Source organism: Trachemys scripta, chromosome 8 (assembly GCF_013100865.1).
Source record: "Trachemys scripta elegans isolate TJP31775 chromosome 8, CAS_Tse_1.0, whole genome shotgun sequence".
NCBI lineage: Eukaryota > Metazoa > Chordata > Testudines > Emydidae > Trachemys > Trachemys scripta.
This window is the reverse complement of record NC_048305.1, coordinates 15523531-15595619: the sequence shown is the minus strand read 5'-3', so window position 1 is coordinate 15595619 and position 72089 is coordinate 15523531. Positions and strand designations below refer to the sequence as shown.

Sequence of the window (72089 nt, the reverse complement as noted above, 5' to 3'; positions counted from 1 at the left end):
AGAGCTGCGAAGTCCATTGGAATCCTGTATCCCAAAGGCAAAGGAGACATTACCACCTTTGGTGTGTTACATCGGGTTTAATAAAAGGATCTGAAACTAATAAAGACATCTGACGTTCACCCAAAACCCAGCAGTGTTCTTTTAATTAAAATATATATTATATATTTATCCAAGGGACTAAGACCCTGCTCCGGCTCCCATTAAAGTCAATGGCAAAAACTCCCATTGACATCAATGACAGGATCGGGGCTTGAATACCTTCTGTCTCTAGGTCACCAGCACAAATCAGGTCCCAGCTGGGAACTGACCAGACACTATTACATCTGACAGCAGTAAAGAGACCTGTGCCAAATGTGTTCAGTTGATTTGGGGGGGTGGGGAAATTGTCAGTCCAGTTCATAGTAAGTACATATCCCATTCACAAAAGATATTCTGAATGGGACCCTTCCTGACATTCTCAGCAGTGAAGCCAATGCTTGGGATATGAGGAATGAATATCCACCTCAGCCCAGATCAATTTTTCAGGGATGCTGATAAGGCAGCATGGGGGAAACTTATAGCCTGGGCAGCCCCAGAGTATCTTCTCATTGGAGAGGGTGCTGTCTGCAAGGCCGTCAATGCATTTCACACTGGTTTTTTAAAGATATTTTTCCTGAAGATTTTGAGGGTGGTTTACTGTATTGATACCAGTCTGACTTGAGTAGATTTAGAGAGCTCCGTACTGCAAAGAAACCTGTTCTCCAAAGAAGTTCAAAACAAGGTCTACTTTCACTGCCCTCTTGTTAATTTCTGCAGTAAACAAAGTTCCTTAAAGCTGGTGTAAAATGCATCTTGTACTCTCTCTTCCAAAGGGTGATGTTGCCTATATTGTGACTGGGTTATATATTCGCTTATTATATATCATTCTTCATAAGACTTAGGGAGAAGGGGGGAGATGTACTGTTGCCACACAGCATTAGAAACCATCAGTTAAAGATGAGAGAGCAAGCGAGCTGCAGAAGTGACCTTTTCTGCAATAATAAATGTTACTAAAAGGTTAGAAAATGTTTGGGTGAAAGGATTTATTTCAATGTCAAGTCCATAACTGGGTGGGGGTAGAATTAGGATAGCAGATTTAACTCAGCCTCTACTTTCCCTCCGCCTTCCCCAGAAATCATTCCAGGAAGAGCAATGCCAATGCCTTCTCATTGATCATTCAGATCCCTGATCACAAACTTCCTTTACATTAATGGGCGATAGTAGCAATGCTTTGCAGCCAAACACGTAACCCTCAGACACTGGAAGGACAAGATCACGGTCTCCAGCGTAGAGTCGATTTAATCAATGGCCTGTCTCTTCATTTGAAAAGCCCATATTGTGATATCTAACCAGAGGCTCCAAACAGCAGCAGAGCTCCATTGCGCTAGGCACTGTCCAACATACTGATGTTAGACAAATGGGATGCATTCTTAAACAATATAACTGAAAAGAATACAACACAACACAAGTCTAGAGAAGCCTCTCTCACAGAAATACAATGCCAGGAAGCTACACATCTATACAGATATATTGAGATGCAAGGTTTGCCTGGCAAAAATTCGACCCGATGTCACACAAGTACCACTGTAAAAGCGTTGTCACAGAATGATGTTCTTTAACAAACAAGAAAGCCCCTGCCCAATTCACAGGAGAGGAGAATGTGTTTCTGGGCTGAATGTCTACCATAGCCAGGTTAGAGAATACTGTACCCAATTGCAAATGTGGGGAAAGCTCTAAGCAAACAGCATTTCATTATACACAATGGAATTTAACCAGGATACAGAAGTTAGCAACAGCACTCCTACTTGTATGAAAAGAGCCATGAGATCTTTAATGAGCATGGACCACAGTTTTAAAATTTCACCTGAAAAAATTGTTCCTCTAGCAACACTGTAAGCCCTTGTCTCTTTCCCATGTTTGTGCTGCACCCCAGCATAACAGAGCTCCAATCCCAGCTGGGGCCATTGGATGCTATCATAATAGAAATATTTACTACTCTTACTATACACAACCAACAAATTGGTGGCTGAGAAACCAAAGTCAATGAAAAGATATACTCCAGACAAACTGGCACAGAAGCCCTTCTTATAAGCCCAAATACCAATCAACTTCCTTTCTGAGGAATGCTACTCTTAGTCCAGCAAGCTGAATATACTGCCTCCAGAACACACACACACACACACACACACACACACACCTCATAACAAACTGAGTCGAATTTGCAAAGCTACATGGTGGGGCAATGGGGAATGCATTACTGACCTACATAGCCAAGCATGAAGCTTGATTGTCCTTATCTAATCTATAACTACAAAATGTTACTACGCTGTTATAAAGATATTCAGCCCTCACATTTGATTGCATAATCTCCTGCAGCCATGAATTCCGCAGATTAACTATACATTGGGCTCCGTGTTTGTCATGGTGTCGCGGAAGTCATGGATTCAATGGCTTTTTGTGACCTCATGACTTCTGCAGCGGCCAGTGTGGCTGACCCCAGAGCTGCCCACGCAGCTGGTTCCGGGCAGCCAGCTGGTCAGGTGGCCCTGGGGACAGCCACACCAGTCACTGCTCAGGCAGCCCCGCAGCCAGCCGCTCAGGCAGCAGCTGCTTGTGCGGCCCCGGGCAGCTGGCCCTGGAAACCACCCAAGTAGTGGTCCCAGGGGCGTCTGGAGTAGCCGCAGCTCAGCAGCTCCCAGCAGCGGTCCCTGGGCGGCCGGAGCAGCTGCTGCTCAGTGGGCCCTGCCCCCCAGCCACCCGGAGTGCCCCCCAAGCAGCGGCCCCCTCCCGGAGCACACATCCCCCGCAGTGGCACCCCACCCACGATTTACTCAGGGGTATATAGTATAAGTCATGGACAGGTCACGGGCTGTGAAATTTTGTTTATTGTCCATGACCAGTCTGTGACTTTTACTAAAAAAATACCTGTGACTAAATCGTTCCTGAACTATACATTGTGTGAAGCTATATTCTTCTCCGCGTGCTCTAAATAGATCAGTCACTACTTTAATCAAGCAGCTCTTTTTTGTTGTATTGCAAGACAGAACGACAAGGAAGGGTTGACTGATTATACCCTGCACAAATTCTGAATACCCTCCATTATCTACCCTTTAGCGCTTCTTTCCAACACACAACCATAGTCTCTGTCATTACTTGCTAAATATAAATCCTTCCACACCTCAACCACCTTTATTGACCTTCTCTGTATCTTTTCTATCTCAGCCACTAATTTACTATAAATAACCAAATCTGGGTATTTGTTTTCATTGTGAACGAGTAGTGATTGAAATAAACAATCCTAAGCAGCAAGGAATGGAGTTACGGGAGAGCAATGAGGGCTCTTGGAACTAGGGAGCTGGGCTATTCGATCTGGGAAATTGGGATCTTCAGCATGATTGGGGAGCTACGGGCAGTGGGAGCCATAAACTTTCTCCAATGCTGCTTCTTAGTCCCACTGCCAACCTCTATGCCTCACCCTCATTACCTAATGCCTAGCCCTTTTCATTCCATTTCTTTTTGCAATGCTGCCCCTCCCCCCAAAAAAGCGCCGCACCCCAGCTGTTAACCTCGGGTTGAGTGGCACTGGAGAATGGAAACATTTGGCCACACGTCTCATTTCCATCACTTTTCTACTCCAAAACTGGTTATGAAAATCTAGAGCAGTAACTCCTACATTTTAAATAGCTTGAGTTCTGATACGTAGCCTGTGTCCAAGAGACAGTAAAGATGAGTTACTGAGTGAAATTCGAAGTCTTTTGGAACATTTACGTTTTTAAGTAAGAGGAAGCCAAAGAAACATGAGACTAACAGGCCAAACTTTTAAAAGGGAGCATTTCTAAATGTTTCCCCTTCTAAAATTTGCACATGCTTTTAGTTACATGAAAATTAAATCATCCCAGGAAGAGTTACTGTGCCTCGTGGAGAGACTGAATTCAATCTTTAAACTGGAAAAATGGGATTTTAGACCTGCTGGGAGTGCAAATCTCAGCATTACCTTTACTACAGAGTCTGCACGATACGCCATTACAGTGTTCTCTGTACTATTGTTTATTACTTATATTCAGGGGCTGAGGAGCCACCATTTAAAGGAGGGCATAAATTTGCACTCTCCCCCCCCCCCCATCTGACCTTCTCTTCCCTTTTCAGGCACTCCTCTGCCCACCAGCAGCCTGACAGTCCTCTACCCCCTGGCCCAGGAACCCCTACACTTGTTCCCTCCAAAAGTGAGACAGTGACGTTGTTGTGTTTTTGTAGACATCACGGCCTATTAGGTCCTCTATTTTTTTTTTTTAATTCACCCAAGCATTCTCTTTTGGGTTTTTTTTAAACTGATTATGCCGTGTCAGCCCCTCTAACCTGCAGCATGGACAGATACCTCCACTAAGGTGTGCACTGTGACTTCAGAGTCTTTCCTTGGAATAACCTGCAATCAGAGCCCACTAAATTTGAATTTTAGATTATTTTTGTCAATGTGCATTACTCTGTATTTGTCCACATTGCATTTAATCTGCCATTAGGCTGGCTAATCTCCTTCCCTGCCCACCCCAAGAGCATTTAAGTCCATCAGGAGTTTCTTGCAATCCTCAAAAAAGTTAACCAATGTAAATAATGTAAAGTGCAATTGGCAAATTTCACCAGCTCACTCTGCACTTCCTCTTGCAAAGCATCAATATAGTAACTAAATACTGGACCAACAGTGGAACACTTCACGATTAGCTTCTTTCCATTCTGATGAGCAGCTGCTCATCAAACTCTGTTTCCGGACACTAAACAAAAGAGGGATACCAACCAAAACACTCGCCACCAAACCCCTGAATTTTAGAGGAGGGTATGCAATTCTGGATCCTAATATTGTGGTGTCAGCCAGTCCTTCCCAAACAATGTATAGTGCAAAAGAAAATACTGTTATTTATTTTTCTTCAGAGTTCTTTATGTCCACAGTTCAGCACAACACTTAAGCACATGCTAATTTGAAGCACATTAATAGTGCATTGAAGTCAATGGGACAGCTCACAGGATTAAAATCCCTAGCTGAATCAGAACTTGCATTAACTGGGTCACATTCAGTGTCTACTATTTCATTAACTTTCTGTTTAAAAAAAAATCAATTTGGAGAGTCCCCACTTTCCTTGCAGAAGCCTCACTGAGTCTGCCCCAGCATATCTGGTTTATCCAGGGAGGGATTATTGTACTCTCATTTAGACTCTCAATCATTTTGAGAAAATAAGGCTTATGATGAGGAAAGTTTCAGGGAGCTAGGCATGTTCTGTCTAGAGAACAGAAAATTGAGGAGAGGCAGGGCTAGCTACAAAGGGATGGTATCAACAGGACAGGACTCAATTATTCTCATCAGCTGGCGAAGACAGTATGGATAGTAATGAGTTTAAGCTGCAGCAGGGAAAATAGACTTTGAAGAATCAGAAAAATCTTTATAAGAACAGATCGGCAATGAAGCCAGCTGTCAAGGGAAGTTGTGGAATCATCCACCAGTCCTGAGGCCATTCAAGGCTAGCCTAGAAACCCATCCATTAATGATGGTTTAGGAATAATTAAATCAGTCCTGCCACAATGCAGAGGGATGGGCTTGATGGTCTCTAGAGAAACATCCAACCTAAATAAGCCTGAAATTATATGTATATTTCATTGCTTCCCTTGCTTCATTTACAGGGTGGTGGTTTCCCCTTATTCACATTTTCCTTTTAACCTTAATGTCAGTGTTGCATCCAATTATCCAGCAATTTTAACTGGAGATGAGATGTTGACCTACATGTTTCCTATCCTCCAAATGGTACAGATTTGCATAATGATTTAACACCCATCTTACTAACTGGAATTCTTTAAATACAAAGGTAGGAATTGACTTGTATCAAACTGTAAATGGGGTTTTCTTCTTTGTGGTGGTAACCAAGCTTCATATTTTTCTGATCATTATTATGAGACAGCCTCAGTATCAGATATTTTACAGTGCAGCCCCTAGATCAGCTTTCTTGAACTACTATGAGGTTTTGTTTGTCAGTAACCAATACTTCCCCTTTAAAAATTTCACCATACCACTCACTACTATACTGTGCAAATGTGCCACCAACACTTCAGCTGCCCACACTATTTTCCTATAGACTGCAGGTCACTAACATCAGTAAATTCCCTGACAGTCAGTAAAAAAGGAAAACTACAAAGAAAACTAGTAGGTTTAGTAGAAGAGTGGTGCTTAGAGACCTCAACCAAAATCTTAGAGAGACAAGATAGGTGAGGTAATATCTTTTATTGGACCAGCTTCTGTTGGTAAGAGATGAGCTTTGAAGCTTACACACTCTTCTTCAGATCTTCTATGGCAACACAACTAAGATCTTGTCAGTTCAAAATCAACTTTTTACAACAACAACAACAAAGTGTTGAAGGCAAAATAATTGAGAATTTACTTTTCTTCCTTATCCTGTTGTAACTTTCCAAACTACTGTCCCGCTCCTGTGATCCTGACTCAGGCAAAACTCACTTAAGTCAATAGGAATGTTTCCACAGTAAAGCCTGCTGGATTGGGCCCATGAATACTTGAATTAAATACTGATATACAGCTGGTTTTAAATAAATAATAATAAAAAAGGTCGTAGATCCTGTTCACGTAGGAGATTCCTTTGAAATCATAAATTTTCCAGCCTGTAAGGTTTCTGTTTTTTCTATGTATAGAGTCTGGGTATTTGGAGGAGGGGATGGGAAGGAAATTAGTCAGCAAATATTAAGGTGTTAAGACTTGGTAATACCAAACTAGGCAGTGCTGTAATAGTCCAGCGCTGCTTTGAAGGAGAAAGGGCTGAGTTAAACATTTAACCCACTGCAGCATCCTGAATAGTAAACGAATTAGGATAAGCAAATACAGATAATGCAACTCATTCTGTCAAGAGAGACAGACACGCAATCCATCAACACCCCTCACTCCCTTCTCCCCCTCTACGTGCGGGACTGGCTTTGCAGGCGAGGTGTCAACTAGAACCCGGTCTCCTCCCACCCCCACCCATACACAAAAGGTGTCAGTAATGTGCTAACTAAAAGCAGATTAATTTAAGGGGGGGGGTGAGGGCTGTAAAACGAGGTGGGATCCATTTGCCCAGCAGAAACCCCCTTTGGAAATTGCAAGCAACAGCAGCTCCTCTACCGCGGGGGAGGAGGAGGCGGAAGGGAGGGAGGCAGGCAGACAGTGGGGATGTTTAGAGGAAATTTACAATCATTTCCTCTCTGTGGTTTGGTTACAAATCAACAACATCCTGTTCTTTTGTGAGGCTCAGGGGCGCCTGCCAGGCTGATCGCTGGAGTCCCTTAAAGCCACAGAGCAGCAGCCCTCCCCCCGCCTTTCTCTGTGCGGTGCCCCCTGGGGAAGGGGTGAAAAGGCGCTCTGGAGGGGCAGTCACGTTGTTCTCCTGGACGGGCACTGGTAGATGGAAATGCAGCACTTTCCAAATGAAAAAACATCCCTAGCGCTTGAATGTGCTCTGTGCAAACTGCCCTCCACTGCCCAGCCCTTTAACCTCCAGCTGGGGGAGATCAGGCTGGAGAGAGCTTGCTGAACAAAACAATCCTGACTTCAGAGGGCTTGAGTCAGTAAATTACAGCGTGCAGGAGGGAGGGAAGAGGAGTTTTCACACAAGGTTACACACACAAACACACGCCCCTCCGGCTGTTTACATGGGGGGCAGGGAAAGGAAGTGGAGCAATTGCCACCTCTGTGCGAGGAGGGGTTTGGGTTTATGGTGTTGCCTGACGCTTTCCATCACCAGGGTGTAATATTCCGCCTCACATTAAAGTCACACACCCCGGATAACCAGGACGGAGCGTAAGCGCGCCTCGATCTGTTTGAATCTTCCCTGTCGAGGTTAATTCGGAACGCACTCCTTCCCTCGTTGTTCCTAATGGAAATGCAGTGTTTTGTCTCCAGACTATTTTAGCCCTTTCTTTAGAACCCCAGAGAGAAATGAATCCTTCATCAATACATGTGATCGTCTTTTGCCCCAGATCTCTCTCACACACATTTTTACATTTTAATTGAAACAGTTAGACCCAGAAGAAAATACTTAAAGTCACATTATTACAGCCCATAGAGGAGGTTGGGTTAAAACATGCAGCTATTCACAGCCAGCCCTCTGAGAATATCAAAGATCTAGCTCATAAAATGAATTTACAATTGAAAAAAAAAAATCAGTAGTTTTACATGAGTACAGCCACTTGGCTAATTGCAAAGCAATGGAAGGTTAACCTCAGATATACAGTTAGCTGCCACCACTAGTTGCTTTGTAACTAAATATATACCCCTCTGTTTCAATTTGTACATTACTCCATTGCCATAGGTTAGGTCCTGAAATGCAACAGGAGAGGAAAATTCAAGGTGTTTTGGTAGTCAGCAAATGGTTGCAAGGTAAAATGATTTGTACATGTACATGAAAAAAAAATTATTTAAAGCAACAGCCCTGACATCTTACCTAACAGCCCCGCGGATTTTCCACAGCAAAGTATTTCTAAAGCAGGGAAACAATTTTTAATTGGTGGGATTTAAAAAAGAAGCAGCAGAAAATAGGTTTTTGGCGATCAAACCCAATTCTAAAGAAAAAAATATTGGATAAAGGAATTGAAATGGAGTCACTTATATTTGAGTTTTACATTTACTGTAGATGTTGATCTATCTATAATAAGATCACCTATACTTCAATAGCTTAATCATGCTGTAACAAACATGTATTGTCCTCTGCTCTGATCTCAGCATCCATTGCACAGAAAACTTTTGAGTTTTCTCTTGTTATCCCCTGTCAGCCACGTAGTACTGAAATGTAATCTGATTAGAACTGGGTGGGTTCTGCCTGACATTTTTTTTAAGTGTCTGCTTTACTGTTAACTAATTAAATCACTGCAAAACCAGCATTGCAGTGAAAAATCCTTTCACGTTTGGAAAAAGTTAAGCCACTTTTGTTTAAAATTTAATAGGATATTGCTTTTGACGAAGGATGCACTATTTTTCCAGATTGCTGTTGATAGTTTGCAGTTATCTTTATGAACTAATGCAGGGACGGGTGACAAAAGCAATCAAGATAGCACTTGTACTTTTCAGGAACACACAGGCCTGCAATTTATTTATGAACACCTAGAGGCTAGTAAAATGCTGTTTTATGCTTGCTCTGACATTTTATAATAATATTTTTACCCAATGGTGCTGCATTTGTCACAGAAGAGGCTTTCTCCATCTGGAAATTTGGGGTGTTTTCTTTCCTAAATCACAAATAGAATTATATACATTTAAGTAACAGGTGATAGTAGACACTAGTTTACAGTATCATATTCTGCTTTTGCATTTTCTCTTTTTCACTGCATTTTTTAAAAAGGAAAATATAACTATCATAAAAACTTCTTGTGAATTCATAAAAAACAACCGATTTGTTCCAGATGTGACCAAGTTAAGCAGAAAATGAGCAATACAACCACACTATATATTTCATTATGTAGAGTGTAAATTTGGGATAGGAACTTATTTTTTGTTCTGTGTTTGTACAACACCTAGCACAATGGGTCCTGGTCCATGACCAGGGATCCTATATGTGATGGTAACACAAATAACAAAAATAACTATTTCCACCTCCCCATATCCATGTATTTGCATTTGTTCATTTAGTTGCTAGAAATGTCTAAGTCACATGGGGATGCCTGGGAATTCAGCCCACTAATTATGTTTATAAGCAGAATTGTGTTTCGGGAGATTATTGACTTGAGCAGCAAATAAATATTCAGAAAAAAATAAAATAAGGTAATTGAGATGATCTAATCAATTTGAGAAACAGAAATCTATTTCTCATAGGTCACTCGTTGTTCTATTGTGCCACAGCTGACATCTGTAAGTTGTCCAATAATCAACAGTCCCATCTATAGATGCTGAGTGGGTTCAATTTCAGTCTTGGGGTCTATGGCTACAATGTCCATATCAGAAGGGAGACTCTGTCTGGGGACGGGATAGGTTATTCTGCCAACTTGTGAGCCAAAAAGATCCATAGGTCTTCTCTATGTCCAGCAGCTTCAAAAAAGAATCCCCTTTAATCATTACAACCAAGCCATGTCTCTTCTCTACTACGTGGGGCACTACCTAAGTACAATACATGGATTTGTAATGGTATGTCTAAGGTCCTTTTCTGCAACTGGAACCCAGCAAGATCTTTCATTGAACTTGATGGATTTTTGCCTTAAGTCAATGGCAAAATATGTTGACACTATTTTTAGTCTAGCTCAGATTTTCAGATTGAGACACAACCAGAACACAGCAACTATACATCAACTTGAAAAAAGGAGACCAATATTTCACAGGAGTTCTGAACCTCAGTTGTTCTCCTCCTAATACTGGCAACATTTTGAAAAGCAAAAATCAGGAAGTGAGCATGTGCAGCTAGAATTACTAGGCTTCCACACAAGCCAAATATTATATCCACTATCGTCTACAATTATACAGCCCAATCTCATAAACACTTACACACATGAGTAATATTACACACACAAAGAATCCTATTGGAGTCAATGGGGACTCCTCACATATAGAAAATTACTCACATGCTTAAGTGCCTGCAGAATCAGGTACACTGTGACTGCAAAAAAGGAATAATGCTGTCTTATACAGTTTATCCTCAAAGACTTCATTTTGGGGGATATTGGCATGAGACAGGTGCCTGTAATAGGAATCACAGGGAACGAAGCAAATATAACACATGCTTTGGAAAACAGTATTTCCCATTGATATAAGCACCTCCCATCTCAAAGGAGCGGAGCTTACTCAGAGCATGTAAGTACACTACTCTGTAGAGTACCAGTTTGGGCCTATAAAATGTAAGCTCTTTGAGGCAGGGAACATGTCATGTGCTTGGCACAGCTTCCCAACTGCACGGCATTATGTACAACCGGGCTTGGTTTTATTTAAAAAAAATAAATCTAAGAAACTGGTGTAGTATCAAACAACAAAATAGCACCAATAACCCATTCTGTTCTAATGCATCATCCCATAGCCCTCAGTCTAGGGACAGAAACGCCACGTTCTCCTTCTCCACCCCTGAAGTGATACCCAGGCAGCCAGACTCACATTCACTTTTTGATTAAGATTCAAGAATGAAATGGAGCATGTGCCAATAGTCAGGTAAGGCAACAGAACAAAACTTCCAGGGAAGGAAGGAAACAAAAGAGTTGGTGTTTATTATGGAAAACAAGATGTGACTTATCGGATGTGAGTAATGCCTGGATACGAGCAACAGGTGCCCGATGAGGCAAGAGGAAAACCCAGAGCTTTCATCTGCACAGCAGAGGTGGACAAATGTCATTTTTCCATTTGTAAAATGGGAATAATGGTACATAAGGCTGCCAGGCTTCAATGCAGAAATGTTTGCCAAGTCATTTGAGAACCTTAGTTGGGAGAAAGCTGGGCTAGCACTATTTGGTATTACTCTGACAACAAGTGCCTCTTACATTGATGCCAGACTCCTTATCAATTCTGTGCTGCATGCTGGGACATTTCAGATCCCCTAAGGTGGTAAGATAAGACTAGTGGAGGCTTTCAGGTCCTACTGTTGCAGAATTGAGAGGGCCAGCAACCTACCACCTCTAGAACCATGCCCATAGGATGCTGCTCCTACCTACATCTCCTCTCTAAAGCAAGAGTGGGTGGAGGTTTGCCTCCCAGAACACAGAGCCTGAGGAGGTTCGGTTCTAGATCATCAAGCTCTCTGATCTAAAGAGGATGGCACAAGATGCAGTAGAAAAGGAAAGTGGTATCTATTGTGGCACTGGGGGAGGCTAGATGAGGGGAGAGAGAGAGCCGTTAGCTGTCCCTGACCCTCTGGGACTCATGCAAAACTCATGAAATGTTTGTGTGAGCCTTTAAGGGTTTCATCCGGCTCTCACCTCTATGCAGCAACATTTCTACCACGGCCGGCTTTCTGACTGGCTTCCGTAAGTTAGCCCAGATCTGGCTGTGACTGAAGGTTGCAGATCTATATTTCTGCCAAACTGGGGGCCAGTGTTTCACCTGTATCTACTACGTTGCCAATTCAAACCAGGCTTCCTGCTAATTTATTTCCCAGCCATAACAGACCAATATGCTAAATACTGTTAACAAAACATAAAAGCACAGGGGTGTGGGAGATGGAATAGTCTGATAGACTAGTAGAGTCAAACAATTTCTCCAACATAGATCTGACCAATACATTTGATATTATGCACTGCAGATTAGCACCCCCAATTTCACCTACCTCATTTATGATTGGAATCACAAGACGCACCCAGCACAGAAACATATTATGCTTGAGGAACATAGACTGCAATATTTTGCAGCAGTGTTAAAGCTATTTCCAAGCATGTGTCATGGCTTCTCACTGACAGAGATTGCACGTTGCAGGCTAAAAGCCAGGATATGAGATGCCTCTAGGAGTCAAGCCATAAAACACTGCAACCCCCTTTCCTCATTCCCCCCTCCACCCCCATTTTTAACAGGAGGTTTCCATTCTGCAGTTTCCCTTTAGGTATTGTGTTTGGAAATGGTTAGCAAATAATAAAAAAGAAAAATGTTCTCAGTATTCTATCTGCCACAGATGGCAAAACTGCCTCTATGGGCGTTCTTTGCTTTCCAAAATGAAGACCAATTTTTAAGTAGCTGCTCTCATGCACAGTTGTTTGCGTTCACACTCACTGTGATTATGCATGTAAATGAGGTATTGCATGTGCAATTTACTACTTAGAAGTTGAACTGGCCATTCCGGCACACAAGTATCCCATATGCATGCTGAATCACCACTATAAACCTGCCAGGAGGGACCCCAAATCTTCATGGAGGACCCCAAAGGGCTAAATTCTGTATGTGTGTCTTGGAGTTAGCTTAAAGATGATAAAACGCAAGTAGCCAAAGATTCCCCTGTTGGCTACACATCTGAAATGTCTCGACAGCATAAATTATGCCAGGGGTAGTCAGTTATTTTTTCCCTCAGGATATAGTCAAGGTCCAGACTCCAGAGAAAATAATAAGTAAAAAAAAAAATAAGTAAATAAAAAGATTTCAGGATCCGTTCAAAAGCATCTGATGGTCCGGATTTGGCCCACGGTCCATCTATTGACTACCCCTGAATTATGCATTCCCCAGGGAGTTGCAATTTCACTTACTAGATTGCCTTCACATTTGCCTTTCTCAGATGGTCCATTAGGAACTAGGCATTTCCTAGAACTGCCCACTATGGGCCGACATGCAAATACCCCTTTTTGGAGACCTGCCAGCCCACAGCCTCAGAACATGCAGATCTGGAGACCCATATCAGAAAGCCAGCCGCTCCAAGGTGAACTGGGAAGGAGATTGCTGTCTGCTAGTTAAACACTTCACTTAATCCAAGTCGTCGTGGCCCAGCCCGATTCTAGCTACAGAAGGGAGTGGGGAGGAAAGGAAAGACATTTGTCTGACCTCTCTGAATATTAACAAGCCCACAGCTTTGCTTCCTTTTACCTGTATCTGCTAACATTTTTACATTTGTTTTGTTCTTGAGTAAAGTGCAGGCTCAAATGCTCTCTCTAGCCACATACCAGGCCATGGCAGTATAAGGGTCCTCCCCGGGTCTAGTCAATGTACCTCAGCCATGTTATGGTGTGGTGGAGCTGGTGGCATTGCAACATGACACCTGTTCACTGAGCTGAGATCACTAAACTCATTTCATATACAAAAGGTTAGGAACTGCCCATACTAGATCAGAACCATCTATCTAATGCAATAGCCTGTCACTGACAGTGGCCAGTATCAGCTATTTCACATGAAGGTGCAAGAAACCTCACAGTAGGCATCTCAAGGATAATCTACCCCCAGGGAAAGTTTCTTCCTGGACTCCAGGACAAAATCCAACCACTACCGCATGAAGCAGGAAGGTTTAAATCCCTTCCAAAATTCTTTCCTATGTACTATAACAACTCTGGCTACTCTTGTTAGCCATATGAATGGATAATCCCATTTTTAACCCTACTACACTCTTGATCTCAGTGATCCCTTGTGGCATTTGGTTCCACAGGCTAAATGTGGATTGTGTGAATAAAGTATTTCCTTTGGACAATTCTGAACTTGCCACTTTTCATTTTAATGGACTGTCAGACTGAAAGATGGCAAATTCAGAAATGATTATTGATTTTAATGTGATTTTAATTGGGGGTGCTAATCTGCTCCACCAAACAGATATCAGTCAGTGGTAATTGAACTCCATGCTGAGGGTCTACTACAGACTGTTCTGGAGCACTAAAAAATGGAAAGTCTATATCAGCCAAAATGGAAAGAGAGGCATCTGGGGGCCAATATTTGAGCTGCTTTGGAAGGGTGCTTGGCTTTTTTTCAGTAGGTCTAACACAAATGAAGCTGTAGTTCTAAATCATGAAAGACCATGCCTGGGCAGTGCCTCTGGGAGCACAAACACACTTGCAAATTGTTTTTTTTTAAAGGAACTAACTCAAGTTGTGTATTTATTATTTTGTTTAGTTTATCATTCCCAGCTGTCAAACTGATTCTTTATAAAATTAGCCACAGCATGGTAAACTGGAATGTAACCTTTACAAAAACAGGTGTGTGAGGTGTGTGTGTGTGTGGATATTCCTCCTTGTATGGAGCTTTAACTTTTGAGTTTTTAAAAACTCAAGCGTCCTTTTTAAATATAAACACCTTTAAAAAAAAAAACAGTTCTTAGCAGTGCACTTGATATCGCAGGGTACATGGGGTAATTATGAAACTCCCTTAAGCCTTCTGCAGTTATCTAGTTATTGCCCATTTACATTGGTGGTTTCTTCGTTCAATGACTTTTATTGTAAATCTCCATCTGAACAATTTACCAAGGGTCCTGGTGGATTCTCCATCACTGGCAATATTAAAATCAAGATTGGGTGTTTTTCTAAAAGATCTGCTCTAGGAATTTGGGAGCGGGTCGGGGGAGCTTTATGGCCTGCGTTATACAAAAGGTCAGACTAATTGACCACAGTGGTCCCTTCTGGACTTTGAATATATGTATCTATGTAATTGTGAAGAAAGCTACCATAAGACATTGGGAAACCCAGCTCTCTGAAAATGCACTAGCTAGGGCCCACTATTCCACTCTTTTTGGAAATTTGTGCCTGTAACTTAGATTATTCTGCCTATGTCCATACAGCTTGGGGGGTGAATTCTGACCTTCCATTGTCTAAAGTGCTCAAACGTGGAACACACAACGGGTTTCATCATGTGGGCGTTTGGCATTTGAACACACACACACACACACACACACTCCCTCACTCAGCTTGATGAATCATCTCATTAGACTGACCTCACACTTGGTAAGGCAATTCACATCTTTTCATGTATTTATACCTGCTCCTGTATTTTCCACTCCATGCATCTGATGAAGTGGGTTCTAGCCCACAAAAACTTATACCCAAATAAATGTGTTAGTCTCTAAGGTGCCACAAGGACTCCTCATTATTTTTACAGAATCAAATGTTAGTGCTCAGGAACTTTCTGCTTGATAAGTGGCAAAGCTGTCAGAAATGCGCTCCCTCGTCTCTCTGCCATTTAGTCCCAGGAGTACTTAGCACTCACCTGAGGATCTCAAAGTTTCCTTTACACACAATAGCTAATCACTAATGGCTGAAAGTCTGTGCTGTCACACAGGTGTAATTTATAAAGTGATACATGTAAAAAAGCCAAGAGAGGCAGAGAATTAAAAAACTGGACAGTAAGAGACCGTGAATCCCAGTGATCCCTGAACCTGGGGATATTCTAAACAAAAAGAGCTTTAAGCCATGTTAGTCACTGTTTCCATCAATTGACACTATAGTCAACAGACATTCTAGGCTTCAGAGTGATGTTTGAGGTTATTGCATATGCTGGGTGTGTTGTTGGTGACTGTGTTATGCTGGGAGAGTTGTGTGGATTTGCATGAGTGGCGAAAGAAGGGTTGTGCTGCAATGAGAGGCTGTGTGTGTTTGGGATTAGTGTGTGCGCTGGTTGTATTGTTGTGTGGGGGTTGTGTTGTGCTGGGAGAGTTGTGTGGATGGCGAATAAGGGGTTTGTTCTGCGGTGAAAGGCTGAGGTGTGTTTGGGGTTAATGTATGCACTGGTAGTATTGTGATAGTGGTTGTGTTAATTTGTGCCTGGAGGAGTTGTGCTGGGAGAGTTGTGTGGATTTGCATGGGAGATTTGTATGTGGGTTGTGTTCTGCTGGGAGATTTGTGTTGGTATGTGTGAGGAGCAGTTGGGCCAAGTAATGTACCATCTGTGCAGGCTTCCTCATATGACCAATTAAACTGTTGCATGCAAATTAGCTGTAGAGTAAAAGGGTGGCGATTGGTTGAGTTACCTCTGCTATCACAATGGGCTAGGACTTTTGACATGGCATAGATACTTGCCTTACTGTAGCTGTACACTGCATGAATGTAATTCGGAAAGTCAAAATGGCTGAGAACGTAAAAACTGGATGGTAACAGACCATGAAACCCACTGATGATTCAACCTGGTGATATTCAAACAAACAAAAAGAGCCCTCAGCCATGCATATAGCTGTTTCCATCGCCTCACACTCACTCAACAGATATAATACACTACAGAGTGACATTAATGGATTATTATTATATAGATCACTGGTAGCCACATAAATAAAGTGAATGGGAACTTAATGCAGAGCACAAAATGTCCATTTCAGATGTCACTTGTAGTCTATTGCTAAATTAATCCTATGCACAATACTAAAACCTGAAACTGTATTGTCATCTGAAGCACAAGCAGGAATAATCCAAGTACAGAATAAAGACAGTAGAGCAGAAACAGGGTCATACGTCTACCACTCATCAGGATTTCCTCTTTTACATCCTGAGCATCTGCTGAAGTCAATGGGAGATGCATGTCACAGCATCTCTCAGGGTTTGGCCCCAAATGACCACATATAAATTTCTAACCTCTGCTTTTTAACATAAGGCCAGTTGGTTATGGGTTGAAATGCCCACAAAGACCAAACCCCTTTTATATCTTTATTGGCCCATGCCCTTTGGACTGCAGAACAGCAGATAGTGTATCCAACCATCAAAATGTACAGAACCTGTGCAGTATTTTCCATCTTAATGGAACTGCGTGGGTTGTGTGCACAGAGTTTTGCCCTGGATGTTTTGTAATTCTCTCTTTCTCTCTCACTTTAAGTTTGATTTTGAAGTCACTTGCCCCAAATTCTAACCTTATTCACTCATTTTTCTTCTCCATGTAACAAGGTTTTCCAAGCTGAAAATAAGCAAGTTCATATCAAACTTCAAGTTCCATTCCTTCTGAAACAGAGGTCCCCAGCGCGGTGCCCACGGGCACCATGGTGCCCGCCGGGGCGTCTAAATGCACCTGCGTACTGGCCAGCAGACGAGTATCCGCCGAAATGGCGCTGCTTCGGCAGCAACACCTCTGGATGACGCTGCTTGTCGGCGGCATTTCGGCGGCGACGCATATTGACGTTGCTGCTTGCCGGCGGCATTTCGGCGGATGCTCGTCCGCCGGCCACGGTCCTCTGTGGCTCATCATCTGGCACCCGCCAGACGAAAAAGGTTGAGAACTACTGTTCTGAAACAAAGCTTCCTTCAGAAACATGTCCCACGCACCAAACCAGCACATGCAACATGCAAAAGTACAAACGTATCCATAGCCAAACTCTCAATGCACCAAGAGGATGGAACGCAACAGAAGATGGATCAGATCAATACAGTGTTATTAAAATACATGACTGCCTCAGTTATAGGGCCTTCATTTGCAATTTGAGTCACTACTCAGAATGTCTTCTTTGAGCTGTCATTTAATTGGAAGCTTCCTCCAGGACATATTCAGGCTCAGGGAATGGTGATCCTGTCAAACCAAAGACAGAAGTATTGGGGGTTTGGGGAATGAGCTGCATTAGCTGCACAAACATTCACTATAAATAAAATTCCAATAAAAGAATTAATGAACTGGGGACTGGTAGGCCAGAAGCAGCAGGATGCTTCACAATGATCTGGTCTCCCTCACAGCAGCAGAGCTGGTCTTACAATATTTCCAAGAATATGCCAGAATAGTCTCAGGGTTGCTAATTTGTGTGCAATGCACATATGGCAAAATTCTCCCACTGCAGGGGCTCGAATGAGAATCTGTGCCCATTTAAGATGGATGTTTAAATAGGGATTAAGTGATGCATTAAGTTTTATGTAAGCAATTAATTTATGGCATAAGAAAGGTGTGCAATGAGGAGCTTTGTGCCACTAGTATTTCCAACTCTTGCAAGTTTATCACAAGCCTCATGATAGTTGGTGATTTTCTTAAAGCCCCAGCTCCTGCAGTCATGTGATTAGGTGAGAAACTCAGCTTTCGTTTAAATAAAAATAGTGTAGTAAGCTTGAGTTACTCATGGTTGCAGAGAAAAGTTAAAAAACCCTAAAGGGTCAAAAAAGAGACAACAAATAAAAAGAACCCAAATGTATTATTTTAATTTCATTATTATTAGGTCAATCTCATGATCTTTGAGGGCCTGACTTCTGATTTGTGTGCTTGGGGTTTGCAATGCTAGGCCAGTATTACACAAGCCCAAAGGTGAGCTGCTACCACAGGGGTTGATAGCATTGAAGAATCAACATATTCAACCCTGGAGTGAATGGAGAACTTGATGTAGCTCTTGAGCAATCCCTTCTGGCCAAAGCTCAGAGCAAAGACACTGAGCTCCTAAGTAAATCACCTTCCAGTCATGCACAGGCATAAGTGGGATTTGGGGGAGGGAAAGGGAAACAAAGGAGGAAATCTTCTCATTTTCCCAAAAATATACTTTAAAAAAAAAATCTTATTCCTGATGCAAGTTGTATGGATACCAAGAATACTGTAAACCATTACTAACTGTCCTCTCCCTAGCACTTGGGGACGAATCTTTTGCTTCCTTTGTTAGGTGCAGTGGGTTATCCCTGGTGTTCCGTGTTCCATTGTTAGTGCCTATATCAAAGATTATAGGCTCTTGCGGTGCTGTGCCTATAGTTATACGGTTTAATTATGGCATCAGCCTTCTTTGATACAACATAGCGGTTTACCAAATGCCACATAGGCAGTTGGGGATTCATGGAGCAAAACGTATTGTACGGTAGCAAAGGACTTCCATTATGTTTGCTATACAGATGAGCTTGATCACATAATTCAGAACCTAGTTTTGAACATCTCTAATTTTGGGGAGGGGGTACATTTGGATCTCATGTTGTTATAAAGTTACAGAGAGACAAGGTGGGTGAGGTAATATCTTTTATTGTACCAGCTTCGGTTGGTGAAAGAGCCAAACCTGAAGGAGTGCTCTGTGTAAGCTTGACAGCTTGTCTCTTTCACCAACAGAAGTTGTTCCAATAAAAGATATTACCTCGTCCATCTTGTCTCTCTAATATCCTGGGACCAGCACAGCTACAACACCATAGCAAACAACAGTATAAAGTTACAGCACATTTGCAAAATTCAGATCAAGGTTCAGAATTTGTGCCGGAGAGTGATCAGATCCAGAGTTCTTTGTTTGGGCATTTGAACCTCTCAACTTCTAGTTGGTCTTCAGCAATAAAAACAACAATAGGGTAGCCCTGTACATTTCCTTCTTCAGTTAAAGTTATATTAATATTTTCTTCTTTTACCCATATATTTACTAATCTACTGAACAGGGAAATGCAGAGAAAGTCTTTTGGTTTTTCTGCCTTTTTTATATGACATTATATTTAATTATATGTGAGCAATAGCAGCAAATAAAACCCTTTTTGGCAACTATTTTCCATTATTTTGGGGTAATTTTTTAAAAAGAAGATGTCAGCCTTGCATGTTTAAGATCTAGTAATAATATTTTATGTAACACCATTCATCCAAAAGATCTCACAGTATTTTACAAATGACTGAACCACAACTGCAGCTACTTCTGGGGTGGAGGCCAACAGCCAGCTGGTGGTGATGGAACTGCATAACATTACATAAACAGAATGCAATATTGATTGTACCCTACATGCATGATTTTTGTTGTAGGACTTTGTTTTAGTGAAAATACATGTTGGGCCCAGGCTCAAGGGTATATTTGCATCTCCATGCACACATCACTGCTGTTAACAGGAATACTGATAACACTATTATCCAAGTGCAGGGATAATAGCTCTTTCAATGCATATATTAAAAGGTAAAAGGATACCTCAGGTCAATTTTGTCTTATATGCCCCTGATTTTCAAATGTATTATTATTAAGCATTTTTATGAGAACATAAATAACTTGCTCGTTTCTGTTTCTCTCTCCCCTCCCCCCACCCTTTTCATTTGCAGATGGTCCAATAACAACATCCGTGCATAATTGGAAAGATTCCCTGTCCTCAGAAACATAGGAACGCATGACTGAATACCAATTGCAATCTACAGGGTTTACCTTCTTTGAGATGAAGCATTTTATTTATGTGGCATATTTAACCTAATGTACAACACTGCATTCATCATTAGTAATAGATGAATAATAAATAATATTACATTTTCAAAGTGCTGTGCAAGGTCCTAATATATGTTCCACTGACTGTAGTGGGAAATGTAAAAAAAAAAAAAAAGATATTTGCTCAGCACTTTGTAAGTGTCTACTTCAACGACTATAATGCATTGAACAACAAATTATTATTTATAATATTTTCTACTTTCCTAGCACTGTCTGTGCAAGGATCCTGAAGAATGTTGCAAGCAGTAATCAGTTTTATATTGGTAGCCCCACGGCCAGGCAGGAAAATGTCTCTGGTTACAGATGGGAATTGGAAGCACTGAAGGAGTTTTTAATTTCCGAATGCTCAACATCCACAGTTAGGACAAGATTTTCAAGGGAGCTCAGCACCCAGAAGCAGAACAATAGTAGCTGTTGGGGGGTTGAGCACTTCCTGAGCCTAAAGACCTGTCTCCCATTGACTTCCATGGGCTTTGAATGATTGGATCAGAACCTACATGACTTGCACAAAGCCACACAGGAAGCCAACAACAGAGTTGAGAATAGAACCCAAATCTAAGTTCTCACTCACAGTCCTAGTTTTAGCCACAAGACCGTCCTTCTCCTCTGGATGCTTTCATTAAAATTTGGGGGGTGGGGAATAAATCAGTGAAGAAGGTGACCCTGGTGAATTGCACTTAAGTTATGCAACATATGTAGATTTAGTTTAGCAGATATATTGTCCCCTACAGCGTTTACTTGCATTTGGGTGTAGAACCTAGCAGTAAACACCAGCCGTGATGTATTATTGGGATGACATTGTTGTATAGCTGTGCTGCACTAAAATGATTGAACTGAAAGTCTAACTACTGGTAAATGATGTACAGTACAAAGCCAGCTATTTTTCGCAATGACTTATTTAACATTTTATTTCACTCTCCCTCGCCCACACAAAATGCTGAATTCTGGTTGCTAACATCAGCTCCAGGCTATTTCCCCTCGTTTTCCCATCTAGTCACATGCATGTACATATACACTGTATAAACAAGCAAGTACACCAGGCCTGTGTGCCACAATAAATGATCAGATTTCCTTGTAAATAAAGGCTTCCCTGAGCTTGGTTTTCCCTGTACCTTGTTTCTCCTTCTCCCTCTCCATAGCATGATACAAGTTCTCATTGTCCATCAGGAAGATAGGGAGCTCCTTTTCTCTTGTCTGGGAAGTGTCATGCACTCCAATGGGGTTAAACCAAGAATGAATGAATAAATAAAAGAATAATATAAAGACTCCCAGTTATTTTGAAAATCCAGTCCTGGCTGAGATTCTCAAATGCTTAAAAGATCAAACTGCCGATTTTAATTGAAAAAGGCAAAATAAAATGAATGCTAGTACATTGTGTGAATTCCGTTTTCCTTATACAAATCCCTAGTTTCCTTGGGAGGGGAGATAGGGGGCGGAGAAGAAAACAATCACGGTAGAAATAACTGACTCATGGTGGCCCAACGCTTCCCCGCGGTTGGCATGTTTTGCTTTGCAGAAGGTCATAACAATTGCCCACTGCAGATCAGCAGAGTTTCCCTGTTCGCGCTGGAAATGGCAGAGCCAGGACAGCACTAGCCCGGCAAGGAAGCTGCATGGGGACGGAAGAGGAAATTACCTGCTGTCATTACAGCACCTGGAGCTCCGGTGAGGAGAAACGGGGACCTCTGCAGTTTTACATCTGAGCAGCAGCAATAAGGAGCAACGGCTAGACGTAGCAAGAACAACGCTCCCAGCCTCTGCCATGCTCCACCATGCGCCTCGAACAGTGGAGGGACACACCAAGTCTCCTGCATGGGTATCAAACACCAACATCCCCTCTTCCAGCCCCGCCACCCCCAAAATAAGCCAATCCTCCTCCCCCCTTCTTCTCCTTGCACATGCACCCTGCGTTTGCTGCAGTTTGCTTTACCTTCAGCCTAAGACTGGGGGGTGTGGTGCATGCACAGCTGCTGCCTGCCCTCCAGTCATAAAAAAAAAAACAGGGGAGAAAGTAACTTAAAGGACTTACCGGTACTCTAGAGACCTGCGGAGAGGGCGGGGCCTCAACTGGAAGAGGCGTGGCCTCTACCGGAAGAGGTGGGGCCTTTAAATCCCGGGGCTTTTAAATCAGGATTTAAAGGGCTCAGGGATCCAGCTGAAGCTAGTAGGAGCCCTGGGCCCTTTAAATCACCCCTGGAGCTACCAGCTGCAGAGGTGGCTGGGAGCCCTGGGGTTTGGGCAGGGGTGAAAGTAATTTACATTTCTTACCCATATGGTCCAATCGCAAGCAAGCAACCCACCTCTCCTACGTACTTCATGGATCCCTCCCATTGCATGACATAGATATAGAAAATAAAGATGCTACTACTACTAAAAATGCTGTCTGTAAAAAAACTTTATTATTGGAATAAACCTGAAAAAGTGAAAACTCACTGTCACATTTTTCTTTGTGTCTTCCGTCCTCCTCCAGCCAGGCTGCCGACGGTAGGCCATGCTTTCCCCCTGCCTGCCACTCAGCAGTGGCTGCAGGGACTCCCCTCTAGCTTGCAGTAGGGAGCAAGGAGACTGGCTGAAGGAGGGAGAAGCCTGCCCCCTGTATAAGAAGAGTTTAAACTCAGCTGTTCCCTGCGCAGTTCAGCCTCTGGGGTTAGGAGCCATTTCTGGCATCCTTGTTAATTTCATTCACAGTTGTTGTGGGGCGGGGGAGGGTGTATGTGACCATGGCAGGGGCAGTCCTTTTCTGCCCCCGGGATGAGGGGATCTCTCCAATATTAATATACACAACAAATACAATAGGCATTTGGCTGCACAGCTTAAATCCAGAGCTAATAAAAGCAGGTGGAAGGGGAAAACTCACTGTCACCTTGGTTTCTCGTCTCCTCCCTCCTCCTCCTCCAGCCAGGCTGCAGACAGTAAGGCTCTGCGTTCCTCCCCCACCCCCCACTCAGCAGTGGATCTCCTCTAGGCTCTAGCTTGCAGTGAGCAGGGAGACTGGCTGAGAGATGCCTGCTGCTGCTGCCTGCATAAGAATAGTTAAACTCAGCTGTTCCCTGGGCAGTTCAGCTCCCAGGTATAGGAGCCGTTTCTGACATCCTTGTTAATTTCACTCCTAATTGGGGGAGGGGGGGGGGGAAAGGTGTGTGTGACCACGGCAGGGGAAGTTCTTTTCTGCCTCCTGGATGAGGGGATCTCCAATACTACTATAATACAATAGTAGGGGTCGATTGCTGGGGTCGGGGCAGTCGGCAGCAGGCTGAAGCTGCATTGTTTGTGACACACACATTCATACACATACATACTGTATATATTACTGTCCTGTGGGGAAGGTGCCAGTGCCCTTTTAAGGGGTGTGTGTGTGGGGGGGGGAGAGACAAGTGTTTCTGGGCTAACACACCTCAGGAACTTCTGCTTAATGTGTGCTGCTAAATGGAGTCCGTCCTTCCCCAGGGGGGCTGTTTGTTGGTCCAACTGCTACACTGAAGAGCTATCTTTTTTGAAAAAAGAAGAACAGGAGTACTTGTGGCACCTTAGAGACTAACAAATTTATTAGAGCATAAGCTTTCGTGGACTACTCCTGTTCTTCTTTTTGCGGATACAGACTAACACGGCTGTTACTCTGAAACCTATCTTTTTTGAGAGATCCATCCATACTGTACATATATATTTAGAATATACCTGGATCAGAGTAGATTTAGATCTGTGAAGCAAGACAAGACAATTTTGTTTTCCCAGGAAGACATTCATGTGGATGTTCCAAAGTTAGCTTTTGGGTGCCATATGGTACCCCACATGGTAATCACGTGGGTTTGCTATTTACAACTGTCTCAAACAAAGCCGATCAAAGCACACGTGAAGAAAGGTCTTCCAATTATAAGAACTTAATTAACAATTTGTCAGTTTTGCATCCTGAAAAATGGCAAGAGAATCCCCATTTCAAAGAAAAGGAAATAAGAGCATTGGCTGATCAACTTAGGGATTTGTTGAATTCAAGGCTTTTGGAGGAAAAAACATTCCTGGTAAAACTTAAAAAAACTCGTCCTTGCAGTGGACACCCTTGCTGCAAGCAACACTGACTGCGAAAGGGGATTCAGTGCGATGAACAACATCATTACAGTGAAACGGACTGCACTTACCACTCGTCACGTGGTGGACTTGCTATTCATTTCATGCGTGGGACCTCCTTATACTCAGTGGAATCCCATGCCATATGTGAAATTGTGGCTTGGAAAGGGCCGATGTGCAGCACATTTATCTCGAGGCATGGCATAATAACAGGGAGAGCAGCTGTATGGCCCAATGTGGGAGTTGCTATAAGGATGCTTTGCTCCATCCAGTCCTTCCCATGGATGCCCCTTTCTTGCCCCCGCCGGGCTGGCCCACTCACACCTTCCATGTGCCAGGACTGAGCCAGGGGCTGGGGCAGCTTTGCTGTGGGTAGTGGTTCCCATTGGAGCTGCAGCCCCCACCTGCCACCCCCTATTGCTTGAGTTGCTGCTGCCGCATGCCCCCCAGACCTCCGTCTCCGCCCCTGTCTCCCAGGCAGCTCCCTCCCACAGCCTGGAAGAGAGAACAGCAGCTGCTGAGGCTGGAAGTTTTCCTGGGGACACCATTAAGCAGCAACCCAAAAGCTCGGCACCCACAGATTCACTGGCAGTGCCCAGCCAGACCTTGCCTCTTACAGAAGTTCCTGAGGTGTGAGCAGCAGAAATACTGTCTCCCCTGTCCCCCAACCCCTCAAAAGGGCACCGGTGCCCTCCCCACGGGATAGTAATACATACAATATGTATGTGTACGTGTATGAAGGCATCTCTCAGCCAATCTCCCTGCTCAATGCAAGCTAGAGCCTAGAGGAGAGCCCCTGCTGAGTGGGGGGTGGGGGAGGAACGCAGAGCCTTACTGTCTGCAGCCTGGCTGGAGGAGGAGGGAGGAGACGAGAAACCAAGGTGACAGTGAGTTTTCCCCTTCCACTTGCTTTTATTAGCTCTGGATTTAAGCTGTGCAGCCAAATGCCTATTGTATTTGTTGTGTATATTAGTATTGGAGAGATCCCCGCATCCCGGGGGCAGAAAAGGACTGCCCCTGCCATGGTCACATACGCCCTTCCTCCCGCCCCCCCCCCCCCCCCCGCTCCCCTCAATGCAATTAACAAGGATGCCAGAAACCACTCCTAACCCCGGGGGCACAGGGAACAGCTGAGTTTAAACCTTTCTTATGCAGGGGGCATGCTTCTCCCTCCCTCAGCCAGTCCCCTTTTCTTACCGCTCCCTACCAGCCAGTACCGGCTTACTTTCACCTCTGGAAAAAACCCAACCCACATCTAGCTTTCGCAACTTGCAACAAGTTCCCTTCCGGCCCCCCATTCATAAAAGAGAGCAGAGCATGCGCCTTGGGGCTTCAGTGCCCACCCATTCATAGAGTTGGGAGGACAAGCATGCGCAGAGGGGGTCCCTTTCCTCCCATTCATAAAATAGCCATTTTCCCAGGCAGCAGTTGTTGCAACATCGAGGCGAAGCAAGGGGAAGCTACTGCTGCTGACAGCACAGCACTTGCAGGTCCTTCTCTGAGACCCATGGTGTTTCGTGCCAGGGATTTGCAGGTCCAGCCCCTTGATCGGTCTCGGATTTAGGATTAACTCGCCTGTTGAGAGATGGTCTTGTCTGAACTGTTTAAAGTAAGTGGGAGATTCATATTTGTGGATATATATAAATAGAAAAATAAATCCCATCCCCCTCTCCCCCCAAGAAAATGTTTGCTGCCTGTCTAGGGGCATTTATCTGTTCCCTTTGCATGACATTGAACACAAACATAAATGTGTCTATTGTGATTTTTTCTAAAAGTAACACATATTATATCTATACACCTATGCTTTATCTATAGCTGTCTGGTGTCTCCTGACCTAAAGGGAAATTTGCGTTCTTCCAAGAAAAGAAATATCCTGGTTTCTGCACAATTCACATGTGTTCCCATGATTCGTATTGAAACTCCCTTTCCTGCTCTCCTATTAACATCTGCATTTGGCTTATGCACACGGCCGGCGGCTTTTACCAGATTTGGGTTGGGATTATTTTGGGGTGTTTTTTTAGAATCGCATTAGGCTTCTCTTCTGTTGATGGAGACTCCTTTCCTTCGTCCCCACCCCCTTCCCCTAACGGGTATCCATGCACAATCCCCCTAGATTTACAAATAAAAACTGTACCTGTTCGTTCCGTGGAGTACGAAAACTGATTTTTATGTATTTCTTCTCTCCAAGCCCTCTGTCTTGTTAGTATCAAGTGGCTCCGGAGCTGTCTCCATAATAGGACACTTTAGCGCTCAGCCACTGGAGTGTCAGATCTCTGCCGGATGACCTTTGCTCTTTAGCATTTTATTTCATGCAACTGTCCTGCAATTCCGTTTTCCTTTATTTCTTACTCCATCTTTGCTCTATTCCCCACAATCTTCTCGGTATTGCTGTGCGGTTTTGTTGCTACAGTTATAATTTTGCATGGGACTGTAGTTACATGTTTAAAATTGTAGTTAATTAACGAAGATTTGTGCATATAGTCATTTATATTTGCACGTATATTTTCTCCATATATATGTGTGTGTGTATATATTATAGAGAAAAATGTCTTGAGTGCCCTTCTCCACCAATTGCGTAGCAGACAGAGACAAGCTAGGGTTATATTTTCTGGTACCAGTCCTGGCGTCACAGTGGAAAGACAAGACTAGACTAGAAACGATATAGTCTGAAAATTCATTATCAGAAAGGAAATGGAAAAAACAGAGAGGGACATATGCAAGGCACAGAAGTCCAAGAGAAGAGCAGGATTGGAAATGCAGACCTTGGAAATGGGAGTGCAAACAGGAATCAGCATTAATCACCAGGGGAATGGACTTCATTCTTTCTTTCTCCTCAACTGATCAGAAGTAATTTATTACAGGGGATGATTTTTCTGCAATATAATCTTTCCAAAAGGGTCTGATTTCTCAATTTCAAAATAGTGTATTGCCACACTTTTTTTTCTTTTTCTTTTTTAAGAAGGGTAGAGGGGAAAACACTATGGATTGCAGAGTAGAGAATAATCTGTCTTTTATTCTTTAAAACGTCTTGAACTTCCCTTGTTCCAAATCATCGTAAAGCATGATATGCTAACAGTCAGTTTACAGAAATCTCAGGTCAGCTTAAAAAATAAATAAATTGAAACCTGAACGTTCAATATTAAGTCAGCCGTCTCTGATTTGGGGGGTTAAAAAATAAAGCTGTAATTTGTGCACTAAATCACAATTATCTTCATGACTTGCTCTCCCTTCTCAATATAAAAATGAGTGACAGAGGAAGGAGTGGTTGCTTTCAGTTATTGGGAATGTCTCCTTGATAAATGTGCCATATTCCATAGGCTATTTTTTTCTGTTGATAGAAGGGACTCTATTGCTATTGCACAATTAAGGAAACATTTTGAAATCCTGCAGTCCTTCTGAAATCCCCTCTGAGATATGTAAAGATTTGTTCATCTCCTAAAAGAGCAAAATAAAAGTTGTTTTATCTTTCCCAGACCATGGTGGGGAAATGGTCATTAGTCTTCAATAAAATGGCCCTAATAACTCTTTTCTAGCACTGCAGCAATGTATAGTTCCTAATATCTACAGTTTTCCCCATTTTAACATTTAAAAAAAAGCAGAAAACTAATCCAACATGTTGACTATACAGCTTTCCAAGTTAATCTCTGGTGTCTAAAGTTGTCTCTCTTTTTAGACAAATAACTGGTCAAATACTGTGGAAGGGGGGTTGTTTTTTGTTTTTCTTAAATTTAAGATCTAATACAATATAATTCCCTCCATTTACTAGAAAGCCCTCTGGTAGCATTCATCATTTAGTATCATTAACTTAACTCTAATTGTGTTCTTTAAATTCAGTGACTTACTTTTGTATGTCAAAATTTATTTTATTTAAACAATAAAAATAAGAGACTCTATTGCAGATAAACTGTAATCCTCAGAGATCTGAAAATTCTCAGTCCAAATCCTCACTCACACTGCAAGAAAGAGACTGGACAGGGTGCTTCTTGGAAAGTTTACAAGTCTATTTTTTTCAGCTTCTCTATTTCAGAGCCATTGGCATGGATTTAATGCCTCATCTTAAAAAATCAGATTTCCCTTACTAAGCTTTTCGATTTCCCCCCCCCACACACCTCCTCCCGCCCCTTTTTCTTCTCAGTGGAAAAACTGTAACTGTCTTCATACAGGTAAGGCCATTTGTCCGGAAAGGGAATTCAACCCTCTTGTACATATACAAATGAATTACAGAAAAAATAAGCCACAATTTTTCTTTGCTAAAGAGCTTAGAGTTTAAATCAATTCAGACAATGAGTTTGAAGCTATAGACATTCTACTCAGACTCACATATCTTCTCTCTCTCTCTCTCACACACACACACACACACACACACACACACCCCTCTCTACAATACTTTTTGATAGGGAGTGTCTCCTTTGACTAGTGTCTAGCTTTCTATGACACTAAGCTTTATCTTTGTAAAGGATTTTCTGCAGCAAGAAACCAATTTTTCTCCTCCATCTATATCCCCTCTCTGTCTTCTTTCCTTCCAACTAAATCTTCAGAATACTTCATAGGACCTTTAGATTCCTGCTGGTAATAGCACATCATTTACTACTGTTGGTGTCGCCAGGTAAGAGGTTCTAACCAAAGGCACGGTTAGAATTTCTTCAGATTTCATTCAGCTGTTTATCTCTGTGATTCAGAATGAGTTCAGTTTTTTATGGTCCACTCTTGCCTATTATGCAGTCTTACTTTGGCGTCCTTGCAATTACACAGCAAGCCTGATTCACCATTCTGAATCTTTCCTGTGCTGTCAAATGTGATTTAGAGTATCAACAACGCTTTGCCATTCCTGTCTACCTTGGGCTGCTCTTTGCATGTCCCCCACATTAAGTCCATAAATTTTCCTTCTCAAGTACTGTGCTATAGAAGGATTATTTCAGTTAGCCCCTTTGATGTGGTCCTCCAGCTGCCCAATGGCAGGCCTGTCATGGCAGATGTCCTGACTTCATTCTTAGAAATATCTGGGGACATGTGTTATCATCTTTTCTGGATAATTTTGGATATAAGGAGTAGCTGAGATTTGTCTGAGTTCAGCATTGCCCTGCCCAAATCAGAATTCACTTTGCATGAGTGGAAATTCTGCAGGTATATCTGACTGGTGTTCTTTCTAGCATGATCTAGTGGTTAGATGATAGGATTGTGAGTCAAAAGATCTGGATTCTATTCCAAGCTCTTTCACTGACCCTACTATATGATTTTGACAAGTCACTTAGTGAAATCTTGACCCCACTGAAGTCCATGGCAAAACTCCCATTGCCTTCAATCAGTTCAGGATTTTCCCTTAACCTCTGTGTGCCAGTTTCCACATACCTACCTCACATGGGTTTGTGATGCTTTTATTAATACTTGTGAAACACCATGAAATCTTTGGATGGATGATACTATAGCAAATCAACAATTAGTATTTGTTATGCTAGAAATGTTTGTATAGGTTATGCTCTGAGGTTAAGGAAACAACCTGGGGTTGCATTGTTTTCCACCCCATCCTGTTACCTTCATTCAGTGAAACTTCAGGGCTAAGTATCTGTACGAGAGCAAAGTTCGACAGGGTCTGATTTTTTGCTAGTTCAAAAGGAGCCCTCTGATGCGGTTCAGTAACTCTCCAGTGTTGTGGAATTTAGTTCCAGGTATTTGATATAAACAGCATACAGTACTTCAGCTGGCAGTGAGGGTGGAGCAAACCATGATAGCACCACATTCTAGTGCCACAAAACAGCCCCAGTTTTATGGGAAATAATCAATTTGCCTGAGAGGCACCGACAGAGCTCTCCATGTGACAAGGTGAGTACCAAGACACCATTGAAAGGCATGAGGCTGAAGGCCAAAACCTGTCCCTGAAAAATTGCCTTTATGAAGCATAATCTTAATTAAAAGGGGTAATGTGACCCACTTAGAATACTTGATATGAACAAGCTCTATATTGCATTACTCCTTTGATCCAGCTAGTGATATATTTTATTACTGAATAAACTCCAAGCAATGTTTTGGGGGCTCTTCTTTTAGATGGCATTTATTTAAGCATAAGCTCTGATGTTTGCATTTTAATTGCACCTTGCAAAAGCTGCTTGGGCAAAACAAAGATATCTCTGCCCTGGTCCTAGGTGGGTGAGGGGTGAGTACAGAGCATCTGCAAGTTCTTTTGACTTTAATGGGAATTGCATCTTTCAGACTCAAAATACACTTATGTCTCTCAAATACAGCTGATAACACTTTAAGGCCTGATCTTGCAGCCCTTCCTCAAGTGAGATCAGTGGGACTGCTCTCCCCCCTAAGTGGTGCAGAATCAGGCCCTTTGTTAATCCCTCATTTTCAGTATCCTGCTATTACTACATGGTTATAGGGCATTGACTATATTGCAAAAATATAAATATTAAACAGTTAGGTATTTAACTAATTGTATGAAGATGCATACCTCTCTACTAAGTTAAATAAGTCATTCAAAGTCGGTTCTGTTTTTCAGTAACTAGAAGTTGCCCAGCCCTTACGAAAATCCAAAAGACTGTAATAGATAAACCAGTGGGATTCTAAAGACATTATTTTAAAACCTATAAAATTTAATACAGAATGAGCCTTTCAGTAGGTTTACATAAACCATCCCATAGAGTTCTATAGTAAGTATATAATTTTCTATTAAATTCTGTAGGATAATCCAAAAACTTTATACAAAATATTTCCCACTAAATTCTGTAAGACTTTTTTTCCCCATAAAGTGAATCCTACAAAACTTCCAAGTTTGAAATGGTACCATAACAACCGCTTTGTACCTTTTTAAAAAATTATTTGCAAACATTTTAGGAAACTATTATGCAGCAAAATAGTAGTTTGGATATTTAAAAGAGGAAGTGGTGAAAAGGGATCACAACAACTGCAGTCAATTTAATGGAATTAACCACAAAGCTAATTCCTATAAAGGGTTGTATATTCTTTTTATATCAAATGTTGCAGACCTGTGATATGGTCACTCCTAGTTCTTGAATGGGAAAAAAGATAAATCTTCTCTAAATGGTTGTTTGTTCTTGACTTCTCAGTTTCAAAAGAGTTTCAGTTGACTTACTGGAATAACTTTAATTTTAAACATAAAACCAATTTGAGAACCTCTGAGATTTCCCTTCTCTTGTCTGGCTTCAGAAAACTGCCTGTATAGTCAGACCTGGTGAATTTGTGCCTGGCTTACCAATAGCGAGTCTGAATTTACTAATGATTTAAGTGTTAACTATTTTATGTGCATGTTGTGGGTATGTTATTCTTTAATCCATATTAAAACAAAATTTGCATCCACAATTATATCCGTGCTTTGAGAGATGGTATTTGTTGCATACACCCATACATCACATGTGCTTAAAGGCATGCATATGCTTAAATAACTTGCATGAATCAGGGCTGAAAGGCAGCACCGTTAACTTAAAAAAGAAAGTCAGTAGGACCTTTAAGGTACCACTCTCTCTGAGAGCTGACTATACAGTAAGTAGTCTATATAGTGAGCTAAGTTTTACTTGGTACTGTAAAATTTTTGCTTAAATTATTTGACTGCTAGTTGATAAGTGGCTCATCACCAAGCATCTTTGTTTGATGGGCCTTACCTCACAGTTCTTAAATTCAAGTTTGTAACTTTTGGTGGATTTTATTTTCTGGATTTTATTTATTTAAAGAGTTGTATGAAAATTGGTTTCTAAAATCTATGGCCTTTCTGTTTTGTACTAATTCTTTTACACAAACCAATAAACTTGATTATGCATTCTTGCCTGAATATTGGTTTGAATGTTATCTGCGAGGGACCTATGAAAGCTGCAAGTTGTTTCATCCGTCTAAACAACTAAAAGCAGAGGGAGATTCCTCCCTCTCCTTTTTATGACCTCATTAATCCCTTCCTTGCAGATTCAATGCAGGGCACCTATGAAACTGCAGATCATTCTCTGCAGTGGCTCTTCAAACAACACATCATGTTAGAATGCATTTGTATGAACAGAATGAAGGAATTTAAGTGAATTCGGTATTTGGGGCATTTGAGTGATGCCCACTCGACAACCCTGGAAACGGAAATCTTTCTTCACAATCCAGTGGTAGCACAAACAGCTGTCAGGTCCTTTCCACTGTGCTTCAACTGGTCTATCCTAAACAACAGAAGAGTTCCCTTTCTCCTCAAAAGATCCTTTTCCAGCTGATTCTAGCAACTCTTATTTCCCACCTTTCTTTAACCAGGACGGCTTTGGGAGCCAGAACCAGACACATCCGCTCAGAAAAGCACAGGTTGAGACGCTTCCTCTGTTGAGAGCTACTTTAGATACAGTGACCATTTTCATGCTGGGTCAAGTCCTGTATCTGAGCTTGGGCTCACAACCCAATGTTGATTTGCTGTGCTAAGGCATTGCTGCTACCTTACAGGTAGGTTAGATGAAATATTAATGTAAAATCCTTCTACCTTTCTTCTAAACATTCAGCCTGCAAGAAACTTGTCATCAGCAGTGCGCTTCAGATGACCATTCTGAGGTCTGTTTCTATCATGGGACCCAAGTACTAAAGATAAAAGGGGATGAAGCTTGGGGGAGAATGTCAGTTCCCAGTGCTCAGCCCAGCTGTTCAGGCTGTATCCTGGAGAAAGGCTGAGTGAGCAATCACAAAAAGACAAGTTGTTGCATCATACAATGTACTTATGCTTCAGGCTATTTTTGTAAGAGTAATAAAGTCTTAGCCAAACTGGGGTCTTGTATTGCTACTAAACCCTGGTGCGGAATAGGGAGAGGAAATTTAATTCGAACAGCAACAATGGTAGTATGTGGATATTCTAAAGAGAGGCAGTGTGTCTCTAAAGCACTGTATTGGGAGTTGGGAAATCTGAGTTTTTCACTTAACTTCTCCATGTCTCAGTTTTCCCACCTGTAAAATGGGAGTAATGATACTTCTCTACCTTTGGCCAAGTAATTGAAATAATTTCATGAAAAGTGTTAGCTAAGGTTGATTTTCAACCTTGACCGTCTTAAAGTCCATTTGGGTGGGGGTTTTGTTGGAGGTTGGGAGGGTTTAAGTCCAGGAAATAAAGCTGGTTTTCTGACCAGCATTAATTATCCCAATTAAAACCACCTGCTAATGTCTGTCTGCATATGAACGATTACAGAGAGTATAACAGTTGCCGGACATGGCTACAGTCTCTGTACGATCTGTGTCTAACTCAGTGGAATATGCAAGCTATTCCTACTAATTCCATGCAGCTAACTCTGTATTTGCATGGCCCTTCGGATAAATAAAAAGATGTAGTTCAGTCTCAATTTCCCTTGTAAACATTGTGGTGTTTGCCTGACAGCTGCCTTTTATCACAGAGATGGCTGCTGTTCATAGATTCTAGGACTGGAAGGGACCTCGAGAGGTCATCAAGTCCAGTCCCCTGCCCGCATGGCAGGACCAAATACTGTCTAGACCATCCCTGATAGACATTTATCTAACCTACTCTTAAATATCTCCAGAGATGGAGATTCCACAAACTCCCTAGGCAATTTATTCCAGTGTTTAACCACCCTGACAGTTAGGAACTTTTCCCTAATGTCCAACCTAGACCTCCCTTGCTGCAGTTTAAGCCAATTGCTTCTTGTTCTATCCTTAGAGGCTAAGGTGAACAAGTTTTCCCCCTCCTCCTTATGACACCCTTTTAGATACCTGAAAACTGCTATCATGTCCCCTCTCAGTCTTCTCTTTTCCAAACTAAACAAACCCAATTCTTTCAGCCTTCCTTCATAGGTCATGTTCTCAAGACCTTTAATCATTCTTGTTGCTCTTCTCGGGACCCGTGCAGTCTGCACACACATGCATTGAATTCAGTGGTGCAGGAGCAGACCTGTAATTTGCAACGTTAAACTAAATACTGTTAGCCCAGGCAGGTACATTAGACACTACCCTATAGGACAAATGTTCTGTCCATCACATATATTGGTGCACAATATGCCTTAAATGATGATTTTTCAGCCCAATTTAGACCTGCTCCCTATGAGCACAACTCCACTGATTTCATTAGAGTACAGCTGGGGTTCAGTTAGACCCCCCAACTGATATTTGGAAGCTACAGGTCTATATGCTCTATTTCAATAAGAATAAAAAAAATCTGTAATGGAAAAAATAATTGGTACAGAGATAAAGGGCAAAAGACAGGACTGTTTCAATATGGTGCAGTATTCCACCATTTTATACAGCTCCAGCTACATCTCTACCAACATTAGTCATGTTGAGTGCACACCTTTCCAGCTGAAATAGCTGCATCTCTATCCTCTAAGCTTTTTAAAAAGTAGGTTCTTGTGAAATACAACTGTCTTCCTTTAAATGCATAATCTCTGGCTGACATTCAGTGGTTAACACTTTGTATAATACTGAACTCTAAGCTTTAGTAAGTACTTTCTATACTGTGGCACTGAACTCTAGGCAGATGAAATATACATTTCCCCCTTCTCCCATAAGCCCTACTTATTGGAAATCATTGCCTAATTTTTTTCAAAGCCAATATTTCCTAAAAGCATCTCATGCAGTTAGGAAATAAGTGCTTTCAAAACTTTTCTGCTTGTAGTTCCAAAACGTGAGAGCTGAGAGCAGTGAACAGTTCTGATTTTTAAGGAACAAATTCTCAATGGATTTCGAACGGAATTTTTGTTTTGTTTTTGGTGAATGACTGAGGAGGAAGAGTAACTAGAGAACTATTAAATGGCAAATGACACTGGCTTAAAGACTAAGCCACCCTAAGTAGCTTCATTATTCCTTCTAGATAAAGCATTTGTCCCATTTCTTGTCTTGTGTGCAGACTCTCTCAAGCACAGCAACCAGCACTGTGCTAATGCAGCAGAAAAGGAATATACTGTACTGACCACAGATTGATATTCCAGAGTCCAGTTTCACTGCATGAGCCCTATCCTGCAAGATGCTGGGCGCCTTTTGTGAGGTGCTGAGCTACTTCACCTCCTATTGATTTTACTATGATTTGAGGGTGTTCAGCACCTCTCAGGATCGGCTCCCAAGTGCTCAATCAAATCAAATAAGTTATTCTAATAATGGGCTCTAGTCATTTTAAAGCAGATATCCCCCCCTCCCCATATAAAAAACATTAGGTTGATGCAGGGAGGTGGCAGGGTTGTTTGTTTTGGGTTTTTTGGTACAATATTTTTCATTCAATTAATTAAACTAGTGGAAAATGATTTAACAGCCAAGCTACACAGGATAGTGCGTGTATGTTACATACACACACACACACACACACACACACACACACAAAGTTCTAGGACAGGAGTTTAGGTGGCTCTTCCAGTTTAATGCACGCTTTCCATACATACAACTTTTATGGATAAATCAGTCCCCACTGCCAGACCTTCTGTTGTAAAATCCAAGTCTTGTCACACATTTCTAAAACTTAAAATAAAAATCTTGACCAGCTCACTACTTCCTTTTAGATTCCAAAAGGCCCCTTCTCCCTTAGCTTACTCTGAAGTTTTACTTGCTGCTGCTTTAAACTGATCCCGAACATAATTCATAAATATAAAGGTCACTCAGCGAGGAAATGGCCCATCAACTTGAAAACAATGTGCATTTTCCAAATTTGAAGCAAGTAGTTTCCGTTCTTTGATTTAAGTTTAGTTACTTCCTGTGGTTTCATGTCCTACACTGCAGTTGAATCTTTGGATTGGCTCCAGTATAAATTGCACTCTTTCAATGAAATTAGAAACTATAGCAATAGATGGTTGAGCTGGTCTAGCTAGTAATCAGCGTTTAGGCTAAATATTATTCTGCTTCATGTTTGATGGAGATAACCTAATTAGTTGGGTGATGGGATCTCTGATCAGATTTTCAGTAGTCTCTCTGAAGCGAGCTTTACCTGTAATTTGCACCGATCCCTTAGAGGGCTGTGCTGCTAGGGAAAGGCTATATATCCTCCTTATTTATATTCCCCACAATGGGGATGAAAGAAGTAGAAAACCTGTTCTTTTTAGGCCAATATCTGTCTGAAGGAGGGCAGTTTGAGACCATCTGTTGAGACAGACACTGGGGAGCTTTGCAAAGGATACCCAGGTTGCAGAACCTAAGTGTATGGGTCCCACCTTTCCCCACTCCCCTGTTCCAAACTCCCGCCATTCAAGTTCCCCAAGGGAGCAGAGGAATTGGGGGAGGGAAAGGGACAGGAATAGTTCGAGTTCACAGGGGAGGAAGATAGATTATTATGTTCAGAACAGCTGCTGTGGGTGTTTGAGATGTTCTGTTAAACTGGGGAGTTGGTGAGGAATTGTAAGATGCCCCAACCAGGGCCAGGATAAAGGGGGGAGGGGTCATTTGAACCCTTTAGGGGACCGGGTTCTCTGGGAGGGCTTTCAACCAAGAAGAAGCAGCTGATTCGCCAAGCCATGCAGCACAGGCACGTGAGCAGTAAAGAGCACTCTGGCATTTCATCTTGCACTTAGTGGGGTGAGGTTCCCAGTGTCTACCAGTTTAGCAAGATTGTCGGAACTGGCTGTAGCATTATCCTTCAAGTCTGTGTAACAAGACCTGCCAAGTGAACTCTGCACGGTTGGACTTCCTTGGGTTTGAGGTGCGGTGGGCTAGGGGAGAGACTTTCAGTGGCATTCTCCCCTAGAACCCCACAGCGACTCTCTGTGAGAAGAATGGTCTGCCAGGGTCATTGTTAACTTGAATGAACTTCTGCTCTCTGCACAGGGGAGGGAAGAGGGGTTAGACTAGACATGGGCAGAGGCAGGCAGGGGTATACCAAGCAAGGTCTGGGACTCCATATGGATGCCTCAGCCCTCCCAGGATGTCATGAGTGAGGAGGGATGGGGTAGGTCTGTGGATTAGGATGACAACCTCTCCCTGCCCTTCCCCCCCATAACAACTCCCCTGATGGTCAAATGCTATCCCTCTGAGCCCATGGGGAGACAAACTCTACGCTGCCTCACTTAAGCCATCCACACAGGGGCTTAATTCGGGCCTGAGACTTTGTGCTACTGGGAGTGAGTACTTCCCAAACTTTAGCCATTGCTCATAGTCATGTCTGTTGGAGACCCAGGGAGGTGACAACGTAACATTCCAAGTAGCCAAAGAATATTTTAATACAGGCTGATCACTCTAAGCCATCAAGCTCAACTTCCTTCCTTCCTCCTGCATTGCCTCCCCAGCAGTCACCGAGAGAGAAAGGGCTACTAAAGCCCAAGATGTCGTTACATGGAGCAATGACTGGGAGCGCTCTGCTAGGCCTAGGTTAGTGAGAGCAAACCAGTGCTAGTACGAATCCCGGCTTTGCACAAGAGCAGATGCTTTATCTCCACTTGAGGTGTGTTTGGCTCATAATCACTTCAGCGCAATAGCTGCTAGAGCGATGAGCCCTCCTTGGACTGGGAATAGTGACAATGTGAGTTAATTTGGGAACCATTCCTCTTTTCCCTTCTCTTTTTCAGGACACTTAAAGCAGTTTTTCCCCCCAGTGGTGAAGGACACTCTGACCAATGGAACCCCGGATTCCCCACAACATAACTGTGGTCCCAAACTCCGTCATGGTACAGCCGTTACTGGACAGTCGCATCCCCTATGGGAGGCTGCAGCATCCGCTCACCATCCTGCCTATTGACCAGATGAAGACTACTCACATTGAGAATGACTACACCGACAATCCCAGCCTCACCCAGCTGGCAGCACAGAAGCGCCCCCGAGGCCACCATGAACCTGCGCTGATCAGCCAGCACCTGCAGAGATGTGAGCAGGATGTCACCCACCCCTGGATCTCTTTCAGTGGGCGGCCCAGCTCCATCAGCAGCAGCAGCAGCACGTCTTCTGACCAAAGGCTCTTGGATCACATGGTGCCGGCCCCCGTGGTGGATCAGTCCTCCCCGAGAGCAGTCCGGATACAGCCCAAGGTGATTAATTGCAAACCCATGGATCTGAAGGGACCCATGTCTCAGGAGCTTGACAAGCACTTTTTACTGTGTGAAGCCTGTGGGAAATGCAAGTGCAAGGAGTGTGCCCTGCCGAGGACTTTGCCTTCTTGCTGGGTATGCAACCAGGAGTGTCTCTGCTCCGCACAGAACCTGGTCAATTACTCCACGTGCATGTGTCTGGTGAAGGGAGTCTTCTACCACTGCACTAACGAGGATGACGAGGGTTCCTGTGCAGACCACCCCTGCTCCTGCTCCCAATCGAACTGCTGTGCCCGCTGGTCTTTCATGGGTGCCCTCTCTCTGGTCTTGCCTTGCTTGCTGTGCTACCTGCCAGCCACTGGCTGCGTGAAACTATCCCAGAGATGCTATGACCAAGTGAGCCGGCCCGGATGTAGATGTAAAAACACAAACAGTGTCATCTGCAAGGTGGCGCTGGATGGCAAAGCAAGCAGGCCAGAAAAGCCTTTCTGACCATTTGGGGGTGGGAGGGAGGGCAGGGGGGTATGAGAAAGGTGGAAGAGACACCAAAGGGGAGGTTATAATCTGTGTTCGGAGGATAACATGTGTTAGCCTTTTGCCATCAACAGAGAAAGCCGAAGTAACTATTTCCTTAAACTGAAGCACTTTGGGTTATTCAGGGTTTTGGAATTGATTATCTAAAGTTAAACAGAGGGGGGCCAATGGAGGAGGATTCTTAATACTTTACAGAGCCCAGGCCGAAAATCAACATAGACCACAGAGTACAGCTGCTTAAAAAGTCTTTTCACCATCTGGTTCCTAGTGCTGGCTGCTCGCTGTGCCTACATTCAGCAAGAATAATTAACTATTAGCTTGGCAGGCACATCAGCAGAAGCAATATTCATTTTCATTCACAAAAGAAGAGTGGATTCAGAGTAGGGTGGGTTTTCTTCCTTTTTCAACTCTGATTTGTGACCAGTAGCCTGTTGAAGGTAAAGGGTTAACCGTTTTCTCTCCACTTGACTATTAAAAGGGCCAGTTGAGTACAAAGTAAATGTTTTCCCAAAGCTTTTTCCTTCCCTCTTCCAGAACAGATTTTGAAGCAGAAATAACTTTTTTTCAAATCACTTTCTATAACTGTCACTGCCATGTAGGTGTATTTCTATTCCTACCCCACCCGTCACGTTCCCCTTTTGATGCCGATTTTATTTTCTGACAGAGGTAGTGATATGGAATCTCTCTTCCCCCTCACCTCGCCCCAATAAGAGGACTATGGGCATAATGTGTTCTTCCCGACTCCCCTCCCCCATGTCAATTTCTTTTGAAATTGTACTTTGTCACTTTGCTAGTGAGCCTAAGTCTGTAGCCTCAGATGTCACATTTAGTAGATTTTTTAAATGTATTATTACATCAATAGTAAAACTTTTTTCAAGGGGCTTTGAATTTATCTGACTTCTGTAGTGTGATTTCTTGCTCAGCAAATGCTGATGAAGAAGTCCCACTAAGCTGAGAAATTTGATTCCCCCCACCCACCCCCGTCCTTTCTCAAACTGTAGTAGCAAGGTCAAGAAAAACTGAGCACAATACACATGTACATATTTTTTTTAAATGGATATCAGTCCAATACCTGTTCTCATGGAACAAGCTCTTCAGATCTACTTTGCTGATAATATTAAGGACACTTTTTTTTGGCAGAATGACATTTGCTTGAAGTATTTTTTTTTCCCTTCATTTCTATTGCTGCTGCTCAACTTTTGCCTTTCCTGTATAATAGTGTGTCTTTGTAAAGTGTAAATAGAGAAATGAAAAAGTGTCTATTTTAGTGTTAATGAGTACTGGGGGAAGTCAAGGGTGCATCTTTATAGAACCTTGCCCTTGGTTTTCAGTAGCTGACGATCATAGGCTTTGTCTGTGCACTCGTACAAGGGCCAACTCTGCACTTCCTTATGCTGCAGTAACCCCTTTCTCTTGACAACTGCAAGGTGCTAAACAAAAAACGTTGTCCTAACATGCAACAAATCAAATAGATAGGTACTTGTTGCATGCTGAAAGCTGATCTAATCTGTGTGTGTGTATATATATTTTTTTTAATTAGAGGAAATGTGCTCCGTAAATGCACAGCAATGACAGAGAAATGCCATCTTTAATTAGATAAGCAATAGGCAAAGCTTATGTAGCATTTTTCAGAAATCACATTTGTTTGGTTGTGATACAATTGCTGTTTTGTTTTTTTTCCAAATGTACTGATTGGAGCTTTTTTTAATTTTATTTTTTACTTAATTCATTTACGAGCGGGTTACTTTTTTTAAGTTTAATTGTAGATATTTATTATAAGTGGGGGATTGTTTTTTAAAAAAAACTTCCTTTTTTATATTTATAGCATTGGCTGGCTTGTTTATGGTAAATCATAGAAAAGGGATACTGCATCTATGTTACCAGATACTGATTCCTGTAGTTTACCCTCACCAGGAAGATACTGTGTGTGCAGTGAAGGGGTTTGTATGTTTAATCTTGCACAAATCAGAGGGAACCTTGCGAAGAAAAAGAAAAGAACCCCGAAGTGGTTGAACTGCTGGTTGAATGTATAAGGCATTGCTATTCTATTTAATGGAATGATCTATCATTTTCTTAAAATATAAATGGGCTAAAAGATGCAGCAACAAACACAGAGATCTAGGTCAGCTATCTTCCACCTTGAACATATGCAGCATCCAAATGGCCACTATCTAGACATTTTCTGTTTACCCCAGGCCCTAGCTTAGTGCAAATTTGCAGTAGAAATTCTGTTGGCTGGCTGCATGTTACGGCAAGCAAATGTAACATTTAAATGGTCTCCACTGTGCCACTCCACACTTGTGTGCGCGCGCGCACACACAGCAATTCCATATTCTTACATTCTCTTCTAATGAAGAGGACCTCCAGCAACTTTTACTTTCATTGTACATAGCTGTAAACACCTATTTCTTTGTTGGTTTCTTTTAATATATAAATTCTGCTGTAATGTACGCTGAACCCATGCTGGAAGACTGTAAAGCATTAATGGATGTGTTAGTGCAGTGGTAAATGTAGCAGAATGAAGCTCCTTGTATTCTTCGAGTCAACTTTGGTGTAGCAATCAGTCGGCATGTTTCACCAGCTCTTTGCCTGAGGCATAGCAACAAAGTTGTTGAGCTTCTTGCACAGCATTCAAAAGATTCTGGGTTAGACCAGGCGAGAGGAGCCTTGACAATATGACACTATTCCTTTAGATGCCTTTGGCTGCTGTGCTGAAGGAGGGTATTTTTCCAGCCAAAAACTAGTTTCCCCTTTTTCCTCCAGTCTCTCCCCCCCCCTCACTTTTAAGGGACATACTCCCACTTTGATCTCATGCCACTCCCGAGACATAAAGCATACAGGGACATTCTAATAAGCCATCTAAAACTGGGCTAGGCTAGAACCACACCTAGTTTGCATAAAATAAGCTGCCTTCCTCTCATGCAGAGACAACAGATCCTGACATGCAACATGGTCTGTCATCCCTGCAAGCTACCCCTCTCTCTTAGGCCATGTCTATACTACAGGGACTCCAGCAGAATAGCTATGGCACCACTACTATGCCAGCATAACCCCCAAGTGTACATGCAGCCTATAGTGATGGAAGGGATTTTTCCCATTGGTTTAGGAACATCACCTCCCCAGGTGATGGTAGCTAGGTTGCGAGAAGCATTCTTCTATCCACCCTACCTGTGTCTACTTAGGAGGATTAGATCAGCATAGTTACAGGACTCGGGCATGGCTATTTTACACACCCTTGAGCACCATAGCTATATAAACCTAAGTATAGACCAGGAGAATGACTGCTGGCTAGGCCATATAAGTATGAACTCTATTTAACAATCCCTCGGGCTACTCTCTGGTCATGTTAGCACAGTGCCAGAGGGAGCTGGCGCCTATCCTCATGAACACAAATGGGAGTAGGGCGCCTGCTGAGAGGACTTGCCCATTTTGTGCATCCTAGAAGAGTTTTTATAGTTTGCCTCTTCTATGTACCCACTGCAGGGGAAGCAAAAGTATTCCCTCAGAGGCATGCTATGGTGTGAACAGGACAGTACTGTAAAAGGAGAAAGGGGACGGGATTTGGCATGACGCTTAAGTTTTACTGTCTTTTGGAAGTGGTTTCTCATTGCTTTTAGTAAACTAAAATCTCTAGTTTATTTCCTCAGTTTCTGTCTCTTGTAGCGCTGGGAATTTTTTCTTTCTTTCATGGTATGAAAAGCTGTTCAAGGATTCCCTCTCCTACCAACCAATCTCTCTCTCTCTCTCACACACACACACACACACTTACTACAGAAGGTTTCCTTTGTATAGAATATTTATTTTGAAGCTCTATTTTAATAGTATTTATTTTAGAAAGTCTACTATTGTAAGAGTTCTTCTGTTTGTGAAGAAAAACAAGTTAAAACTGAATGTACTGATTTAGAAATATATATATAAAAATATATATTGTTAAATATACAAGTGACTGTTTGTGGCTTCTTTAAAAAGGGTGGTTGTTTTTTTAGCATTTACTCTAGAAATATGAGCATGGCCCAGCAGTTTGATACCATGTAGGACTGGAATGTGCAAGTACTTCTAGAACCTGAATTGCATCAATCATAACAGCTCACATCTCCCTCATGGGCACCAGTTCATAGACTCAGCAAGGTCTTTAGGAGGTAAGCAGCAGATGATTGAACATTTAGATCCGAATCTACTACAGTTAATGATCTTGCTTTCTGGCTGGGAGCCTGAAACTGTGACAGTGCAAAGCTCAAGTAGAATCCTGATCCAAAAGTATCCAGAGGCTGAAATAAAGTTAAAGCCGCCAAGCCTTTTTTCCCCCCCACTATAGCTCAAAAAACCCCCAAACAAACCCAGCCACGTGAATGAACACACAACACACTTCTATATTTGGTCACTATGTCACCACAAAGATCTCGGAAGAGAATTCTGAAAGCTTAAAACAGACAAGCGAGTGGACAATCCAAACTTTTTTGAATTCGACTTCCTCTGGTCTCCCCTTTTGTTTATTTAGCTTAGCTTGTTCAACCCTCCCTCATTTTTACACACAAATGAAGCTGAGGCAATGTGCTACAATGATAAGACAACCCTCTGTCAGACTACTTTTTAGTATTGAAATTGCTTTCTATGTCTAAGTTGAGTTCAATTAATGCCTCATCCTTCTAAAGCTTTTTTAAGCTCTAGGGAACATCCTACATGCCCATTCCCTAATCTTCCTTTATTAAAGGAAGTGTTTAGCTCACCTTCAAACAATAAGATGGCAAAATTTGCAGATGATACAAAACTACTAAAGAGAGTTAAGACCCAGGCAGACTGCAAAGAGCTACAAAAGGATCTCTCAAAACTGGGTGACTGGGCAACAAAATGGCAGATGAAATTCAATGTTGATAAATGCAAAGTAATGCACATTGGAAAACAATCCCAACTATACATATAGAATGATGGGATCTAAATTAGCTGTTACCACTCAAGAAAGAGATCTTGGAGTCATTGTGGATAGTTCTCTGAAAACATCCACTCAATGTGCAGCGGCAGACAAAAAAGCAAACAAACAATGTTGGGAATCATTAAGGGAGGGATAAATAATAAAACAGAAAATATTGTATTGCCTCTATATAAATCCATAGTATGCCCACATCTTGAATACTGCATTCAGATGTGGTCACCCCATCTCAAAAAAGATATATTGGAATTGGAAAAGGTTCAGAAAAGGGCAACAAAAAATTATTACAGCTGCCATATGAGGAGAGATTAATAAGATTGGGACGTTTCAGCTTGGAAAAAAGATGACTAAGGGGGGATATGATAAAGGTCTATAAAATCATGACTAGTGTGGAAAAAATAAATAAGGAAGTGTTATTTACTCCTCCACATAACACAAGAACAAGGAGTCACCTAATGAAATCAATAAGCGGCAGGTTTAAAACAAACAAAAGGAAGTATTTCTTCACACAATGCACAGTCAACCCGTGGAACTCCTTGCCAAAGGATGTTGTGAAGGCCAAGACTATAACAGAGTTCAAAAAAGAACTAGATTAATTCATGGAGGATAGGTCCATCAATGGCTATTAGCCAGGATGGGCAGGGATGGTGTCCCTAGCCTCAGTTTGCAAGAAGCAGGGAATGGGCGATAGGCACTTGATAATTACCTGGTCTGTCCATTCCCTCTGGGGCACCTGGCATTGGCCACTGTTGGAAGACAGGATACTGGGCTAGATGGACCTTTGGTCTGACCCAGTATGGCTGTTCTTATGTTCTTATTAGAATGATACGTTACATGACCATCCAACATCTTGACAGAGGAAAGGTCAAGATGGACAGGGTCAGTCTATCAGTGGTGCTTAGCAACAGTATGGGAAAAGAACCCAACGCACGAGTGGCAAACCTTTCCACTGTGGCTACAGGTCCATTTGCCAGATGGAAGTTGAAGCATACTCTGCTTTCTGGCTCACCTGCAGGCCTCAGCCTGGGCTCTCTGGTGGCTAACACCTAAGCACCAATTCAAGGGAAAATAGGAATCCTGCTTCATGTTTCCTCTGTTACCCTTGTCCATCATTAGATGTCAAACCATATCCCATCTTCAACACTACCCCACTGTGGCTTAGGCAGACCATGTACCCTAACTCCTGTTAATGGAAAGGCAACCATTGACAACATGGGGCACATGGAATGGGATGCCATGAGAGGAATAAAATACCACAAGGATCCTCCAGTGATTAGACCCTGCTGTCCATCCCCAAGAGCTCTGCTCTCTGGGGACAAACAGCAAGAACAGTCCAGTTGCATAGAACTACCTCCATGAGACACAGGAAGCCTCGAAGGCACCAGAAGCGATCCAGCAGCATTGATGCATTTTAACCTCTGATTTTTATTTCAGTGAAGTTACAGATACACTGCACACATCAAACGAGGCATTTGGGGGACACATGTTGTGGTGCAATCAGATGAAGTTATGGCCCTTTGGTTTAGTTAATTCCTGCTCCTGTGTGCATTTAAAAATGTGGTTGATTTAGGATATTTACAGTGAAGAGACAGAAAATTCATAGGTACTGGGTTGTGTCCTGCTCTGTCAGTAGGAAAAGGCTTTTGGACAGGAAGGATTTATTTTCTTCTTTCAAAAGGTTAGGGACACATAAAAATGTCAAGCTTTTTTAACATGGCTACAGCTTGGTCTTTAGTATAACGAAGCTGAATGCAGGCTTAAATCACCTCAGCTGCAGAGAAACTTTGCTGAGACACAAGGGCTCCACTTAACATCCAGCCCCCCTTCTCCCCTCCGGTGCACTGTTTTCATTTCACAGTGTGTAGCTGTGCTTTTGCACCAAACAATTGCAAAGTAAGTTGACTTTAAATGTACAGTCATGACTAACTGGATTAACATAAGCAGACAACAGTGTGACAGAAGGATGGAGGCCGGAGGAAAAGCCAGCAGGACTCCCCCTCCCCCACCAGTTTTAAAGTTTATTCAGCCAAACTTTAATACAACAATATGTCCGTGGCCTGAGGCAGGTGTAATTTTCATAATTTATGGGTCTCTGAGACAGGAAGAAAGCTCCAGGTTTTATTGTGTTTTGCACGATAAATGGCATTCCAATTGTCTGCGTGTTATTCTTTCAGGCTGCGCTGTCTGGCAGGAACACAAGTTCTTTCGGAACCCACCTGTGCCTGCCACCCTCAGGCACAGGATAATTATGAATACATCTGTATGTGTTAAGCAGGAGATGATTGAAAAACTCGCCTCATTTCCCCATGTCATTAGAAGACACTTCCTGTATTGACATGTATATTAACACTCAACAGCTACAGGCTTGAAATAAACTCCCCTTCTCCCCCACCCCCCTTAAAACTCTTCCATTTTTATACTTTCCCCTCCCTCTCTGCACAGATGCTTTTCATGTGGATACATGTACACTTGTTGCAGCAAGGCGCTGGCTGCAGAAGAACAGCTGTCCCTTGCTCTTTTAACATACATAGGCACACAACCCATGGGACCAGGGACAGAGCATCCTACTCTGAAAAACACCTGTAAGCAGCATGGCCTGTCTGGCACATGGCCAGCCAGGCAAAAGTACTGGTCAGAGGCAGTTGGCACTGGAGTGGCTGGGTGTCTGCAGAGATCTGCAGAAGATGCACAGCACCCTGACCTATTTTGCAGTCAGTCGGTCCCAGTCTCTAGTAGGTTGCAGATTTGGCTTTTGAATCTAATTTGTCTAACCTCCAAGCGTTAGGGGAGATCTCTGCACCATGAACAAAGGACAGTGAGAATCAGTTCTCTGGAGGGAAAGATGAGCTTTAAATAATTATTATTGCATTAGTGTCATAGCACCAGGTTAACAGGGCAGATACTATGCAAGCTCCCCACCCATTGATATGGCAATGGCATCAAGGTTAGTGCTGTGACAGTCATTCGGCCACACAAGTAAAGGTTTCCTCTCATGTTATGGATTTTGTGCTGTGGACAAAGGTCAGTTTGGACTAAAGAACAATTCACCAAACTTACCAACTAAACCAGTATTCAAACCCAGATCTTCATAGGTGAAATAGCTCAGTCAGTCACTGTGTCCCTGAGCCCAAGAAGACCCTGCATATTGAAACTTCCTGGGCATTTAGAAACCCCCAGGGAGTACTATGCTACTCTTTCTAAAAGAGTTGTAAAGACCTTACAGTGCCACTTGAAATACACCATCGGTCAGAATGCAGTAGCCTAAAAGGAACATATAGTGAACCAGCAACATGCCAAACATAACATGTTGGTGATCACAGAAGCAGTGTTACTAGTTTATACCATTGTCTCCAAAAAGTGGTGCATTGTTTCCTACGATTTTATTTATTTATTTTTTTCAAAGAAAAAATGTAAAGGAGCATAAATTCCTCTGCTAAGTGCAAACATAAGAACTGCTAGGTGAAATAGGCAGGTTTTCACAACAGGGTTTCCTCTAATGACATTTTAGCGGTAGCAAATGACTAACCAGCTGCACTATAAATATCAGAGGAGGGAGTACAGTCTCTAGAAGCTAGAGCATGGAGATGAGTGGGAGTAAGTGTAACCCACACACCTCCTGGGTGTGGTGTTCTGTCCCATTTCGTGGCACCAAGACCACTTAGAGAGAGAGATGAATGAGTTTGCTCTACAGCCTTAGCTAAGAGCCAGTTGGCTTTTAGTTCATGCAGTAGAGGCTCATGTACTAAGCTCCCAGAGGCCCCAGGTTCAAACCTGCCTGCCGCTGACCGGGGTCTGTCGGTGGTACACAAGGAATCCTAGGTTCCAGTCTTGCCTCTATCACAGATGCTCTGTTTGTTGCCAGGCAAATTACTTCAACTCTTTGCACCTGAGGATCCCCAGATATAAAATAGGAACAAAAACTGATTTCCCTGCCAGGGGTAGCGTGTTTGTAATACACTATGAAACCAGATGAGAAGTGCTAAGTGTTGCTATATTATTGTTTAACCACCTGAGAAACAACCAGGCTCGCCGCAGCTGTTCTCGGTGTAACAAACCCCATCCAGATCTGCAACAGAACCAGTCATACAGGTGATTATGGTCATATGGAGAAGGAGAATAAATCAGTGAAAAAACTCCTTCCATGGCTACTGATCTATTAGCTGCAGCTGCAGCCCTGTCCCCCATCAGTGCCTTGTTTCTGGAAGCAGCATCTACCTCCCACTGACCTTGGAGTGCCAACTAGCTCAGTCGTGGGGATAAGCTACTCCCCAAAGGCAGGAAGCACTCAGGATGGCAACACAGTCAATCCTGATCCACCTTCTGGCTTACTACGTAGTTGAATGGTGTGGGAAGTGTTCCCCAGGCATTGGACAAGGAAACCTCAAATCGCTCAAGAGTCCAATCACATGTAAGAATATAGACCAATGAGAACATAAGACAGTAGCAGTAAGGTATAATGGTTAAAGAGATTATTCCAAGAGTTGGGACATTAGCTGTATAAGTCAACTTGAATTAAAGAAAGTATTCGCAGCACTTGTAGAGGGTGAAGGACTTGACCTTTACATCATATGAAACTGGACCAAAACTAGAGGGGATTGGTCGATCGTTGGTCGAGGATAGGAGAACACTGTGCAAATACAAGTAATGCTGAGAAGAAAACACACTGAACTTTTCTTGAAAGTTACCAGCCCGGCCAGAACATATAAATCTGAACCCTGGTAGAGTTTGGCATATTGATGTCTTGTTCATAGGGCTTTTGAAATGTTAATTGAACATTTACATTTCCCCAGCTGGAAGTTGGCCAAAGGAATCTTGCTGATTTTATGGGGGAGATGTTAGGGTGATAATCCAAAATTAGTATCTGTTTTAAAAACATTTTTATTACATTTTCAGTAACTAAGCAACCCCCTCTGTGCCCCCCCCCCCAGCCCCCATCTCTAAAACCATCAGTGCAGGGTGATTATAAAACAAGGGGACATATACATTACTATGCTATAACTTTATGTTACAAAGCTGCTATGGCTTGAAAAAAAAAAAGTGGGATTTTTATTTAATAGGAAGTGATGGGAATATTTACAGTTGAAAATGAGAGGCTAGTGCCCAGAAAGAAAGAATGGAATAGTCAAGGTAAAGAACAAGAACCAGAATAAAGGTATAAACATGATTCATGATCAGATATGATCATCCAGGCTGGGTACAATATGTCCAACACAAAGTCATAAAGATATAATTCAGCAGGCCCTATTAAAATCTAATGTCACATTTGGCCCAATTCTGCAAAATACTGAGCACTCTCAAGAGGTGTTGAGTACCTTATAGGCTCAGACTCAGCATAGCTCTCAGGTTTACAAATGTTGCCAGATCTGGTCCTATAAACATGGATTATATTTAGCGTTGCCAACCCTCTGGATTTTCCTGGAGTCTCCAGGAATTAAAGATTACTCTTTAATAAAAGATTATGTCATCTGATGAAACCTCCAGGAATACATCCAACCAAAGTTGGCAATCCTAATTTTATTGGCTCTAGCAAAACCAGCCCTTTCAAATTTAGCTCGTTCCAGCATACGGTTAATCTATTGCGCTTTGTAAATAGGATACAAATATTCTCCACCCCCTGTATATAGACATATACACATTACGTTATACATATGTAATTAGGCACACACATTCATTTGGTGTAAGGAGACATAACTTGCTGCTAGTCCACTTAGTGAACAGTTTCTACTCTGTTTATATTGAAACCTGATAAGAAATTCAAGGCCTGGTCCTCCTGTGCCTTGGGAAAGTTATTTTTACAGGCTGCAAATTGACATTCATAATGTACTGCTGATACTGAGAACTTTCGCTCATTCACCTCTCAAGCTGCCAGGTCCCAAATACTCGAAAGAGGGCCACGAGCAGAACTGCGGCACAGGAAACTTTAAATTAGTTTGGCTTTAGTTCCATAACAGACATACCAGTTTCTCTAACTTTAGTTTCCTGAGTCAGCCTTTCCCTTGTAAATAATTCCTAACAGAGCCAGCAAATGCCAAAGTGGTGTGGGATGGAGTTAAATCTGGGGTAACGAGAGGGGGAAATCCCATGTAATGATGAGAGTTTGGCTCCACTCAGATAAATCGAAGGCCAATATACATCACACATATAAAAAGCCTGGCTTTTTGTGAGAGTCAGACAAATGGTTTAGATAAAGATAAATTGCCTTTGCATTTTGTTTTACTTCTTAATGAGAACTCCTGTGTGACACAGTGAATCACTAGGCTCTTCCCTTGAGAGCCATAAAACTTTAAAGATCTCCATCAAAGAGTTGAGAGCAACAGCTACCGTTCAGGGGGCACCTATGTCTGCATACAAAGCAAATGCTTCCTATTCAGAAAATAAATTAAAAGGTCAAGGCAAAGTATTTCTAAAGTGGAAACTCAGTTTTAAAGATTTGTTTTCTGTAGCTTCTATTTCCATGCGAGGTCTGGGGAAAAGTGATCCTGGGAAAGTTAAATACTCTGTGGCTTAATGCATATCATTTTTTGAGCAAAATTACCTCGGGGATAGTACCACGAACACGTCAAAATGGCATCAGAGCAGAAAGCAGGATTAAAATATATATATTTTATGTTGCTAAAGAAAATATTCTGAATAGATTTTAGGGCCTATTCTGAATAGATTTTAGGGCCCAACTTTTCCAAAACTGAACATTGATTTTTGATTGGACACCCAGAAAGTGAGGCAATCCAAAATAGCTTGGGCCTGATTTGTGAAAGCTGCTGAGCAGCTACTGCTTTTACTAAATTCAACTAGAGGTGTTTGTGCGCCACACTTCTGAAAAATCAAGCCTTCAGGGTCTCCCGTGGGCAGGGCCGGCTCCAGGCACCAGACGAGAAAGCACGTGCCTGGGGCAGCACATTGTACGGGGCGGCATTCCGGCCAATTTTGGTTTGTTTTTTTTTGTTTTTTTTTTTTTGCTTTGGCAGCCCGGTCCGCAGCTCCAGAGCTCCCGGCCGGGTCCCCGCGCTCCGCCAGTGCCAGCCCAGCCCTGGCCCGGGAGGGCAGGAACTAGCGATCCCCGCCACTCACCGTGCTGCCGAGCTCCCCGGGACGCGCTACTCCCCACCGCCTGCACCGGCCTCCACCTCCCGCGCCGCTCTGAGCCCAGCCCAGCCCAGCCGCCTTTAAAGGAGCGGCTGAGCCAGCACCTCCTGCAGCCCCTGGGGGCTCCTCCTGCCCAGCCGGGAGAGGCACCCCAAGGCCAGAGGGGGGAGCCCCTCTCGCCCGGCTGTGAGGTGCCGCCCTTCACCCCCCTGTAAGACGCCTTGACTGCCTTCCACGCGCTCCCTGCGGCTGCCATTTTTTTGTTGTTTTTTTTTTTTTGCTTCGGCACCCAAAGCTAGCAGCCACTTTTGAAAGATTTTGGCTTTAATATCTTAGATTTAAGATATCAGAGAATTGAAAAGTATTCAGTGTTCCAAAAAATGGGGGGAGGGAAGATGTTCACTACAATACTGATTGATTTTTTTTTTTTAAGCATTTTCACAAGATTGTGTGTGTAAATTTGGGCTGGTGAAAGGTGCTGGGTTGACTGAATCAGGGTGCCCTTGTGAAGTGAGCTCAATAATCCCACCAATGTCTAAATCAGGTTGTCCCACCTGGGCTGTATACTCAAACAAAGTAAATCAAAAAGCTCCCTCAGTGACCTAAACACAAAGTGTGGCCAGCAATAGGTCCTGACCAGGCCTGGCTTCTTGTGGGGGGGAGAGGAGAGACTAACTAGTCGGTCAGTCCGTCCTTCCACCCACCCAATTCTGGTTTCACCCAAGAACTGCCATTTAACAAAAGCAACCAGCCCTTTTTATTTGGCCTGCTGGGCCCTGATTGGCTGCTCCCAACACTTCTAGCTCTGGAGGACCAAGTCTTGTTCCATCAGCAGCTGACCCGGGGAGGCCTTTCTAGGCAATCTGGAAGGCCCGAAACTCCTGCTCTTCTCCTCTTAAAGGGCCACCTCCTGGGATGTGATGCACCAAGGCAGCAGAATTTCTGGCAGAGGGCAATGATTGCCTGGTACCAGTGGTGGATTTAGAGTTAGTGGGGCCCTGTGCGCAGCTTCATTTTTGGGGGGCCACTCTCAGGACCCAGCCAAGAAAAAGAACATTTTATCTTATCTCTCCCCACCCCAACCCCTTTTCATTCTTTTTTTCCTTCATCCTCCTCCTAAAAGTAATGGGAAGTAAATTAAAATAAAGTGAGGTACCTTGATTGGGGCAGGGGGTTAGGGAGCAGGGTGGGCTCTGGGAGGAAGTTTGGGTGCTGGGTGAGGGCTCTGGGCTGGGGTGGGGGGTGGGGGTGTGGGAGGAGAGGTGAGGGCTCTGGAAGGAAGTTTGGGTGCAGGCTCTGGGCTGGGGCAAGGGGCGGAAGTGAGGTAGAGGGGCAGCGCTTACCTCAGGCAGCGCGGCTCCCAAAGCAACCAACACACACACACACACACACACACACACCCTTCCGGCAGCGGCTCCTGGGGGGGGGGAAAGGGGGCCTCCACACGCCGTTGCCCGCAGGCGCCTCCCCCGCAGCTCCCATTGGCCGCAGTTCCCAGCCAATGGGAGTTGTAGAGTCTGCACTCAGGGCAGGGACACCACACAAAGCTGCCTCCCCCCCGCCAGGGTCATGCAGACATGCCAGCAGGCAGGCACTTCCAGGACTGGCGTGGGGCCATGAGCCACAGCACGCAGCCTGCCTGCCTGCCTGAGCCCTGCTGCACCACCGGCCGGGACTCAGGGGCAGGTTGTCAGATATTTGTCCTGCATTTTGGGGGCCCCCTTGTCATTGGGGGCCCCGTGCCACTGCACAATTTAATTTCATGGTAAATCTGCTCCTGCCTGGTACACCCCTTCACACAGCCCTAAAGGCTGGAGTCATTTTCTCACAGAGTTAGTACAGCACAGAACGAAACACTGCAAGTGTTCCCAACCCAGACGTGCCCGGACCGCCCCGCTATGTGGTCAGAGGGGAGTTCACTCTCCATAACCCATGTAGTCCCAGCCTAGCCTGCCATCCAGAAGGACAAGGGTGAGTTTTGTGCTATAGATGCTCAGGGCCTAATCTATTGACTTCAGTGGGCTTTGAATCAGGTCTTTGGTCTAGTTACCACTTTAAAGTCATTTCATACAGACCACTGAACAGATAGCAATAACTTTCAGTCTGACCTGGGCAGCTACTCATGAAAGAGTCTGTAACCCTAACTGTTCTCCTGAGCCAGCCAGACCCTATAGCATGTCCAGACTCTCACCAGCAGGGGACAGACTAAAGCCCAGTTGGATTCTCTCATTTAGAGGACTTCTCAAGACACTGCCCCACAACCTGTCTGCAGCTTCATTTTAAGGCAGTTTTTAAAGTATCTTTTATTGACAGTGGCTGATTACACCTCTACTACCTATGGGGTCATAGAGGGACCGCTAGCTCCAGAAACCCCATACCTGGCTGCCAACCCCATCTGTAGCATTACTGACTGAGTGGCTGCTCCCTCTCAGCCTCTGTTCCATCCCAGTTTAGCCATGGTCTGGTTTGGCACCAGAAGTTAGCAAGGTACCATGACAACTCCCCTCCCTAATTTGCTTGTCAATCTCCTAGCATGGTGGCTGACCTGTGATTGTTTGATGCCCATGGGGACATCTTGCATATCCAGAGAGCCCTCATGTCTTTCCACAGGAGGCTGGACAGGCGGGGGAACAGTACAAACTATGACTGCTGCTATTTATTGATGTGGCGTTTCAGTGTGACGTTTCACACACGGTTTTTGGAAGTTTCATTCAGGAAGTCCTAGCTGGAGAAGAAGCCCTGAATACTTCTGCATACCAACAGCCAGAATCCTCGCTGGGTTCAAAGCAATGCTGGGCTCGGCATTGTCCACCATCCAAAAAGATTCTGGCCGTGCACGTGTGCATGACCAAGTTCTTCTCCACGCCTGGAGAACACTCAGTTTAATTGTTAGCTGAGCCACCTCATGGAACAACTGTTCTCACCTCACTCACAGCTAATTCTTCACTCTGTCTTCTCCTAGCATCTCCAGAGGTCCTTCCATTGAAAAGCACGTTAGAAATATTCATAAGCTCAGTCTCACCGCATTCCTCTTTATCCCAGTTTTACAGATGGGGAAACTGTAGACAGAAGCTTAAGCAACCTACCTGGGGTTGCACATGGACAGTGTAAAAAACAAGTAGAGCACAAAAATCCTGATTCTCAGCCCCGGCTCTAACCACTGGACACCAGTTCTTCCATTAAACACGATTACAATAACTAGAAGAACGGAGCTAGATCCTCAACTGGTATATCTCCATTGCCGTCATTTAAGCTATGCCAATTTACACCTGCTGAGGATATGGCCCATTTTCAGTAAGTACGAATTCTAGTTTGATGATCACCTAACTTAATACACTGGGTGGAATAAAAAAAGAACCAATACCAGGGTTTGCAATATCCTGGTCTAAGAATAGGAAATACAACAAATATTGCAGTACAAAAATCAAATTCTGTGGCATAGTTAATATTGTGTTAATGGTGCCCACAGCACACAAGATTATTACACACACAAAACCGATGTTGAAAAAACAGTAAGATTGCAAAGTCAGCCACTGCAGCGTTATGAAATACTGGAATTTAGGTTGCCCAATGGAATAAGAATTAAAGATGCAATTTCACCCTGTAAAACCACATTGACCCCCACCTTCCCAATTGGTCATCATCAGGGCTGTGATCTTAAAATCCACAATATAATCCTCTGAGCACGTGCAAACACATTTTTCCGAGCCTTATAACTTGGCCAAATTTTGGCAATTTTTTCAAAGGAGTGGGAAAAGGCACATCCTTGACATCAGGGCAAGTCTCCCTATCCTCCATTTTAGCTGAAAGTTTCCAAAAAAAAAAAAACAATTCAGCCCCAGGCAGACACCCAGTGGAGAATATTTCAGCCCAAATGGTTTGAGTCTGACAAAGTTATAAGCAACTGAAAACTAGTTGAAAACCACTGGCCTAGAATACTCAAATGAGCTCACACAGTGTATAATCTCTTCTGAAAACACACACACATTATTCACATTGTATTAGAGACGTGGAAAAGTTAATAGTTCTTTGGTTTTGATTGTTCTTAAATATAGCAGTTTTCACTGACTTGTTTCCTTCTTACAGAGAATGAACAGAAATTTGTGTGTGACGAAACACCAAATAAACCATAAAACCAAGTTCCACTCAGTTCTAGGTATGTTTGTGATTATGTTATACCGTTATATAACCGCTTTTTCCTAATCAGAAACATCTATTCTTCTCAGAGCATGAAACTCAGACGTTCTGCACCACGTCCTTCCATTTTAATCAGCCCACTTGAGTGGATGATTATGTTAATTTAATCTTTACAAGAGAGCCCTCTTTTTCAGACAGGTGCCTAAAAAAATCCACTATTTTTGTTAGTGTATTTTATTATTTTTTCCTTAAAAAGGTTGCAATAATATTACCACTGATCTTACACTTCAGGTTATAGGGGCCTGATTCAAAGCCCACTGAAGTCAACAGAAGCCATTTAATTGACTTGGGTGAGCTCTGGATCAGGCTTATGAGTGGGAATTTTAAAAGTGCCTAGTGTTGACCTAACTCTGCTCCAATTAAAGTGAATGATAAAAATCCCCTTAACTCCAAAAGGTGCATAGTTAGGTCAATAGTAATTGCTTTTGAAAATTCCACCCTACATTATATTGTCCCCGAGAAGGAGAAGCTGTGCTAGGAGGTGGAGAACTCATAGGATATGCTTCTATGAAATCTGATAGAGGTTTCCAGGTTTGAGTAAGAGCAACTATGGTTCTATTTTACTTTTTTTTTTTTTTTGGTGTAGCTAAGCACCATCCTACAGTGACAATTTGTCATGACTCTTTCCAATCTGTCCTGATGCTTCTTGGAAGAACATCCATATCATGGGCTGGCTGGCCTTTTAAGGCAAGCTGGGCTCAGGCTTGCCCAGGACTTAGCAGTTCTCCCTCAACCTCAATGAGGAGCTGGCAACATTAGGGTTAATTTGTGATCCTACCTGGGTGTAATGGGGCTTCCTTAGGAATACGGACCCCAGCTGTGATAGCGTAGCAGGGAGGGCACTACTTACATATAGCTGGGAGCTGATTAAAGAATGAAGACCCTGGAGGGAGGAACAAGGGGCATTCCCCTCAGGAAGAGCCTGAGGGAGTCAGAGTAAGGCACCCATAGGGAGCTGGATAGGTTCCTGGAGGGAGCCCTGAGTTAGGGTCTGTAACAGGAGAAAGAGACCCAAAGGAAGCAGAGTAGGTTCTTGCAGGGGAGCCCTGAGCAAAGCCTAGGAGGATAAGGGAATAGAAGGAAAGCCCAGGAGGGGCAGAAGATCAATTTATGTGGTATGTGGAATCCCAGCAGGGAAAATTCTGGGGAGTCAGCACTCTAACAAGAATGAGGAAAAACTGAGAAAAGCCCAGGAGGGCTTATGTACGTCAGCTGAGACTCGGAGTACCCCGGAAGGGGGGTGAACTGTTATATGACCTAGCTGGAGGGCCGAGCCACAGAAAACCCAGAGAGGGTGTCAGGAGAAGACATCAGCTAGGACTGGTCATCATGGCCAAGGAAGTGACCACTTGGGTGCAGGGCCTAGTGGTATAAAATTTGAAATCCCCAGTAGTGCTATGTCCAGGTGTGGTGGCCTTACAGGTGAGGATGCACCCTTGCAGTCTGTTATAAAGAGGTCTACAGATGTCTTTAACTGCAGATAAAACAGTAGATTTTAGAATTACTAGAAAGAAGATAGAGGAGCAGGGATAAAACCCTGGATGATTCCAAATCATGAAATGTGTAACAGACAAAATTTCCAAACTTTGGTGCTCAATAGCTGGAGCTCCTGACTTCCCACAGCTCCCATTAATCAGGGTACTTTTATTTAGGTGACTATTTTACCTAAATCTGGCCTGTACTTATAAAGAGTAGTTTGGTAAAGAATAGTATTTGACACCTATAACAAAGAGGTTCCCCCAGTCAGTAGCCAATATGGAAACTCTTCAGTCAGACAAGCTCTTGTCCTCCTGGCCTCTTCCACGTTACATTGATTATGGCTCAGTTCATAGAGCTGCCCCATCAAAGGGTTGTAGGTTCAGTTGTTGCACCAGGAAGATTTTTAAATATATGGACCGTAGGGATGGCTTGGCTTAAGGATATGGAACTAGCACTGAAGTCTTGTGTGTTTTGACCCCCCCAAATGCCAGCAATACACTGTCTCCACCCACAGCTACTATTTTGATAGGCTAGAGTTCTTACCCCACAGCCATGCTCCCTTTATAAATTGAACTTCAACTTTTACTAGTATTTTACCCTCTGACCAATACAAGAACGTCCCTAAAAAACAGCATCAACCCACGCAAAAGTTAGGGGAAAGGTTCATTGACATGTGACCTTTGAATGAAAGAGATGGGGGAATAAAACAAGGATAGAGAAGGATCTCAGTTTCTTACCCCTCGTCCCTAAGGGGAAAAAAAGAAACCTAAGAAATGCAGCTGGTAAATGATGGAACTTTACTTCATGTCCCAATGAAGTGAGCACAAAATGCTGGTTAAGATTCCAACAAGGCAAGAATGTACTTTAACACTCCCCTGGCCACCTCCTTTTCAGAATTAGCTTGGCTGGATGTTGTAAACTGCAAAAGGAAGCCCAGAGTCACAAACAATTGCAGGAACCTGACAACATCAAGTTCCTGCGGATTCCATGGGAAGTACAGTTTTAACCACTCCAACCTGTCTGTCTGAGGGGAAGTGGGCAATAAATAGCAGCCTAGTTGTTATCAAGAGGATGTGAGCTATTTATAAAAATTCTTGGGGTTTTTGAACTCTGTTTAAAGAGGTAATATCCTTCTTAGGTAATTGGGGACTAAAATTCTAAAGCAAACAGAATTGCTCAACAACCTTTGGAAAAGTTTTAAGATTCATGTGGTTACAGCGAGAGACAGACAAATACTAATGCGTCTTGTTTGAAACAGCTGCTATATGTTGTCCCTATGTCTACAGACGGGGAACAAAAGGTCTTTCAATATGTAATTCCGTATAGCAAGTATGATCTTGGACAACTGACAACTCCTAACATGCAAGTATTTGCCACCTGCAGGTCGACAGTCCACATGGTTGGCATGGGGTTTTTTAGTGAAACAATGTTTTACCTGTAGAATGCTTTTGGGACCTTTCAGGATGTAAAGTGCTTTCTATACACTATACTTCCAGCACAATTAAATTGTGCTGGAAGTATAGTGGAATTATATATCTTTTATCTTTTAAAGGAACACTCTCCTCCATTCTCATGGGGAGAATAGTTAATGGAGAAGACTTCGGCATCAGGTAGAAACACCATCCAAATCTTGGTCTACACTGAAAAGTTATGTAGCTATGCTGATATCAATCAGGTTTGTGGAAAAAAAAAAAACACACACACACACACACCCCTGGCTGATGTAGTTATGCCAACAAAACCCCTACTGTAGATGCATCTATGTCAGCTGAAGACAGCTTCTGTCAAGATAGCTAACTTTGTTGGGGAGGTGGTATTCCTACACCAACAGAAAAGTGCCAGATTGTAGACATATCCCAAGTCTTTCACAGCTTGGGCACTGGGAAACAACTGTGATATAGAAGAGCATTCAGGAGGAAGAATGGAGTCGTGGGAAAACATGGAGCAAGATAGGAAATCTAGATAATTTGACATCCTTTGTGACCATGGTTAGGTCACAATCTTTCAGTCCTTTGGTTACCTCATCTCTAAAATGGGGATAACTAACTCACAGGGGTCACAAAGCTAAATTCATTGATACTTGTGAATCACTGAAATCCTTGGACGGAAAGGACTGTGGGCCAGATGTGGAGCTATCATAAGTCAGAATAATACCACCGATTTCAATGGAGCTACTCAGGTTGACACCAGCTGAGGAGCCGGTCCCATATAACTACTGTCCTGTAACCTGAAAGCGTTTCTCTTGTTCCTGTTCATTATCCCGTAATCAGCATGTCCCAAATGTGGTGCAGTTCAGAAACCTACATCAGCTGCTTTTTTGTATTTCTGAATGCACAAGGAACAGCCATAAGGCAGTCAACATTTCTCTTCTGTGGGAACCACACACAAAGTTGTCCTCACAAAATGATGGCATGGTCTAAAATACATAAACATGCTCAAAAGAAGGAAAACCATGAAAATAAGGACAACAAACAATAAAGAGGAACACATTCACAGAATCTGTTAGTGTTTATGAGTCACCAAGACCTTCCTGCCTTGTCTTATAAATTGTGGGAATCTGCAGTGGTATGTCCTCCCCTTAAACAACTGAGGCGCTATTTTCCTCACATACCCAGCAACTGGGGTGAGGGGTGGGGGACAGCGCCCTTTGCAAAAATGAAAGATTTTTTTTTTTTTGTCAAACCAAATCGGAAGAGCAAATGCTTCAAGGCATGTAAACAAAGGCAACTGCACAAGCCATCTCGATGGAATCATGAACTGTTCTGGCCCGGTGCTCTTTTCCAGCGACAAAGGAATTAGCAACGGAATGGATATGAAATGCCAGGACAACTTAGAGCTTGGGACATAAATTCCTTATTATAAACAAATGATTCCTCCTTCACTCGCTGTTCCCCCCTCCACCCACCATTGATAAAGATTTTGTTTCATTATTGGATATTTTACCCACAAAACCCCAACCTAGAATTAACACTAGATCACAATAAGATTGTTCTGTTCTATTCAGGTTCTTATGTCATGCCTATCACCAGAATGTTGGGAAGCTGACCCCTGGATCCAGACACCCAGGGTGAAATCCTGGCCCCACCGAAGTCAACTGGAATTTATCCACCGATTTCTAGTACCAGGATTTTGCCCCCAGGCTTTTGGCGAGGTGTTCAGAACCTCTACAATACTATCACGATGGGTACTGTCTGAGAACCCATGTGTGATTGTAGAGCTGAGGGAGTACTGAATGGTTTGTTTCTAGGAGTCTTGTGCAAATAATTTCTTTAATTTTGATCCATGTGGATTCCCAACCCCTTCCTTCCCAGATACATTTTGCTGGGAGTTTTCAGTTTGTGTCTGAACAATTCAAATCCACAAAGTGGAACTAGGTAAAAACCAGTAACATTCACCCACTTTCATGGCAAAGCTTCAAACGCCATACATCAGCCCGGTTAGTTCAAAGCCAGGCCCAGTTTTGAGAGTTTGGTCTGAGTTTCTCCTAAACCCCCCAAACAAGTATGTTTTTATAGTTAGGGCTTTCCATATCAATAATGTGCACAGATAAAGTTATAACTAAAAGTTACACTACATGCTAAAAAAAAAAAAAGGAACCAAATACCCAGGCTTGTTGGAGAGGGGTTCAGGACTCATACTACAGTAATGAGCACTATGGAAAAATTTGAGAGAGATTAAATGGAACGTGAATCTCAACCTGGATCCAAATTTCAAAGCTCACCCTCATGTCTAGAGGGGTGAATTTAAAACCCCAGAATCTAACATTCTTGAGGTTAGAGGATGGTTTCAAGATCTGAGTTTGAATTTGGCAGCTTGATTTCTTCTCTAACAACAGAGTTAGTTTTCTAATACTAGCTATTTTCAGGATCCCATCAAACAGAAATATACCTCCTTGGTATAAATATAGGATCTGATGCAGTGAAGTGCTGAGCATCCCCAAATCTGATAAGACTATAATATTAATTGCAGCTAGTCAGCATCTCAGGATCAGACCCATAACCCCTATGAACCCAAGAACAAAGAGTAGTAAGAAGAGATGTGTTTATTGGCATGTGTTTTCAGAGTTGTAACTCTCTCCACCGCTGTGCCTCTATTTACTTACAATGTTTTCTTGCATGTTCTTTGTATTTGTGTCTGCTGTTAGCTTTTCTAGTTTTCAAAAGTCTAATTTGGGTTCTGTGACATTGTGCAGTCTATATGGTTTTATAAAAACATGATAAGTGAATATAATGTAACTGGAATATGCTTCATGCAAAAGGTCTCTTGTAAGGTATCATTACAAAGCTTATAATCTACAGAGTGTAATCATCCTATTTGTATAAATGTACCACTCTTGTATCTAAACCTAGAAATATGAAATATAATTCTGAGGGCCTATTGTAGTTATGCAAAGTGTGGGCCATTAATGGTGGTTTGGAATCTTGATGACTCCCATTGCCTGCAGATGGCTGTGTTTACCTGTGAGTCTTCCTGTATATATGTGTGTGCTGGCAAGTGGGTAATGAAGTCTTGCAGTGACATGTGATCATGTCATCTGAACTGGAATCCATCTTTAACCTGGTGCTTTTCCAGTGAGGGGGGGTGGAAACCCAGAGGGACAAAGGGTTTCACCACCCCCCCACACACCTATCCAAAAGATATATAAAGGGGTGGAACAGAACAAGGAGGAGAGGGAGGAGCCATCATGAAGGATCCCCTAGCTATCACCTGAGCTGGAACAAGAGCTGTACCAGGGGAAAGAATTGTGCCCAGGCCTGGAAGGTGTCCAGTCTGAGAAAAAAACTTACTGAAGCATCTCTGAGGTTGAGATTATCTGTATTCAGTTAAATTAGACATAGATTTGCACATTTTATTTTATTTTGCTTGGTGACTTACTTTGTTCTCTCTGTTACTATTTGGAACCACTTAAATCCTACTTTCTGTATTCAATAAAATCACTTTTTATCTATTAATTAACTCAGAGTATGTATTAATACCTGGGGGAGCAAACAACTGTGCATATTTCTTTATCAGTGTTATAGAGGGTGAACAATTCATGAGGTAAAACGGATTTGTTTGGGTTTAGACCCCATTGGGAGTTGGGCATCTGAGCGCTAAAGACAAGCACACTTCTGTGAGCTGTTTTCAGGTAAACTTGCAGCTTTGGGGCAAGTAATTCAGACCGTGGATCTGTGTTGGAGCAGACGGGAGTGTCTGGCTCAGCAAGATAGGGTGCTGGAGCCCTGAGCTGGCAGGGAAAATAGGAGCAGGGGTAGTCTTGGTACATTAGGTGGCAGCTCCCAAGGGGGTTTCCGTGATCCAACCCGTCACAGGTTCTTCCCTTTTTAATCCTACACATCAATATTTCCACATTATTCAAGGGAGTTGGAAAGAAAGTTGCCATAGGACTTAGTGGCAGGCAAGGCACAAAAGATTTGTAATTTGGGTAAGCATCCAAATATGAACATTGTTCCTGGGTGAATTCTGCATGACTGTGCGTGTGCAGAATTTATGTCCCCCGCAGATTTCTTTGCTTTCCCGCAGAAAAATGACTTTCTGAATGGGAAGCAAAGGGAAGCCACAAGAGCAGTCATGCGACCCTCCACAGCAGTATGTTTCAGGTGCCAAGGGTAGCTGGCAGAGAGGTAAATCACTGTGGGGGGCAGGACTGGGGAAGATCCTGTGCCAGGATCAGCTACTAGTTCCAGCTCGGATGGGGAGAACAGGACTTCTTCTTCCCCTGCACGGCATCCGGGGCTGGGTCAAACCCACCCCAGATTTCTCCCACAGCTGCAGAAAGTTCTACAAACTCCCACACACACATTCGCTTCCTGCACCTATCACCCCTCAGCTGCAGGGGGAGGAATCCCTGTACATGGAGCTGCTCCCCCATCCACCCAGCCCCTGTGCATCCAGACCCCCTCATACCTCACCAAGCCTCACTCCCCGCCCCCATGAGCCCCACTCCTTCTGCACCTGGATCACCCTGACACTCTGATCCCCACCCCATTGAGCCCCAACCATCTGCACCTGGTTCCCCACCCGCTGAGCCCCACTTCCTCAGCATCTGGACTCCAACTGACCCCCACACACCCAGAACCCCCGCCAACCTCTATCTCCCCCACACCTGGACACCCCCTCCGCTGAGCCCCAACCATCTTCACCTGGATCCCCCTGCAGAGTCCCATTACCATTGCACCCAGAACCTCCCAACAAGCCCCTGTGAAGCCAGATCCCCCCCTCACCCAGATTCCCCACTGAGCTGCCTGCACCCAGATTGCCCCACACAGAAGCCTCTCAACCCACACCTGGATCCCGCACACTGACCCCCTCCACACTTGGATCCTGTCTTTCTGAGCCTGCCTGCCCGGACCTGGTGCACCTGGCATGAAGGCTGGGGCCCTGGGGTGTTTCTGGGGCAGACATGGTCCTTGCGCTGTGTCAGGGTTGGGTGCAGTTTCACTGCTGGGTCTGTGTCCCGGGAGGGGGAGGGGAAGCCTGCACAGTGATCTACCACCTCTATGCAGCCAGTGGCCTGTGCTCCCCAATGCCATACTGGAGCTTCCACATTTATTTGCCAAAGAACATTTGCAGAATTTTAATTTTTTTGGCACAGAATGCCCTCAGGAGTAGAACATTTTCTACAGGTAGCAGAAGTGCACAAAACCTAAATGAGAATGCAAAAGGCAGCAGGATACAAGCACCTACTTAAGCACACTGATTCATTCTGTGCAACTATCAGTCTGTCCAGGGACTTATATGGCTCTCATCACCGTACATAGTATCTGAGCACAATGATCAAAACTGGCAGTATAAACTGAGTCCTTTTACTTAAGCAACATATTTGCAGGCTACAGCCAAAGTACCTCATCTTCCGTTTCCAAGGTCCGATTCTCCAGCTTAAATTTTTCTGGGAAAACGCCAACATCCATTGGCCAGTTAGGTAACTTCTATGGATTGCCTGTCTTTCCATTAAAACCCCACAGGATGTGCTGCTTTTTCAATCTAAAGGAGATAGTGTGATTCAGGGGCAATCAATACTGGCTCTGTTCAACAACGCACCTCTGTTTAACATTCCCATTCATCTAGCATGACTCATTCTGTCAGTTCAGAAAATAGTTTTCCTGCTTCCTCTAGGTTTCTTGGTTTTCATGCCACAAGTGATGGAAACAAAAAAAAAATGCTATAATAATGACAATACCAAAAAAGGGCTACCCCCAAAATTACATATTTTGGTGGAAACAAGGGAGTTGAAAAACCTGAAATGTCAACCAGAAGTGAGATAATTTTATGTTTGCACTAACGAAAGGACACGCTTCAGCAGCAACTTTCAACACCAATAACATCTCACTCGCTTTCCATGCATGGAACAACTATCAATGCAGGAAGCACAGCCCAGAGCTCTGAGGTGGATGGCTAAATGAGAGATGACAGGTTGTAATAATTGCAGGGACCTTGTTACTGACTGGGATTCACCCAGCAGCTAAAAATACTGAGAAGAAAAAAAACTTTAGTTTTAGTGCAGGATTTTTTTTCCAGGTTCTTTAACAAGCGTATGAAGATCCATGAGCCTCCAAATATGAGGGGTATTGCCCAGCTGCAGGGAGGGTGATTGTGTTTTTTTCTTTTGCTCTTCATCCCACTAATTGCTAGGGCAAAGCAAATTCCTGGTCCCTACTGGGCTGAGCAGTGCTTCCAGCAACTCCTCAGATGCGGTGTTGTCAGAAACAGCAGTTCACTGATAGATCAGCAGGTAAGCGTAGGTTTGGGGGCAGCAGGAAAACTGACATCCTATTCTCCAGTGCCTGTTGCCATCATTTAAGCTTGGACAAAGAGTGTGAAAGAACTATAATTCTGTGCTGATAAAGTTCTGCAAGTGGAATGACAACACCAGGTGCAAGGCAATGGAGAATCAGGCCTTTGGCATTTTGCTCCCTCGCCCCTATCAGTGCTGGATAATTCCAGCTCTGCAACTGACTCCCTGTATGATCTTTGGCAAGTCACTTGACCTCTCCGCTTCCATTTGCTTTTGTATCTACCACCCTCCAGCAGGTGTTTGGAGTAGATCAGTTTGTAAACCTCTTTGGAAGTACAGATCTATATGAGAACTAAGTATTAATACTTTTTCATTTCATTAATGTCTTTCAATAGCTACCGCTAGTCTTAAAAACTGATTAAAAATAAATCTGGGTAGACTTTAATATCCACAACAAGTTAAAGGCCAATTGTGTGTGTGTGTGTTCGCACAGTGCTGCATAAAACCCACAGAACTAAAGGCAGATCTCATAGAGGGATCCTTATGGGTGGACCCCATACTTGGATGTCTGATGTCATACTCCCTGATGTCATGGGACTCTGCAGCCGGAAGAAGCCGCCCATGCAAGTCCAAATGCAAGAGTGGGGCATAGGAAACTTGCTACCCAATGTAGTGCTTACTACCATGAGTAATCCCACTGAATTCAATTAGTAGTAAGTCATACTCAGTAGTGTTCGCAGGATTGGACCCAAAGAGATCAGAAGGTATGGGCTAGACTGCCTGTCCCAATCAAAATACTACACAAAACATGCTAATAGACACTAGGATTAAACTGGGTTCTTTATTGTTTAATTTAAGGCCAGGTGCACACTAGGCATGCTTTGCCATCATAGCGATAGCAGTGTACTATCCTGGCCACCTGTTTCTAGCGTAAATGCAGCTTATACCAGCAAAATTGTACTTTTGAAATCATAGCTTGATCCAATTCCCCCAAGCAAAATAAATCATAGCTGCAAAAGCCCAGCTTTTCTGGTCTAACTGGCTACACTAGGGCTTTCTGTTGGCATATTTGCGTTGGTCTGAGACTGTACTTCAGCACCCCCCTGACCAACATAGCTATGCCAGCAGAGGTTTGTAGTGTGGCAAATTGTAACACCTTTTTCCTCCTTCCTCACCTTGCCTGGGCTCCCATGAGCATCCTGAGGCATTATTTCACACCCTCCCACCTGCTCAATTCATAGTCCTTACCATACTCCGCAAGCTTCCCACATACAGATCTGTCCATATGTAGACAACTGCATCGTGACAATTGCAAAACCCAGGCCTTTGCTGAAAGGAGCCAGTCAGCTTGGTAGTGTCCCATGATGTGGAGGAGGACAAATGCTCACTGGGCGTATTTGAACTCAGGCCTCCGCACACCACACTCATTCAATTGTGGCATTTGGAATGAGACATATTAACCACGTTATTCAAGCACGGTCTTCAGCATCAGGGCCGGCTCCAGGCACCAGCCAACCAAGCTCGTGCTTGGGGCAGCAGCTGGTAAGGGGCGGCCAATCTTGGGGTGGCGGGGGGGCAGCGCGGCGCGGTGCTCGGCCGGGGGGGGGGGCGGCGGCGCGGAGCGCTGGGGGCGGGGGGGGGGGGTTCCACAGGGCGGCACTTTTTTTTGCTGCTTGGGGCGGCAAAAAAGTTAGAGCCGGCCCTGTTCAGCAGACAGACTCCAAATGCTCTATGGAGAGATAGCCTCACTTACGTGCAGCTCTGGTGACTGTTGAGTTTATGCTTTTCCTTCTACACTTACGGATGAGTGAGCAAACCTGTCTCTTTTGTGGGTTTTGTTGTTTCAATGAAGTACATTGAAAGACTGTGTTTGAATAGCGCTGTTAAGTGCAGTTGACAAGATCAACAATATTTTGTAATTGACAATTTCTGGGCACAAACAGAGTTAGGACATTGTGTCCCATTAAAGCTAATATGTGCAATAGTATTTGATGGAAGCAAATAGAGGCATCTTTAAAGTGTAAGGAAAACGCCCACTGGTCTTTCATGTCCCAAATAACTTGTCGTCTATGTTTGTACCTACTACCTGTCATAATCTAGATTTTCATTTCCCCCCTTCATTTCCACTTATCAGTATAAACTCCTACTCTGTACTTCTCCCTGTATTTATGCAAGGGCTTAGTACAAAATGTGTTAATCTTAGTCACTAATGTCTTAGTGTTCCAATAAAAATACAGGGCCAAATTTTCAGATAGTCCAAACTGTTGTGGCTCCGTTTAATTGAATGGAGCTAGCTGTGAATCTGGCCCACATTTTTATGTACTTCTACTTCATCTGTACATGAGTCTTTCTGATTTCCAGTCTTTTTATTCTCTTGTCTCACATGATACTCTTCTTCCCTCCATCTTTGAAATAGTTGTTTTAAATATTTTTAACTTTTCAGTTTTCACATAGCCTATCAGACAGCTGGAATTGCTCACACTTTCCCTCTTCCCTTCTTCTTTGAGTACAATGCAGAACAAGAATTAACCGGTCAAGGATATATCCCTAAGCAAAACATTCCATATACTATTTCAGTTCACATTTCATTCTCCGTGTGCTGCAGGACAAAAGAATTTTTCCACAAGCAAAAAAAAAAAAAAAGAATGGGAAGAAACATCAAATGTGAAGGTCTATATGGTCAGATCAAGATGAACTAAACTGATAAGTTTGACAAAGTGTGGTCAACTAAAGATCTACTTCCCCCTACTTCATAACTACTTATACAATTCATGTAATTCTGCAGAATCTTCAGTGTTGACAGACTTTCTTAACATAGAGGAAAGCACAGAAGTTGCTGCAACAGATCAGATCATTAGCCCATCAACATTATGCTCCTTCCTATGCAAGCAGCCAATATTTGACGCTTCAAAACAAGGTCACATCCCTCCCTCAAAATGTATCAGGCCAACCAAGCAATGTCCTGGCATACAGTAAAGGATACTGGGGATACAATCTCTGAAGGAAGGCTGAACAACAAGGCTGATTTCACTCCTCTCATTTGCATTTGGCTCAGCCAATTCCGCTGTCTCTTCATTTTTAAAGCTTAGAAAAAGAGTTATCTGCCTAAAAATGTTTCTGAAACACTTAGCACATCCCTATCAAACAACGAGAATTCTCTCTTTAAACTGCAGAGAAAAGCAGGCTTCTGGACATGCAGTGTATACTTGACATGGTTAACTTTCCTACGCATTGTCCAACCGCCTTACAGTCAAGCTAAACAATGTGGTTTTTAAACAGTTTTGTCCCATCCACACCAGACTGCCAAACCTTGGTGGAAACCATTTTAGCTGGAATTAAATTTCAACATGTTCCCCTCAGTGTAGGTGTAGCAATGACTTACCTTCCCTTCATCAGACAGTTGCTGCTTCAGTTTCACCTTGATAATTGGACAAGTTAGCTTCCAGGCAAACCCAAAAACTTCTCCCCTTCTTCCTTAGCTCTTTGTTGAAACCCTAAAAGCAGCTCCTCCTCTCTTCAGGTTGCCCCTCAGTCTCTGCATGTATAGTCCAAAACGCCATTGCTTCCCCAAAATGCTTTTCCCTCTCCCAACCCCTATCTATCCCTCTAGACTTTCCCAGGCTCTTCTGAAATACATTCCAGGTGTTTTGGCTAGAAAGAGCCAACAGTAGGGTCTGTATCCTTCAGGGATAGGGGTGCACAGTAAGTGTTTTTTCTTCCCTAGTCTCCCTCTTACTAGGGAAAGGGAAGTACTATTATATCCCTATCCCCTTTCCCAGCATACATTGCTGCCCAGCCTTCAGTTCCCATGGTTCCTCTTGACTACAAGCCCCAGAATGCTTTTGGTCTGGGATGAATTAGGAACAGGGCCAGAGCTGGATCCTGAACCCCTCTTAAAAGACCCGTTTATCCTTGCACACCAGGTAAAAGTATGTTGATAGAACTTACGGTATTCTGTGCCTTGTAAAGAGTTGAGTCCCAGCAGACGGCTCTCAGAACACTTTAATCATTGGAGAAAAAAAGGGAAATCCTGTTTGACCATCATGAAATCCTAACTCATACAGACTCAATCAATCAAATCTCATACAGATGGCAACATGCACACACAGCCTGTATTTTAGAACTCTTTACTGTTGTGAAGAACCACTTCACATGGGTCCAGATAAAGAAGCATAACATGGTTTGCTATATCCTATGAATAACTGACATCTTGTGTCTACTTCATCCTCATTGTCACATCTTCCAAGTCTCCAGCAAGAGGCACCGTGGAATCACTAGCCAGCTCCAGACTGGGCCAAACATGAGTAGGCTCTGCCAAGCTTCCACTTCATCTCATCACCCTGTTTGGGGATGTTTTTAGCTGTGCATATTGTTCCATTGTTTTTATTTACTCTTATAAACATGAGTGTCCATCCACTGTTAGAGAGACAGAATAATTATATGTCTATCCAAAACTGCTAAATGCCCTGGAATGTCTTCTAGCTGTTCCTTTACAACATGGTTAACCCCACTCATTGTCATTTCTTCACAGTCTTCAGGGAGGTTTTTACTCATGTTTATGCCATAAGCTTATCTCCTTGATCTCCATGTGATACCAGGCACACATCCACACTCCACCTAGCTTTTAGCTTCACCTTCTTGCTTTTGCTTAACAGATGTTCAGTCCCACTCTATGAAGATATGCTGCCCGTACTCCTGTAGCTTAGTTACCAATGCACATAACTTTTCTCTGGTGTTACATTGTTGTATATAATTTATGACATTGAACTATAACAAATATTTCTTTTCCTTTTCTCTAAAGTGAACTTATCACTCATGGAAGATCGTAGTATGAGAAATGTAAGTCTTCTGTTGCTCTCCATTAGCGCTACAGAGCAGACAGCAGCTTCCAGCATGCCTCAGTCCCGCCAGGGCATAGCTATCTCTAGAGCTGAAAGCGTAGTAAGCGTCTCCATGGTCCATTCAGTGTTTACTGGAGACTACCAACAGCGATGCCAATGGCACAGGAGGTGAGAATGTGGAGACTTGTTCTCGAGGAAGTAAACTGAGAATATGTCTATACAGCAACTAAACACACACCGCTGGCCCGGACACAGTGCCAGCTAATTTGGGCATGTGCTGTGGGCATGGGTGGTGGGTGAAGCTTCATCTCATGCGGGAGGCTAACTCCCTTTCGCACCTCTTCTGCCCACAGCTCCGCCTATACTCCACTCCCGCTCCGCCCCAGGTCCTGCCCCTGCTCCCACAAAACACCCACCACCTGCCACATCGCTCCTCTCCTCCAGCCCCCCTCCCACCGCATCCCTCCTCTCCAGCAGCCCCCCGCCCCTGCGAGGCCCTCTCCACCTGCTGCATCCCTCCTCTCCTCCAGCTCCCCTCCCCACCTGCCATTCCCCATATCCCTCCTTCTTCTGCAAGGCCCCCACTGCCTGCAGGGAAGCAGCGGGCAGGGGCGGCCTCATGGGGGTGGACAAGACGAGGGATGCAGCAAGCGGCGCAGGTAGATTGGAGGAGAGGAGGGACTCAGCCAGGTAGCAGCAGGCAGTGGGGACCTCGGGGGAGGGATGGAGCAGGGATGTGAAGAGGCAGACCCCAGGTGGGGCCATCATGGCCCAGGCATCCAGTGACAGGTCAGCAGCAACTACCCGCAGGGCTGTTTCATTGCTGTGTAGACATATCCTTTGACGCTAATTGCTTGCAGGCCACCAAACAGCTATCAGGTGGTAGTAATTACAGATGATCCCACATTGCAAAATTTGGATCCTGATTTCAAACATCCTGAAGTTTCATGGGTATTTGGGTCTGGGAATGTCTCTAGTAACAAATTTCAGTCAATGCCAACCTCAGCTGGATATGAAGCAGTGACTGCTGTATAAGGTGATATGCTCTATATCTGCCAGACTCCTGAGCTATCTAACATTCCCTTCTAACAAGAGTCTTTGGGGGGAAAAAGTTTCATTCTCATCTGAGATAAATTGGAAGTGAGTGGCTGAGAATCCAACTAATCTGTTTTAAAATAGGGCAGAAAATGTTAAGAAAAGTAAAAAGACACACTCTGGGATATATTTAAAAACAAAGATTCTTATTGTAGGAACACTAGATATTTATGTATTGTATGATTGTGGTTCTTCCTTTACCAAGGAAGGCTAAGATGGTTGGGGCATGTCAGTAGGAGGACTCCCAATGCTGCCACTGTAATTATTACTAAACAGGATGCCGGCTGGAACAGAAGGGCAGATGGACCCAGAAAGGGGTGGCCTGACAAACATGAACAAGAATGTAACCAAAGCCAGCCTGACCACCAAGAGAACACAGGAAGCTATATCATCTGCTGTTTGAGAGCCACATCCTCCCAGGCACATCCATCATCTCTGTCTGAATGCAGGAAACACTTCTTAAAAATGATTTCAAAAATAAAGATTTGCCACTCTCTTATAAAGAGCTTCTGTTAGACCAGGTGCTTCACTGACAGGAGTTTAGAAAAGGTCTGCAAAGCTGATTATTTGTATTGCATCATGAATCAGGGCTCCACTGTGCAAGGCTCTGTACAAACACAGACCAAAAAAAAAGGTCTCTGTCGCAAAGCAGGTTGTTTGTACAATGACTTCACCGCACGTTAGGCGGTGGGGCCTGTTGTCTGGCTGTTAAACAAGGTGTGTGTGTCCCTTTAAGGGCTAGAGAGCCAGGAAGTGACTTTCTGCTGCAGCTGCAGACCAGGTCAGCATGGGAATGTTGATCCATCCCCCCACCTGTGGAAGGGGGGTGGCAGGAAGACGATATACGTCCATGCCAGCGCAGGAAAAGCCCTCTATTACCTGGACCAGGAAGAGCAGCACCCACTCTCCCACCCATGAAATACCAGGTTTTTGTCAGGATTCCCCGCCCACCGCAGTCAGCTGTTTTGTGGCATGCAGGAGGCTGGGGGGGGGAGGGTGAAGGGGGAAGAGCAAGGATGCGGCGTGCTCCGGGGAGAGGGCGGAACAGGGCGGGAAGACGTGGGCTAGGGGTGTGGCCTTGGGGGAAGGCATGGAGTGGGGGCGGGGCCTGGGGCAGAACCGGGGGTCGAGCACCCCCCGACACAATGGAAAGTCAGCGCCTGTGTGTGTAAGAATAAAGTTGCAGCCTAATTAAACCACATCCAGTATCTCCTGTCCTCCTTCCAGCACAGCCAGACAATAAGCCCAGCACTCTTCTTTGTTTGTTTTCAGATGCCTTTGATATTCTTCATGTTCCTTGTTCCCTCCTCCCAACACCAAGGCCAATGCATTCTTATTCATCCCTGAACATACTGACAATTACCATGTGAATCTGGGGTGTGGGGCAGGGAAGATGGGGATACCAGATACCACCGTGATAGACACAGAATAAGAACCTAAAAGAACCAAAGAGTTTTACACTCACTTGGCACCAATGTTAAATGACTGCACAAGATGCAGGGCACGGGTGAGTCGATCCCGTTGTATTTAAATGGAGATGTGTCAATGGGAGCGTTTATGAAAGCTGAGCTCTCATGAAGATGGGGACTTTCAGGAAGATTTTCCAGGAAGGTCTGAAAGACTTTGGGCCTGGTTCTCTTTTACTTGAAGGCTATTTTACATAGTTGTAGCAGTGCAAAGGGGCCTTTTAAAGGAGCGTAAGTAGAATGTACAGTGTAAATATGCCAGAATGGTGTA

General features: G+C 43.4%; 1 protein-coding gene across 1 annotated transcript; it reads left to right on the top strand.

Annotated features, from left to right (window-relative positions):
* Positions 1–26025: 26025 nt before the first annotated feature.
* SPRY4 (sprouty RTK signaling antagonist 4) lies at positions 26026–38962 on the top strand. The gene is made up of 2 exons (XM_034779810.1): positions 26026–26163; positions 38006–38962. The coding sequence occupies exon 2, from the start codon at positions 38054–38056 to the stop codon at positions 38951–38953; it is 900 nt and encodes a 299-aa protein (XP_034635701.1). The 5' UTR covers positions 26026–26163; positions 38006–38053; the 3' UTR covers positions 38954–38962.
* Positions 38963–72089: the final 33127 nt, after the last annotated feature.

Bases quoted from the DNA above. Each gene is read 5' to 3' on its own strand.
- SPRY4 (XM_034779810.1), top strand. From the start codon at position 38,054: ATGGAACCCCGGATTCCCCACAACATAACTGTGGTCCCAAACTCCGTC.